Raw genomic sequence first — 72,089 nt, 5'->3', positions numbered from 1 at the left:
AAATTGTAATTTTGACGAGGAAATACTTCATTTCTGCCATTCTTCAGATACACATTTTTAACTTTACAATTATCAAACTGGCTGCTATCTTTTTCCTGATTGTCATCTCTCCCTGTCTGAAACAGCACAGCTACAAACTCTGGCATGTCATATTGCAACGATTGGAACTGATTAGTAAGATCAAATTCAAACAATGTACCCTCCACAGACCTCTGAATGCATTGATAAGTATAAAATTTAATTGGAATTTGAGGATTTTTCAAAATGTTTGCTTTGTATTTGAGACCGTAATTCGATTCATATTCAACTATAGGCATTCGCAACTCCATAGATTGGATCACACATTTCGCAGCTTCGGGTAAACTAGCCTCATTAGCTATTCCATCTGCATTCAAAGTTTTGTATCTCATGATAGCATTATGATCATTGGGTGCTCTGCGAAATATGACACTCAAACCACCTTTCCACATAATTTTTTATAATCAGAGAAAAATCCAAATAGCAATCTCATGGGGAACAGTACTGTGTGACTTGTTGCTTGAATTTTTGTTCCAGCTTCGAACCCACCAACTTTATAATATTCACTCTCTGATTTGGACAGTTTCAATGTCCCTACTGTAGTGGATGTAATTCCAGGGCAATCAATTCTGTCAAACACTGTACCATGCTTTCTGACTTCAATTTGAGAGAATAAGAATGGAACAAAATTATCTATAAGTTTTATATTAGCCCCAGGGAGGGGATATTCTTCACCATTACTTTGTTTTACAATATCAAATTTTATATACAGATCAGATCTATGTGGATGAATGAATCCGTCCCCCACCGTGATGTCATACTGTATCTCCTTGTTGGGCTGATTCAAATTTGCAAATGTCCTCCTGTTTGGAGGGAAGGACTGTAATTCATAACTCTCGATATTTTCCATCTTGGTATTTATTTATATATTTTAAATATTAATTTCTATTATCGCAGTGCTATTAGCACCGGAAAAATCGATGATCTCATTTTTCTCATTCGTAATTGTTATCTCTATGTAATTAACTTTATCAATAGAAACAGGGAAATAGACTGGTGGGATTGGGGAATAGAAGATAGGTTCCATAAATTCCGAATTCGGTTTAAATGTAGCAATGATACCTGTCTCCTTGTGACTGCCAATCGAATTTTCTTCTGCTTTGATAATCATACCTTTGGCAATGTTACAGTGAATATTCAATGTCTCAATAGCTAAGAATTTTGGTATAAATTTACCTACATGCCTCACACCTGGTTCTAACTTGCTATTGTTTTCAAATCCTAAAAGTTCCCCCATGGTAGATAAGTCCACTGTTTCATTTGTAGTTACAATCTCTACTCTGTGTGTTACAGAATTTTGAGAAAGGAAGACAGTGGTTGGAAGTTCAAATTGTAAAGTAGATAAGTTATACTGTCCAGGAGGAATAATTATTTTTTCATTACCTACTAATATAGTATTGTTGTAGATAGTTACATTCGGAATCAGATACATACTGTAGAATGCTCTCAGAGCTATGGCTTTTGGATAGATAATATCATTGTGAAGATATAGTTTCAAAACCGAAGTCTCGCTGGAGAGATGGAAAATTCCCATATTTAATATATAATACAGCTTTTTGAAAATCTTTTAATCTGATGTTTGGTATTTTATTTAAAATTCTGAGCATCGTAATGCAAACATGGCCACATATAATTTGATCGAAATCTTGAATACGATCGTCGTTGTAATAAATTTCAACATGTTTCAAGTAACGAATTAATTCTGTAGGGGGTACCCCTCCGAAAGAATCGAAAATAAGAGCATTGTCATTTTGTTTATAATAGCATATCCAGTGAGTACCAACGTTTTCGGACTTGTCCAAATTCACCACGCCACATTCTCGAGAGTGAGGACTACCTTTAGGGAGAGAATCAGACATGAAAACCCCCCTGAAGTGTTTAATTTTAAATATTTTAATTAAAGATTCAATGTCTTGGTTGGTAAGAACTTCTCTTTTTTTTAATTTTCTGAGTGCTCTAGACTTCACACCTTTGCCTATTTTTTTCTCCATGGCAAGATTATGACGCTTTTGCTCTTCTAGTTCTGCTTTATTTTTTTTGAATCAATCACAGTTTTGGCAATAGCAGCACTACCCCCAGCCAAGCTCCCAACTACCCCCAATGCAGCCAGGATAGCTGGAATGCTGAATATGAATCCACCACTGTGTGTTTTCTTTCTTGCATTTTGCAATCTTTTTAATTATGGCGTACTGAGTAATAATTTCATTCCGTTCCCTTTGGCTATACATTGCCTTTTCTTTTCTTGTTGTTTTTTAGTTAAAATCGAATTAAGTTTTAAATTTTTAAGATCATGATACGGTATTTGGTACACAACTCCTTTTGGTTTCATGTTGTTGTTGTTATTATTATTATTTTTCAGTGTATTTATATTACAAACCCCACCCTAATTTTTGTTTTGTATTCATAGCAATAGTTGTACCCAACGCTGTTATTTTTTCACCCAATGATGCATCTCTGCTTGTTAATCTTCCAAAAGCTGCCTCTTCTAGTTTTTGATCAGCTACATGACGTTCATTCAGATCTTTGTGTGTGTTGTAAGCAATATCATGTTCTTTGCAAGCTGCATCCAGAGGATTAATACCTCTGTCCCCTCTCTCTATTCATTTCTCAAGTTTTGTACCAGGACCACAATATTGGTAACCAGGTACGTGTAACTCGAACGGACGTTTATTAATAATATCATTCACTAAACCTCGACCCTCTGATATATTCCAGAATTTAGGAGGTAAAGTATTGATAATTTTAATTAAGTATCCTATACCTTTAGGATCGTTTACAATAAAATTAGCTAATTTGTCACTAATCATGTTTATAATACCCATTTTCCCATTATGGACATTATTGTTCCCAGCATTTTCCTCTCCTGCTATAACAGGCAACCTATCTATAAGTTTTCTCACATCGTTTATCCATACAAATTGCTTAGGTAGAGTATTGTATTGTTTTATACCACTACCGGTTTTGAGTTGATTCTAGATAGGTTTAATCAGATTTTTGTATTTATCCCCGCTGCTCGATTTTACACGCTTTTGACTGGCATCGTTATTTTGGTACAAAGCATCAGAGAGTGTCAAAATTTCAGAGTAACTTTGATAATCATCTTCTGTAAAATTTTTTGGTTGTTTGTTGGTAATAAGCTCCCATAGCCCTACGTTACCAGGATATCTAGACCAGCTGTTTCTCCCACCCAAATTAATTTTTATGTTATCCCCTTCAAATGTTACTTTAGACTTGCCAATTTTCCATACTACGCCTTCATTACCCTCCATAGTTGGATACAATCCAAACACCTAATCTTTTTCGAATTTTCCTGTACTCAAATAATTCCTTGCCAGGGGACCCAACTCGATTTTTTCTGATTCTTCTATAGCTGGTTTAACAGGTGGTTCCTTGAGTACCAGAGGTGTGCGGATACTAGATAATGGCGTAGGAGGGAAATCTGCATAATTTTTAGCAGTAAGAGGTACCAATTCATTGATGAGGTTTTTATTTTGTTCTGTCACACTCTTAATCTCTTTGCCGAGACCACTGATTGCATCGATAATAGGTTGGTCTTGACGCTTGTGTTGTTCGTAAAAACCTCGATTCTCTGATTTCCAACCTTTGAAACGTTTGGACAAGTACTCTCGTAATTTCGAATTATCTTCTATTTTATGTTTTGTCATATTTTTGTTTTTTTATTAATGGTTATTTTATATCGTTTCAACGTTTAAAAAGCCGTTGATTTTATTTCTAAATTTACCATTGTTAGGTTTCCGAGTCATGTCGATAGTGACAAATCCAAAATCGTCGCTGTTCCAACAAGATGAACAGAATTTTGAAAATTGGTTGTAATTTAAATCTCCTCCCACATAATCATCGTATACATGTTTCAAATTAGTATGATCTTGACGAAACAAACAGATTAAGTTTGTATTATCTCGTAGTAACTGTTTGGGAATTTTGGAATAAGTTTGAGCTAAATAAAAGCAGTCTATTTCTTTGTGACGACCCTGTGTAAAAAAAATTCTAATTTCATTCTGATTTTCCAGAATAACATCATCGAATACCACAACAGAATTTTTCAAACATTGGTCAAGAGGTTTTATTGTTGACGCAAATGTAACTATGCCCAGTCCCTCGTACAGCTTCATGAGTTGTTGGTATTTCGGTTGTTCTAAACTTTTAGAAAACACATACAAGTGTCTATTTTTCCAATCTAGCCAATTGGGGGCAAGCAAGAAATTATCAACCAGCAAAGTGGTTTTTCCACAACCTGATGGGCCTGCAATAAGGCATCTTATGTTTTCAGGTAACAACTCTCCATTTGTTTTATTAGTTTCCACTACATCTGGTAAACGCTGTACCACATTCCATGTTGGTGTCAAAGAATCACCTGGTTTGCTTCTATCCAACTTTTGTCTTGCAGACCTAACCATTTCACATACAATTTATTACTTTTCTGCTTCAATATTTTCTCGATTAGATATGTATCTCGATATTTTGTTTTACTAAGTTCCTCTTCATAGAATCTCCCTTTCAATATTTTGTTATGATTATCTTTTATGATATATGTATTTCTATTCCCTGGTAAAACTTGAAACACTGAGAATAACTCCGTACTCCAATTTTTAGTAAAACCCTTCTCGAATAACTGTTTATATTTACTGACCCTTACCTGATCCCTTATTTTAAACTTTGGCTTCTTAGTAGTGTATGTATATTTTTTACAATAAACAGTAGAAATCAATCGTTGCTCATCGGATTTGGTTAACTCAGCAGGTTTCATGTAAATAGTATTGTGTACTGTATTGTTGTAATCATGAACTAGCTCGGGTAAAATTTGCACCCACTTATAATTGCCCTGTAGAGTGAATTGTCTCCACATGCGATTTTTTAATGTTTTTTTGAATCGTTCCACTATACTAGCTTTCAGATCACTGTATGTAGAATAATGTTTAATATTATGTTGTTGCATTAACTTAGCAAACGTAGCATTGTAAAATTCTTTCCCTCTATCTGTCTGTAAATATTTTGGTATCCTTCCCTCACTGAATATCGACTTAAAAGCCTCTGTAACACAAGTACCAGTCTTGGATTTTAGGGGAACAGCCCATGCATATTTGCTAAAGGTATCAATAACTGTAAGCATATATTTGTAACCATGATTTATCTTATCCAAATTTTTTAAAGTGCCCCCCTTTAGGCGAGGGGTCATCTCGATCAGATCAGCCTGAAACAAACACATTTATACCTTTCGTTACTACACTTAATCGCTTGTAATTGCGACGGGCTGGTTTGTGTAATTCATGAACTATATCTTGTCTTGACATCGAGTTCGAAGTGAGAATATCGCATAAAATGGATTGTCCTCAGGGTATAACCGCTTTATGTCAAATACTAGCTTGTCACCAATTTCAATATCAAAAACTGATAATTGTTCGTCGTCATGTACTTTATATTTATTGATAGACTCATCCCAGTATGCAATAGGTATTTGAACTGCCTTGTGTATACCATCTTTTCGCACTATAGTAAACTGAGGAACTTCAATATGTTTTCCATGTTTTAGAAAACTAAACTTCAGAAATCGTAAACTACCATCAACAAAAAATTCATGTACCTGAGTGTACGGATATAATTTGTAAACATTGCCAGCATTGGCATACGTCCAGTGCCCTCGAGCATTTGGAACACTTTGTAACCTAGCTATTTCCATAGAATAAAATTGACGAGTATCTACGTCATCTAGTCTGCTTAATACCGGTTCCAAGTGTTCGTTGATAGTACGAACCAACTCATCGTAGCTAGGTTTGATTTTTACATCAACATACAGTTGTTTATATTCCTCTTTGAGATCCTGAAGTTGAGTAGCAAAACCTGATAAAGCAGATTCTTGACTTGCTTCAAGAGTAGTAATTTGTAACGCAATATTAGAAATAATCTCTTGAAAATTTTCCACAAGTTTCAATTTAGAACTCTGGGTAGCAAGATCGTGTACTTGACTTCTGATTTCTGTAAATAATGCATGTAGTTCGTTAATTATTTGATTGTTGGGGAGACTAGCAACAGTTTCTCTGATTTGCGCAATTTCTGCTTGAATGTTTTTGATATCCTCAGATTTTAAAATTCGATGTACTGCTCTCCTCATAGCTCTGATTTCCTGAGAAGTAGGCAAAGCAGCTACAGTATTCTGTAGTGTGGTGAGAGTTAATTTTATAGCATCGAGTTCTGTTGCATCAGCTGCATTTTTCAAAATTTCTTGCAGTTGCTTTATGTCATCCTGCGTAGGTGTAGACTGTTGCAGTGTCTCTAATTTACTCTGAATGTCGTCAATAAGATGATGGAAATGCGATAATTCTGATTCAGTATTCACGCTTTCAAGCTTAGTAACTTGCTGTTGAACTATAGCTAGAATATCAGTAATGCTAGGCAGTTTCGATTCCAGAGTTTCCTGTACACTTGTTAGCTCATTTCTCATAGTTGCCATAGTATCTTCTATGTGAGCTATGGTACCTTGTATCTTCCCAAAATCTTCATAAGTCTCCAACTGTAATTTGATGCCGGCAACGCTCCGAGCAATAGCATTTAATTCAGAAGATGAAGGTAAATTATTGATAAAATCTTCCAATGTCTGTAGTTTCGATTGAACTTCTGTTATAGCTGTATGCAGTTCATCTGTCTGTAATTCAGATTTGATACTTTGCAATGTAGGAACTTCGAAAGATTGAAACTGTTCTTGCAATTTAGCAATGCTAGCATTTACCTGCTCATATTCTTCTTGAGTTTTGATATTCTGGATGATGGTTTGCAGTTCGGTACGAATACTATTTGCCTGGTCATTTAATTGCTGTTTCAGCTGTTCGGTATTCGTTCTCTGGATTTGTCTAAATTTATCAAGTTCTTTTTTCAAGTTGGCAATATTCTCTTCTAAGTTCTGAAGATTATGTATTGAAGCTAAATTAGTATATTTCTCAAGCAAAGATTTGAGTTCTCCATCAATTTTTACTATAGGATCAATCAGTTCAGTTTGAAGATTTGTAATCTCTGTTTGAATATTTAGATTTAGCGAATTCTGTAATATGAGTAAATCTGATTTCAGTTTCTTTAGACGTACATCTAAACTAGCAATCTCGCTTGAATTATCTGGAATCTCCTGTCGCCTTCTATTACCAAATATATCCATGATTTTTTTTTGTTTTAGGTATTTTATATATTAATAAGAGGATAGATTATTCTTATTTCGATAAACAGAGGAATCAATTTATCATACTCTCCAATTATTTCAGCATACAAAAATTCACCAGCTTCCACATCATAAGACGTATCAGGAAGTAATGTACTATGTTTAATTCTATAGAAATTTCGACCTATGTGCAAAACTGCCGCATTGGGTGGTGAAACGTTTATTTGAATTTTCCCACTAACAGGTAACTTATATGATGATAAGTTATTATTAAATACAAATAAGTGCTTTCCAGTATCCTCGTCAACATGAGACCAAATACTATTCAAGTGAACAAGAAGTAACCCTTTCAATTGATGATAAATTTCTCTAAATACATCCATGTTCACTGGAATTCTCTCTACAGGCTGATTATGTTGTTGCTTTTTAAACCCAAAAATATTCATGACGTTTTATTTTATATTACCTATTTTTTTATTATATATAAAATATTTATTTGTACTAAGTATAAAAAATTAATAAGCACATATAGTAAAAAAATATCATCCTGTGCTTAGCACATGAACAAAATTATGAGCAGCACTGCAACAACACGTCCGCACTCTTCAAACACTCTCACGATACTGACTGACCTGTAATGCTTTCGCATTTATATAACCTCAGCGCGGACCGCGTTGAAAACATCAGAAACAGTGAGCCAATCAGAAAACACCCATTACGTCATAACCAACCAATCAGAAGACACCACATCATCGAATTACGTCATAACCCAACCAATCAGAAAACACCCATTACGTCATAATCCAACCAATCAGAAAACAACGTCAGATACAAGGTCATCATATGATTACGTAATAACTTGTTGCGTAACATGATGCAATAGTTTACCCTTACGAGCCATCGCAATGTAGCGTAATATCTTGTTGCGCAACATGTTGCAATAGAAGTAGACTCGAAGTAGACCGAATATAAATTTGCATGGGTGTGCATGGGTGTGCGTGGGTGTAGGTGTGCATGAGTGTGCGTGGGTGTAGGTGTAGGTGTGCGTGGGTGTAGGTGTTACGTACTTTAACTCGTAAGAAATTATGACATTCGTACGAAGTACGAGATGAAAAAACACAGATTTCCAATAGTATAAAATCGACAAAAACATCATCAAAATAGGTTTTCCATTGTGGTTAAATTAATAAAAATAATAGGCCTCGTACCAAGTATGGTGCAGAACGTATCCAATATACCTACTTCGGGTGTCTGCCTGTTCGGAAGCGTTCAGTTGTTCTCGGCACGGGCAAAGACCATTCTGCGATGAGCTGGACCATTGCCTTCAATAGGAAACTTGGCGGGAGGGTTCGGCGCGAAGGGTAGTACGAAGGTCACTATTTATATTTTGAGCCTAACAATGAAAAAACAGGAATTTGCATTGAAAACTGCTTTATTGTTTTTCGAAGTATTCTCCTTCATGGTCACTACACTTTTGCATTCGTTCGAACCATTTGTCGAAGCAGTTTTTCCAATCTTCTTGAGACACCTCCATAATATGGTTTTTGAACGCATCAACGGCGTCTTCCGCCGACGAAAATCGTTGTCCACGCAATTTATTCTTGACATTCGGGAACAAGAAGAAGTCATTGGGTGCCAAATCAGGACTGTACGGCGGATGACCCATCAATTCGATTTTTTGGCTGTTCATAAAGTCGGTTTTTAGACGAGATGTGTGACAGCTGGCATTGTCTTGATGAGGAATGATCCGACGGCGTTTGTTTGTTTTCCGTATTTGACCGAAGACCTCTGGCAAACAAATTGTTGTGTACCATTCAGAGTTGACCGTTCTACGTTCCTCTAAAGGCACAGTTGCCACATGACCAGTTTTCCCGAAAAAACAGGCGACCATTTGTTTCGATGTGCTTCGAGCGCGAACAACTTTTGTTGGATTGGGTTCATCTTGAAACACCCATACAGTCGACTGCTGTTTACGTTCCGGCTCATATGCATATATCCATGATTCGTCACCTGTTACAATGTTAGATACGTCTTTTGAAGCACCACGATTGTATTCATGAGCATTTGTTTGCACCAATTGACGCGAGCATCTTTTTGAGTTTTTGTCAAATTGTGTGGGATCCAACGAGAACATACCTTTCTCACAGCTAAATGATCATGTAATATTTTATATATGCTGGTGGAACTAATGCCTATGGTTGCCTCAATCTCACAGTATGTCACATGACGATCTTGCAGTATTAGGGTTTGCACAGCATCAATGTTTTCTTGAACAACAACTGATTTTGGACGACCTTCGCGAATCTCGTCGGTGAGCGAATGGCGGCCACGATTAAATTCGTTATACCAGCGTTTCACAGTGGCAAAGGATGGGGCTTCATCGCCAAATGTGGAAGTAAGTTGATCGATGCACTCTTGTCTTGATAATCCACGTCGAAAATCGTAAAAAATCATCGCACGAAAATGTTCACGAGTTAATTCCATTTTATTGTTGTCGCGCAATCTCCAAGGCAACATAAACAACACAAATGAAGCTATTGACAAAACATTTGAAGTACGTTATGGTCAATAATGCCAGACGATTCCGTGCAAACATCAAATCGCGCCTAACTTCAATCAGTGTTGCCAAGGCTCAAAATATAAATAGTGACCCTCGTACAGGGGCCTCATTTCGATGCTCTAAGATTAGCGAATCTCTTGCGTATTTTTTTTAAACGCCCGCGTTTTCGGGAGGAAAATTAGACATTGTCCATCAGTTCTTGTTGAAATTCGACATCCTGGCGGAATTTCACGGTTGGAACGACGAGCGAAAGAAAGCGGCTCTGGCGTTAGCGTTGAAGGGAATCGCCCTGGAATGGTTTTCTGGCATAAAGCTTTCCCCGAACTTTGCTACATTGTCCTATAACAATCTCAAGGACAAATTAAAGACACATTTGCGGAGAAAGGTGACCTCGGGTTAACCGAGGACAGGATCCGTGCTAGGATCCAAAGGACGGAGGAAACTGGATGTGAAGTACACCCGCAGGCAAACACTCTGCACTCTGCACTGTATGTACCTCCACCAGGTACCGAACTCGGGACCCCTTGAATTTTCTGTATTCATCACTCATCATCGTGGTAGCATTTAACGAGTAAAAAGTACGCTCTCGGTTATATCGATTCATTTCAACCCTGGTAACTTCACGCAGTCTTCTTTATCAAAAGTGAACCATTGTTTTCCCCAATGTGGGGACAATTACTAGCGTCCGATCGAATGCGGAAACATCGACTGGCGAGTGTATTTATAGAATGCACGCACACGCAAAGGTAAGGGAAGAGAGGAAGGCACTCTATGTGAGCAGCGCTCGAAGTTGGGGGGGAGGGGCGTGGGAAATTTAAGAAACTTTTCATCAAGCATCCCCCTCTCCGTGTTGTTCCATACAAGCATCCCCTCATCTATTCCCAAACTCGACAAAGCACCCCCCCAGCTGAGATTTTCCATTTCGAGCACTGCTTGTGAGGGAGTAGCCTAGATATAATTCTCATTACTCTGACAAGGGGTCCCGGGTTCGATTCCCGGTGGAGGAACATAGTGGTTCGGATCCCACTTTAAACTGTAGATCCAGTCCCGATTAACCTTACTGTGCATAAAGTTGTCTTAAAACAACAAATCAATCCAATCCAATCCAATCATTACTTTGACAATATACTACTTGCCTTCGATATATTTTCTTCTTCCCATTTAGCTCTTTGTTTTATATGTCCATTACCTTTTCTGTTCCCCTCTCTCAAGACTTGCCTCCTTCTTTCCTGACCAGAATTTTATTTCGGGGGGAGGGGGCTGATCCCTTGTCAGCAGCCGCCATCTGAAGGTGAAAAAGTATTGGGATAGAAGCTCTGATGATGCCGAGCCCTCCCCATGGTTAAGTGCTTGCTCCTGACCAATTTCTTTCTTTACTCAGATTACTCTTCTTTGTCGCTTCCAATACAATTTTCTCCCCTGATTTCTAAGCAGTTTTCCTTTTGTTGTTTTTTTGTGTTTGCTTTCCTACATTTCCTCTTTCTGTTTTGCTTACCTCTTTCCTCTTCCATTTCTAATTTATCTCTGTCTCTCTATGTCCCTGTCCAGTTCTCTGTACTTTTTTCATTCTCTTGTACTTGTTACAATGCAACACCGAGTCATCGACTTCATTGATTTGGTGCCATGATGCCAACACGTTTGCACAAAGTTCTGGAGCGGTTTAAAGTGAACCGGAACGCACCGGAATTCCGTTCCAGCAAATTAGTTTGGTACCGGAATTCGCTTCCTGCTCCGACTTTATTTATTTAATACGCTATACAAATGTTCATTTTTTACATTCATTTTTGCAAACAATAAATGAAGAGGAAAAGAGGAAGTTCTTGTACTAAATTTGTCTTTTGTCGGTGGGCGGTCCGGATTTTTTAAAAATAATATATTTTAGTAAATGGTATTGATTTAAGATGTAAATGCAGTAGACGGTCTAATTTCCTGAAATGACAGACGCAATCTTCTGTCTACTTACTTTGGATGGAATAATAATAGTAATAATAATAATACAATTGTTATTGAAATATGGATTTATTACTATTATTACTAATTATTATTATTATTATTACTATTATTACCAGTAGTAGTAGCAGTACTAGCAGCAGCAGTAGTCGTGGTTATTTGTGATTGGCGTTCCGGTTATCGACAGATACCAACCACTTGAAGCACTGACGTGTGGTATATGGACACGTGGTACGTGCTAACCAATCAATGAACATTGAAAAGAGACAGGCAGGTATTTGTTGAATCTTTTCAACTTGAACAACACAATTTCATTGTACCAGCCTGACATTGGGATGCACCTGCAATACACCTAGTGTCAAAAAGTATAGCGAAGGCTAGATAGTTAAATAATAGCCCGTGACGTAACAACCAGCCTAGCTCTTACCTACTGCAGCTTCAAATATTGGAAGTAGCCTACTTTCGCGAGCCAGGGAGACGTATCAGACACAGAGGATTCAAAGTTTGGTAAGTTCGAAATAGGGATAAGAATTAGTCTTGGTAACACTTCGATCTAGTGAAAACGGATTTCTTCATTTTTACAGAAGAAACTACTTATGGAAATCAGTTTCTATAGCATTATCGAAGTTCTTCAATGTATTTTCTTTCATCGTGTAATCTTTTTTAGCGCGAATTCATGTTTTTTTCCTAGAAAAATTAATTTTTAACTATGTTTGCCTAACCTAACGGAACCTAACCTAACCTTACCGTGAATGGTTTTTGGGGCTATGCGTGAATGGTGTTTGGGGCTATGCGTGAATGGTTTTTGGTGCTATCCGTGAATGGTTTGTGGGGCTATCCGTGAATGGTTTTTTGGGGCTATACGCTATTATTTTCGTGAGAAAAGCATAATTCCACCCTAAAGAATGTTCCGCAATGCAGAATACGGAAGTAGAAATGTTAAAAAGGACGAAATAAATGAGTTATAGGTGTTTTCACGAGATCGAAGTAGTACCTTAGTCTTAAATGTAAATAATAGTTGAAAGTTTCAATTCCACATTTACTCGTGTATACATGTAACCTCCTTTTTCTTTAAAATGCAGATTTTTGGAAAAATTATCAGGAAATGATTGATATGGTTTATTTTACTTCGCTTCTGTGCCACTTTTGGTTAATCGCGAAGATGAGGATGAGTAATGATACAATGAAATTGATGAAGGGACGGACACTGACAAACACCCATACCCAGGCCGGGATTCGAACCCGGGACCTCTGGCGTCGTAGCGCTCTGTGATAACCATTCCGCCACGAAGGCTGTCACATTCAACCAAGAGTTGATCCAGAAATTTCCACCTGGGACGGGGGTATAAGTTCATATTTCGGGTGTGCGGTGGCGTTTTTTTCATATGTAGTGGCGCAGGAACGGGGGGTACAGGGGTACATTGTACCCCTAAACTTTGGAAGGGGGTACTGTACCCCTTAAATCCGTAAATTCTATTGTACCCCCTGTACACCCCTTCGATAATTTGACAGATGCAAGATGCTACTGTCGAAAGAACATATTTGGGGTCCAATGAAAGGAAAAGTAGGTTTAAAACTTCTAAAGGATTTCTCTAATCATTTAAGACGAGGTTTATGGCATTGAACCCGCTTTCACATTCAGCTGTAGATACTGGTAAATTTTGGATTGGATTCAAAAGGTCTTTGAGTAAGATGGGAATGTTTGATTAATTGGTTTGGTTTATTTTACTTCTCATTTCTTCCACTTTGGCTAATCGCGAAGATAATGATGAGTGATGATGACATGAAATTGATGAATGGACACTCACAAATAACACCTATTCCCAGGCCGAGATTCGAACCCGGGACCTTTGACCTTTGCTAACTACTTCGCCACGGAGGCCGGCAAAATGGAAATATGTTTTGGATTTTTTTGTAGATGTGAAAATCTTTTAACTGTGACGCGCACATGCTTTTGCTTACTTTAACGTTCACTTTAAATTGACATGCCACCTTAAAACAGACGCATGTATCTGCATTTAATACCACTGCATACGAAAATAAACCTTGGCCGGCTATTCATATTGTCCACCAAGAATTGAAAAGAAAAAAAGAATTTTCGAGCGTATAGTTTTTCTTCCTTGCTCTGAGATCTGAAGGATTTCGGTTTTGTATTTGTAATGATAGTACTTTCAGTTCTTGAAGAGCGTCATTCTAATTATATTACAAATGCTTTGTCAAATGTTTTACAAATGCTCCAAAGTTTGACCTCTAACGAGTATTATATCGGGAACAATCTCAAACCAGAATATTTTCAATACAACGCCCTCTAGATATCTGAGAAAATACCGAATATATGTCTTCTAAAAGCTTGGATGTGGTACACTTCTCCCATAAATTGCTTAAATATATTTTTAAATGTAGCTATGGGACTTTAAAATTAAAATGAACTGAACTGAAGTGGAACTCTATAAGTATATATGTATGATATGTTCAATACTATGGTCTGTATATACAGTGGGTGAGAGATGATTATTCCTGGTTGGGATGGCTCAAGATAGAGGAGGGTGAATCCTCCTTACCCTTTTTAATTTCACACTGCATTAAAATTAATATTTGCATCTTTGTTCGCAATTTTCACATTTCGAACTCCTGATTTTCCGTTCCATTAAATTCAAGATTGGCGCAGAAGAAGGTTCAGAGCTTTATATGTTTCGGAATTGTTATCTGGTCTTAAAATCTGTTTTTTAAATAACCATAAATTCTAAGAAATAAAAATCATTTATGCAAATTTTGCATTAAAAAACGGAAATTCGTGTGAGCTGTTCTAAAATGGAATATTTCTCATGCCTTCACATTATACCTAGGTCCCTGTGGAGTATATTACTATATATATATATATATATATGAGAGGCTGAATTTTGTACCCCCCCCCCCAATGAAAAACGTTCCTGCACCACTGCTAAAGGGGTCCGAAAAAGGTACAAATTACTTTTGTATTTCTCATGTGCAACATTTACACAAATTTTCACAATAACTCGCTCGGGTGTGTTGTTTTTTTTACCAATTTAATCTTGTCTTGCAAAAAATAAACACTTTTTTCTTTCTATCTTATTGACTCTGTAACCTGCGATTTAAGCACACACACTTTTCCTCCCGACGAAGTGAGTGTGACCATGGCCATCTTTAAGAGTCAATATCAATTTTGGTAATCGCGCCCATGCCTTGCAGCTTGATTTTTAACTTTAAGCCGGCGAGACAGCGTTGCCAAATTTCAGGATTCCCGCCTTAATAGAGCTGGCCGTGGTGACACATTTAAATGCTTCTGTTATTTCAACTCTAGAGGCCCTAGACAATATTCAGTGTCGTAGCAGGTGTAAGGGGGCGAAGTGTAGGAGTGATTCTGGAATTTGGCGTATTGTCTCAGCCAGAGGGGCCTGGGTAATTATCATATGGACCCCCTCCGAAATGCAGAATTAACTTAGTTGCTCCACGTAGCATGTGGCCATCGATTATAAAATATCCCTCATCTCGTACCTTTATAGCTACACAGTTTGTCGTAAACGTGGTGTGTATATATAGTGTGTCAATTGTCTACAGCTATGAATCCAATAGAAACATTCAGTTGCTCAACAAGTCGATGCCATTTGCTGAATAATAAGCATCAAACTTGGTAATTCATGACCTTTTACCGCAAATTCTGTATTAGTTTTACACATTATAATTAAAATGTAACTCACACTAAATATTTTCAAGGGGACCCTCAAGCCTTTTCATATTCAAATAGAACTGAAATGAATTTACCACATTGTCTGCACCTTTTAAGTTTTACTTCAAATGGGGCCCAAAAACTCCCTTGAAGGTGGAGCCCAGGGGCAATTATTTCTTTCCCTTAAGCGTCATTATCCCCTCCTCTGCCACCCAGGGTATGCAGCATATGACTTAAATCTGACCATTATTTTGTCATTTTGTGAAGTTAATTTTTCTTACATATTACTCCCTCTGTCCCATAATTATAGTCCGGTATGCCAAAATGGTGACTTTTTATTTACGTTCTTTTGGTTACTTGATCGGCCAATTTGTACTGATCCTTGAGTAATAACGTTGTATGACTCATTCCCATGTTTAATTTTCTTCTTCTGTATACACCAATGTCACAGTTTGCCTATCGGACAATTATTATGGGACAACAAACAAAAGTGTACCGGACAATAATTATGGGACAGAGGGAGTAACATTTTGTGTACATTTCTGTCAAACCAGTTTTTCTTTTCCAGTCTACTTATGATTTTGTCATCTACAGTGCTCGAAGTGAAAATTCCTAGCTGCGAATTTGCTTGTCCGAGTTTGGGGATACAAGGAACTAGGAAGGATCCTTATGTGGATCAACCTGAGGACAATGTAGTAAATGAGGAAGATGCAAATTCGAGCACTGATGATCTGTTAAGGAAACAGTTCTGGTTTCATGAAAAAGTCTTCAAGAATATATGATTAATGGTTTATCGAAAAGAAATGGCAGCGTTAAGATTATGAATAATGATATTGAGGTCACTAATACCAAAATGAAACACAGTGTCTGTGGCAACCTTTTTTCTTTCTTTTTTTGTGGGCGAGAGGATGGGTGAGGCAGAGAACTGTGGTATGCCACTGATAATATTAGTACTTTTTTTGACAATTCATGTTCCGAACTTTCTACAGTTTCAGATGCAATGATAATTTATCCTCTGGATTTCCTGATCAAGTTCTAAGTTGCAGGAATGCGTTTAAATCTTAAATCACCCTGACATCTTCCGTAAGTGCTTTGGCAAAGTTTCTTCACATTGATAACTATACACTAGCTCGCAGTTATCCCAATATCTGCACCACCTTCTGTGTGTTTCCTCACGCTTCCATTAACCTTCGTCATTTCACTACATTTTTCCTTTTCTGTTTCAGTACCTTTTTGATCACTTAACATTTCACTGCATTTTTCACCATTTTCCACTTCACTTAAGTTCAATAGGATTGCACTTTCTTCTTTGGTTTGTGATACACTAATTTATCACCTTGCATATTGATTTTGACACCTTTTCTTTCCCAAATCGGTTTAGATGCATGCTGTGATTTTTGAAATGTAAACATTACTAAAGTTCTTTCACAAGTCTGATATTTTTGATTATCTCTTTTATGGCCACATTAACACATGATTTTGGTATGAGTTTTTTATTTCAGAATTTTTTCTTAATGTATTTATCACATAGTGGCCTTCATTATGCACTACATTGTTTGCACCTGCCATTAGTACTACACAGCTGTTGTTCTCGTGTTTTGAGGTTTTAGGCTACTTAGTATCTGTTCGATTTTTGTACCTGGCTTGACGATTACACACACTGAAACATCACCTTGCTAGCTCTTCACTTTGTCTGCCATCCCTCTGCCATGACTATCAGCATAGATGAGCACTTGTGGTTGACTAGCACTTGTATATTTGATTTTCGAGATGTTTGTGTTTGGTTCCTTTGACTTCACATTATTGGTTTTTGAATGAGTTTCTGGGGTGTATTCCTGCCATCTGGAAAATCTGTTTTTGCTCTCGAAATTTATATTATCCATGTTCTGTTGTTTTGAAATTTCTTTATTAATTTCCTGACCACTTGAGTTCACGAGGGTGAAGATTGTCTCCTCTCCATTTTTCAATAGTTTCTAGTCTGTTTTTTAGGGTTTCATTTTTTTTTACTCATTTATGTCAGTCTTAAGTAGGTTCATGCAGGAGGTTTGAAAGTTCCTCATCTTCGGCTATTTTTTCCTCCTTTTACACATTGCAGACAACCATTCATTGTTTTGATTATTTCTTCTTTGGTATCCAAGTTGCCACATTTAAAGTGTAACCATTCGTCGCATTAAGTAGCACAGAATTCCATTTTTTTACGGTTCTTTTACAGTTCACACATCTATCATGTTTTATTCATAATTTGTGAATCTTCACTTGTTGGTGCCATTTTGGTACAAATGTCTATGTGCTTTCTTTCTTTCCAGACCTGAATATGTATTCCTCATTACAAAGTCTTCGAGCAGAAGATAACACAAATTATGTAATCGAAGATGAAACCGATGACAGGCCTAGAAGTGCAACTGTTTATGAACTTATAACTCCCTTTATGAATCTTGATCTGCCGATTGATGCACTTCAGCATTGGTCTGCTCTGTTTCAGTTTCACGATTCTACATACATCTTAGTAGATGGTAAGTACGTCTGTGTGCAAAAGCACACCATTTTATTTAAACAAAAGTCATGTTGTTGAAATTACCATGAAATATAATTATACAGGTCATTAGCAAACACAGCACAACAGCTTATGAATAAGAATGAGTTATGAAGCAATTTTACATAGAATCTTTCCCACTTTGAATGAACCCAGTTGCAAAAATTATGAATGCAAAATCTTCTGTGTATCTTTCACTCAATACAATGCTCCCATTGCTTTTTACATTGGGAAAATTCAGTGTTTTACTAAATATGGACTGTCTGGTAGCCAATTTCGCAGTTCCATAGTTTGTATGTCCACATGGATGTAATAAGTGTCGCTGGTTCAGACACATTGAAAAGTATTTTGTGCAAGAGGCCTCCCCCCCACCTCCTCCCCGAACATTGGGCCAATGGTTTGGTACTTCTTCGTTAGACAAGCCACATTTTTGTACTGGTATTAAATGTTATTATGTGCAGTCACATAAAATATCTGTAATCACTAATGGGTCAATCCATATGAAGTCATACAACATGGTTGCTTGACCATTTTTAAAAAAGTTTATTTTTTGTGTGGTGTGAGCCTCATATGTTGACAGTTCAGAACCACTGTTATTTCATTTTTACTATCACCGATTTGAAGATGCCGGGCATTTTTTTTATCATGGCGAGCGTCATTTTCTCCATTCGTAAGCATCAGCGGCAACTTTTTTATCTCAGGTCTGGTAAGTCCTACGACAATGAGACAAAATCTGTGATGTTAAGCACATTATAAGCTACAATTGTATTTCTGTGTAATTTTCTAAATATTATTCCTTCATAATAAATTTTATTGTCAAAATTGTGTATTTTAATCGCTCAAAATGACATTTTCGGTTTTTTGGGGGTGAAGGCAGTTTGTTTGACACTTGAATTTTTTTGTGCAAGTACCTGTGTAACAATAGAGTATGTCAAAATTATTTGAAGCTTGAGACTTTAATATATATTTTTCTACATGGTCATAAACATGTACTTTTTGTTAAAAAATTACAAGTTTAGGGCCAAATATCTCTGGTGGGCAGTTGTTTAAAAATCTGAAATTTGTACATAACGCAGTACTCCATGATAAGTAACTTCAGTAAAAAAATTGAGTTTGAGATTCAACTGGTTTAAGAAATACAAAACTCGTGAAAAATTCAATATTTTGCATTAAATATGGTATGCCTAATTTCATCTCTTATTAATATTTTGTGTTCAAATTCTGCAAACTGTAATTTGGAATGTCAATCAACAACATTACAATCCTGAAATGGATCTACAATAAAGTATATATACGAGGGCGTGCTGAAATGTAAAGCTTCCTATGTTTTTATTTTCTTTGTTACCTTGTAAACGCTTTTGGAATTTGAGGAACCATACATTGCACTTATAAGACTTTCCCGCTTCTCCATTGAAGGTTTCAAACTTCTATCGCCAGGAGGTGCTGAACTATAGCGAGGAAAATGGCAGCATGTAACCATGCATTGTTGGTAAAGCACCTGAAGTAGCATGCAGTGATAGAGTTTCTAACAGCAGAAAATGTGCTACAAATTGACATTCATCTGAGACTGAGGGCATTTTATGGGGATGAATGTGTAGACATCAGTACTGTGTGATCTTGAGTTTAAAATGCTCTTAAAGTAAACCCCAGCTGAAGATATCTCAGCTATGTGAGAGAATGGACTGAAAGGCCACAAACTGCAACTGATGGATGTCATCGGAATCGTGTTCAGCTTGGGTTTTCTTTACAAGCATGCACAGCCCAAGATCCCACAGTACTGATGTGTACAGTGGTGGAAAAAAGTTCTTCCCCATAAGACTTTAATGGCAGTAAATAATGCCGGAAAGGTAGGCAACACACATTGCACCTTTAGGTGATCGGGTGATTCAGTCTGTCTCAAGGAGCAACTCGTCTTTCATGCCTATAGCCTATGTCCAACAGACACAGGAAATGTAGAAAATCACGTGACTTGTCAGGTGGAATGTTGTTCGTCATAAAATCGCCTTTTCTCAAGCCAGGTCGCAGAACCGACAAGAGTTATAGCCTATGTCCGAAAATCATTCCCCTAAAACCGTCGAACGAAACGCTAAAATAATTCTTGCCTTAATTTTATAAGGCTACTATACTATATGTGCCGCAGTAGCTCGGTCGTTAGGGAGTTTGATTACCATGCGAGAGATCTGAGTTCGATCCCCGACTGGGGAGAATTGGAATTTTGTCCACCTATTCAAGTGGCTCCGGCGCCCACCCAGCGTCGTATAAAATGGGTACCTGTAGGAAGCTTGGGGGGGGGGAGGAGGTAAAGGCGGCCAGGGGCGTGGTGCTGATCACATTATTACCACCTTCGGCCGTAACAAGAAAGTGTGGGACCCTAACTCCGCACCCCATACACGCCTTCATGGCTTGGTTCAAAGCACAAGGTAGCACTTTGCTTTTTCATTTACTATACGTCCCGATTTTATCGGAACAGAACTTTCTAATTTCTACGTGGACATTCTTCCAAGTTCCGTAGGGATGTGAATAGGCTCCAGTTTTTCTTGACACAATTCATCCATGTTATATTTCATTATAAAAACCACGGCCGATATCCTGTGTGTGTGTGTGTGTGTGTGTGTGTGTGTGGAGGGGGGGCGCTAAAATTCAAACATGTGAGGTGATACTTTTCTCAATACTCCATTCTCAGATTCTACGTATCAGAAATAAATCTTAATTCCACACACTGAAAATGTATCACTTCCTACATCTTAGCACGCAAATATCTAGCAGCAGGTAGGCAAACTGTAGGTGCATTCGCGATTAGTCTTACTGTGCATAAAGTGGACTTAGACACCATATCAACCAACCAACACAATCCCGTTATTGTCCAGATTATTGAAATAAGAAGCTTCGTCGCGAATAACATAAGCAGGAAGACAATGTGAAATTACCGAACAGAAACAGAACCTAAAACCTAGAACGGCTAGATTGGATTAAATCGACGATTCAGCACGCGTTCTGAAATGAAGAAGAATACGAAAGTTGAAAGACCTCGATACACACACACACTTTTCCTCCCCTCAATGGTAAGATATCTTTCTTTCAGAGAAGGCTTAACGTAGGCCTTCAAGGCCACGACGAGAAAGCGTTTTACATGCAATGGCGGAACCGAAACACAGGTCTAGTTTGATATGAAAGCTGTGTTCCTCCTTATTTCGTACGTCATTGATAACATGAACACGGGCCTCGCCTGCTCACCCTAGTTTCGTAGAGCAGACGCCTGTTCGCCACCCTTTGGTTCAGTGACCTTCGCTCGTAGTTAGCAAGAGTGAATGACTCACCAGATACCTGTTGCCTGTGAGCTTATACAAGAATAGATATTTCGTAGCGTCTGTAAGAATTGTTTCATCTTCAGTTATTATCAGTTAACGTTCGAATTGTTTCCTAATTGTTACGTTATTTATAAATTAGTTCTCGAGAGTGAGCTTTCTATCTATTTGCACGGGGGGGGGGGTATACAGCCTGCATGTATTATTTTTTCCTGAAACAAGAAGAAATTCAAAGACAAAAAAAAAGAGTCGTAGAAGAGTAGTTAACAAAAAAAAAAGAAGAAAACGAAAATGTAAATGTTTAAATAAATTATTGTATAGATCGAGTGAATAATATTTTCTCACGGGGCCTCCTCGATGGCGTAATGATAACGTCGTCACCTTATAATCAAGGGATCCTGGGTTCGATACACGGTGGATGCACGTAGTAGTTCGTATGCCATTTTAAACTGAAGGTCCAGTCCAGATTAGCTTATCTGTGCAGAAAAAATAAAAAAGAAATTGTCACAGTGTAAGAAAATTTAATGTTCAACCACATACAAAAGGGAATAATTTATTCCATGTTGGAGTTCACATTTATAGCCAACACAATTATGGATCGCAACGTATTTTCTAAGATCCATTTTAATTATACGTGCATGATAAAATAACAGAAGTTGAGGAAAGAGAAAGTCAAGTGAAACACAGATGTCTTCTCCAGAATTTCAAATCTCGTTACGTAAGGTTCTGGGTTGAAGTCCCGGGCAGGCATGACTTTCTTGTTCTTGCCGTTTTATCTGCTTTATTTCATCATAAATCGTCGTTATGGTTTACCTACAGGGGAAGAATAATGACAATTGCCAATACAAAGCCAATAACGAACAGAACAACACAGTAGCGTACGCAGGATTTCATCAAGGGGGTGTTATATATAAAACTTGTTCGAAATTCACATTACCATTGTTTTATGATACTTTAATTAAATAATAATTCTCATAATTAAATAATAATACTTATAATTAATTAATTGAATTACTACTAATAATACTACTAATACCACTACTACTATTAAGTAGTAGAGATCTACATAAATATAGTATTTATGAAAGCAATAAAACGAAATTAATTTCTAGTAATTCGATTTTTAACAAATTCTAGAGCATTTTTTCTTTCTTACGAAATAATTGTCTACTCAACGAGATGAGACATTTTAAGTGTGAAGAAAATCCATAAAAACAAGAAAATATATTAAAATAAATTGAAATAATCAAAGTACGGAACTCATCCAAGAAGCTGCGGGGGTCTGGTCAGTAGGGCATCTGACAACCATGCGGGAGATCCGGATTCGATTCCCGGAATTGGTTGGAATTTTTCCGGCTTTGTCGCCGCATAAATATCCCCGATAATTCAAATTTGGATTGTCTCACTGCTGTTACCAACATAACATTTTACAATAGTTAAGCTTATTGTCGTTCGAATTCAGAAATTCAAACGTGCCGCGGGAAGGCGGACTGGTGACTGAGTTATTCTTGTCGGCCTAGCCATTGTCTATACATTAGCCAAGTTCAACGAACCAAGAACTTTCTTTAGTTAATGCTCATTGTTCACACACAAAAATACATGATCATTGAACATTGTTGCAGCCGAGATACAAAACAACTTTTTTGCTCTTTAAAATCATAGTTGCCCTTATATATTATTTTCAAGAATTCGTGTTTATTTTCAAGGCATTCACTCTTAAAGACGCGTGTTTGGAATGCTGTGCTTTTCTCCGTGCCGCATGGGAATAATAATTCAAATTATTATTATATTATTAGTAGTAGTAGTAGTAGTACTGCCGCAGGTCCTTGACAGTGATAAATTGGTCATTTTTATTTTTTCCACAGCATTTTTCATAATATTTCAAAAGCTCAAGGGGGGTTTAAACCCCGTAACCCACCGTTGCGTACGCCACTGGCACTCAATTAGGCAGATGTCAAGAAAGAAACAAGACTTTACAGTGTCTCCGTCTCTCGGTTTCTCGAATTGAAAATTGGTCTCCCGTTCTCGGTCTCGGCTAGTTAAATATAGAAATCGAAAAAAGTATGTGAAGATACATATATTTCATATATCCCGGTTTTATAGGAGATTTCGTGAGAGATGAAATAAGTACTCTTCGATCATGTTTATTTTTATTAGTTTTGTTACGTAACATCACTTTTCTTCCTAGTCGCGGACGAGTGACCATTACATGAAATTAATGACGAAATACTCAAACACCTGGGACAAGGACGGTACTCAAATCCGGGAACTTTGGTGACGAGATCGAAGGTTGACCACTTAATGAGCTTGCTCACCGAGTCTGCTTAATGTTGCTTGTGTCAGGTAATTCGAAATAACTGTCAATATCCCACATTCATTATCATTTGTTTCATAATTTATCTTATTGATGTTATTAACCTGAAGTCGAAGAAATAGTTGAAAGGCAATAATGGAAGATGGAATGTCTCTGATGTTACTTCGTGTCGAATAATATGACGTGATATTATGATATGAATATATTAATAATATAATATGTCCAGTCATTCCATTGATTGATCCCAATTACGCACACAAAATATGGTATAATGTCCACTCCTAACCAACCTCCGTGGCGGAGTGGTTAGCACAGCGCGCTACGACAGCATGGGTCCCTGGTTCGAATCTCGGCTTTGCCATGGGTGTTCTTGGTGAGTGTCCGTTAGTCAATGTCATCATATCATCACTCATTACTCATCTTCATGGTTGCTATTTGCAAAAAGTGAAAGAATAGCAACACTAAATAACAAAAATCCAATCAGATTGAACATCTTCACCGATTTAATTCTATACCGTACCAAATTCCCAGTTTATTACTGCATCTTGCTTCATTTTACAGCATCTCAATTGTTTTCCGATTCGAAAAAAACTGGAATGTTGATCAGTTGATTGTGCATTGTTTCGTTGTTTCGATTGTTTAATTAACGTCGCATTGATTAGTTTTAGACCAATCGTGACAGAGGGAATCGAGAGCACAAAGGAAGGGGAAAAGACAAGTTAGAGACCACGCCTCTCTTTAAAGGTAGCATTCCGTGAATACGACTGAAGTGACTGCAGAATATTGTGGATAAAATTTGTTTCGCTTTTTTCTTTTATTTCTGTTTCAGTTATTTTACTTCGCTTTTCTTCTACCACTCGTGTTAAATGTGTCTGTGAGTAAACTAGTGAAATGGACGATGGGACAAAAAAATCTATGCCTCTCCCACGGTTCGAAACTGTGACCACAAAATATTGTCTTATTTTTAAAATTTACGTTAAATATGGTTTCACTCGTGTCTTTCTCAAGGCGTTCCATTACCTCTCCGATGGCGTAGTGGTAACGTCTTCGACATGCAATCAAAGGCTTCCGAATTCAATACCAGATAGAGAAACAATTAGCGTGTGGCAGATCTTGTTAAGAAAACAGTTGCTAAAATGTTCTTCTTGAGGCCACGTAGCACCCAGCTGTTGTTTGTTGTTGCTGGGGCATGAGTCATGTGACTCATGCTATCAATGCTCAATCCTTCCCGAGAACTCAGATCCACCAGACAAACTTAAGCGAATAATTTGTTATTTGGGTTGCATAAACAACAGGCTTTAAGACGTTACGAAATTCTAGGTCCCGTGGCCCAGGTAATTCTTTCTCCGACTGTACACATTCATCCCCATAAATGTCTTCAGTCTCAAGATGAATGTCACTTTGTAGCACATTTTCTGCTGTTATAAACTCGATCACTGCATGCTACTTCAGGCGCTTCACCAACATTGCATGGTTACATGCTGCCATTTTCCTCGCAATAGTTCAGCACCCCCTGGCGATAGAAGTTTGAAACCTTCAATGGAGAAACGGAAAGGTCTTATAAGTGCAATGTATGGTTGCTCAAAATCCAAAATGCGTTTACAAGGTAACAAAGAAAATAAAAACATAGGAAGCTTTACATTTCAGCACGCCCTCGTATATATACTTTATTGTAGATCCATTTCAGGATTGTAATGTTGTTGATTGACATTCCAAATTACAGTTTGCAGAATTTGAACACAAAATATTATTAAGAAATTAAATTAGGCATACCATATTTAATGCAAAATATTAAAGTTTTCACGAGTTTTGTATTTCTTAAACCAATTGAATCTCAACCTGAAAATTTTTACTGAAGTTACTTATCATGGAGTACTGTATTGTGTACAAATTTCAGATTTTTAAACAACTGCCCACCAGAGATATTTAGCCCTAAACTTGGATTTTTTTAACAAAAAGTACATGTTTATGATCATGTAGAAAAAAATATATTAAAGTCTCAAGCTTCAAATAATTTTGACATACTCTATTGGTACACAGGTACGTGCACAAAAAATTCAAGTGTCAAACAAACTGCCTTCACCCCCAAAAAAATGTCCGAAAATGTCATTTTGAGCGATTAAAATACACAATTTTGACATTAAAATTTATTATGAAGGAATAATATTTAGAAAATTACACAGAAATATAATTGTAGCCTATAATGTGCTTAGCATCACAGATTTTGTCTCATTGTCGTAGGACTTACCAGACCTGAGATAAAAAAGTTGCCGCTGATGCTTACGAATGGAGAAAATGACGCTCGCCATGATAAAAAAAATGCCCGGCATCTTCAAATCGGTGATAGTAAAAATAAAATAACAGTGGTTCTGAACTGTCAACATATGAGACTCACACCACACAAAAAATAAACTTTTTTAAAAATGGTCAAGCAACCATGTTGTATGACTTCATATGGATTGACCCTAATCAGTCTTTCACTAACAGTGCTCAATCCTTTATATTTCCAGGAAATGAAAGTAATGGGAAACTAACTCCACGCCTTAAGCATCTCTCTGGGCCAGAAGGAGAAGAAATGCTTTCACGATACAGAAATAAAAAAATTGGCAAGTTAGAAATTTCAAAATTGCAATTGCAACGATCTGTTACAGAAAATAAGCTCAATAATACAAGTTATAACTTAATTTGGAATAACTGTCAGGATTTTCTAAAACATCTTGAGGTGCAGTGTCAATGTAACCCAGATAGGTACCGATCACCTTCAACAGACTTTGTGCGGTGTCAATGTAATCCAGATGGGTTCCTACCATTGAAAACACCATGCAGCTGCAACATCTCAGAGAAAATGTCAACACGTTGGACAGCAGGTGATATAGTGAGAGTAGTCTTACTTGGTGGTTGCTTTTTTCTCCTTATTCTGTATATTTCATACCACCATTAGGATATATGAGGCCCTGTGCAAACTATGCTTGCAAGGCCCTTCTATTTTGAAAAAGTGAAAATATACACACTTTCGTAAAATTCTACATTAAAACAAACATGATAATTAGTATTGCATTATAATTAACCCCCACTCTTCAATCATCAACATGCAGCATGTAAGACATCAAGAACAACCTTTCTTAATAACTTCTTGTCACTTCACCACCTTGTTTCAGTGGTACTGGTTGTCATAAAACATAATATTTTCTCCTCTGTGTGTGCACTACAGAATCATAATGGTTACTGACTTTCTGTCTGTCACATGGTGTACATAGATGTTAGTACTCAATGGAAATGTGATAATGCTAGTAGAGAAACAAACAGGATGAAATTCTTGAGATTTACCCTTTCTCTCAAATCATGCATTTAATACCTTTGCATTAAAGACTCGTTAAGAGAGATTCATATTGTGATGGTGATCCTTTCCTGTCTGTCCATAGGGTACTAAAGATTTTGTCAAATGCTAGTGACAACCATGGGCATAACATGGTTTCTAACTTTGCAGGGCAAAATCAATCTTAAGACTTAACTTTGGAGGGGCAGAATTAAACTTGGGACTTAACTTTCCAGGACAGAATTAAACTTGGTGGCAGAATCAAACTTGAGACTTCGGGAGGCAGGATGACAGGTCAGTGTCAATTACCTGTCAGGAGATTCCACACTCAGGAATTCCTGAAATGAAATGTTCTAAGAAAAGGACTGGTGCCTTCATGTTGTTTTGTGTATGGACCCTGTCTGGGAGTGTATATATAAGATGATGTTTTGTAACTTTCATTTATTTGTTGTGAAGTTTCATCTGAAGAAGACCCTGTAAGAGGGTGGAAACATTACGTTTTTATGTATATTTTTATACTATAAAAGTTTGCCTTGGTGGGCCTTTTAATGTTTTATTAACATGGAAACAAGGCTTAACAGTGGTACCATAAGAAATTCAACTGTGTTCCGGTGGAAATTTTCTTGATACAGCCGACTTCCAGTCCGCATTTGAAACTTTGTTTCCTATTTTCTACAGTACGGAAGATGATTATAAATAGAGCTCTATCGCAAATATAAGGTTCCGTTCTTTTCCTTTTTATTGATTGATTGATTGATTTGTTGTTTTAAGTCCACTTTATGCACAGAAAGGCTAATCGAGACTGGACCTACAGTTTAAAGTGAGATCGGAACCACTATGTGCCTCCACTGGGTATCGAACCTGGGACCCCTTGATTACAATGCGATGACGCTACCGCTGTGCCATCGAGGAGGCCCTTTTTCTTTTTATTATGTGATCATGTTTGCACAAGAAATGAAAGTGAATTAAAGATTCAATGATATTATATAAATATTTTGGAAGTACGAGGCTTTGTGTGGCGATACCTCTAATCATGGATGACTGAAAGGGTGGGGGGGGGGGGGCAATGGGGGACCATGCCTCCCTTCCTGAAAAATAACACCTGGTGGGCCTATACTTTTTCACTGAAAGTTCGTAGAAGCAAAGACTTGGTGTGCCAATACAATTGGTAGAATAAGTTCAGTAAAGATCCATTGTAATGTTTCACATTTTAATATTCTTGTGCTTTAAGTTTTACTTTGAACTTACAGGTGTACGTGTGCGAGTATGTGGAAAACAGCAGCGACATACTGCTTTGACTAGATATAAGCTCAATTCCCACAACCAAACACATTTACTCATACAATACTTGCCTCACATAAAAAGTGGTTATTTAGTTTTTAATTTTTTTGTATGTTAGAAAGTATACTTCTGTTTGCCAGAATATATAGTATAAATTATAGAAATGTATTTGGCTTACATTGCTTATTTTGAAGATTCTCATGGAAAGATTGGAAACTATGATTTACTTTGTAAACAGAAGACTTTTGCATAAGAATAAAAAATAGCAAGCCACTTCTTGTAATTAGAATGTATTTCATTTTCTGATATTTGCACAATGTACAGTAACGGACACTTCTTACTTGTAACAAACCCATTGACTTTCAATGAAATCATTACTCCCCAGAAGGGTCCATGACTGTACAACGGGGCCTCCCTCATAGCATAGTGGTAACACACTCGCCTTGTAATCAAGGGATCCCAGGTTCTATCCCTGGGTTCGGATCACACTTTAAAACTAGGCCCAGTCTTGATTAGCTTATCTCAGCACAAAGAGGAATTAAAACAGGCTTTTTTGGCACAATATATAGCACTGATTTTAAAATTATTATATTAATTTATTATTTGAAATAAGGCTAGTCTATAGTATACACAAACTATATTATCATAGTAGCACAATTAGTACTTTTCTTCAGAAAGTAAGTAATCCTAACAAATCTTACAGCATACATACACATATAACTTAAAATATACAAAGGAAATAAAAGGAAAATGTAGACAGGTAATTTTCAAAGTAGTTAATCAGGCAGGAAACAATAAGGTAAGAAAGGTATGGTAACAATAATATTTAGACTTTTCCTTTTAAAATAATATGCAGAATATTTTATATTATCCCACACTACATATTGTAATCACAAACATAAAGCCATAGATTAGAAGGGTTCAACAATTCGGTTTTAAGTAAGGCACCTGTACCCAATATGGCCTATGTGATTACATCAAGATAACACTAGTTATTCAAATGCGGGAACATTTCTGGACGTTTACTGAAAATTGGAGCCAATTCCAAATAATAACATGGGTGCAAGGGAGATTTTATTAAAAAGTTACGTTTAGGCCATATTTTGTTCTTTCACATGAAACTATGCAACACAAATTGTAAAGAAAGCACAACTATGTTATTTTTATAGGTAGATAAATATATTCACACACTTACATTTTATTTACATAATGACATATGAGTTTTGCACAAAGAAATAACATTGTTTACAAACCAATACACAAGGGAGTGACATGTCACAATGTGTTACTAGAAGTCCATCGATTACACGTCTGTCTGGGCAAATGAAAGGTCCTCTATCATCCTTAGCGAGTTTCACTACACACACTACGTGAACATAAGAGTAACAAATCTCACATTTGCTCATGTTATTCATGATATATTCCTATGTAGGCCATATTGAGTACACCTTACATAGTGTTATTTCTTCCTTCGTTGTAAACAGTACTTTAAAGTAAAAACTAAGTACATGGTTGTAAAGTACAAATTATGAGCTATCATATGTACTAGAGATATCAGATATCAGATATCAACACCTATTACTTGGAAGATGTAGTAACTAGCAAGTAATAACTTACCTATGCAATATTAGATCATGTAGAACACAATCACGAGAACCAGCTATTTGGCTTCCTTGTCCTCAAGTTACTGCATTATAGGTACAGCCAACAGGTTCAATCATGTCATTCAGTCTAAATGGCATCCTAATGTCATTTGTTGAATTAACCATGTAACTACTCGGGAACAGCAAACAGGCCATATTGTGTACTAGGCCATATTGGGTTCAGGTACCTTAACTTTCAGAAAGTTTCATGGGAATTGTACACAAAACATTTGTATCAAAATCATGAATACAGTGCTTCTAACCATGTTATACTACTCTTTCTTATGTTGGACTTCACACTGGTGTAGTACTACTTACCAGAATTTTGTAATTCAGAAAGTGCTTATTACCATATTTATATGTGGCATGATTTAAATAATGCATGTCTGACCAAAGGATATGTTTAGTGACTCAAAATGTAAGTTGCATTTCATATTGGTCCATGCAACTGTAAAAGTCACATTGTCTGCATATCACTATTAAGTGTGTATGCCAATATTAATATTTTTATACTTTCTTTAGAAAGACTGGTTTTTGTAAAGCAATTTTTATGGCAAGAAGAGACTACAGTAACTACTGTTTTGACAGTGAAATTAACTTTGCTACAATAAAAAGTGTAATTTTCAAGTCATGGCATTTTATATAATAGCACAAAGATTTATGTGGTTACATTCCTTATGTTGTATAAAATTTAGTCAATTTATATAAAATTACCAAACTTGTAAAGGTAATTAAATTTTGATTGACATACCAAGGATGATTGTGACAATACTTTGTACTAGAATTATTATATGTTAATACAGACTTAAGTGTCTAATTTGAAAATAAATGTCTTTGTCTGCAACTGCCCTTTAATTTATATTTTGTACTCTATACTTCATAGAAAACAATACATCATTACATGCAGAATAATAAAAAAGAATCAGATGTGCATTCGCTCTGTACATTACCATCCCCTCCTCTACCAAATACCTAGATATGTTTTGAATAAATCTTTAATGGTATGTGTTCTGTTATGTTTTACTTGTATCAAGGATGTTCTGTTATTTTTTACTTGTATCAAGGATGTGCTTGCTCACAGGAAGTTAATCTGAAATGGTAAGTCATGCATATGCAATGAAAGGGATGATTTGCTTCAGAGTTGGGAAATTGTTCATTCTCAACAGATGGGTCTAGCTTTCTTGCCAGGCCCTGACAATAGTTGATAGCAGTAAAATAAGTTTCTCCATTTTTCTCATGTGTGGCTTCTAATGTGGCTTGTGTTTTGGAGAGGTGTATAGCATGTGAGAGCCTCAGCTACTGGACAGGTCACAGGTGGCAGATAGGGAAACCTCCCTCAGATATGAGAGGAAGCTGCAAATAAGGAGAAACCTAAATAAGCAGTACCAGACAGAGGCAGAAAGGCTATCAGGGTGTGGACGGTGTCCAGTGGCATGGACATACTCAGCAAATACCACAGATACCAAACGACAGTCTTGTGTCATGGCGAATAAACACTGCTATAAAAGTGTTTGCCCCCACTGCCTTGTGGGCTGGAAGGGATCCAGAAAGGCTATGAGAGTTGTAATCCCGACTGAAAAACAAGGGTGTACCTGAGAACCCACAGGTGGCAGCCCCAGCACACAGGTGTAGGCTGTGATAGGCCCCATTAGCTGACAGCCGAAAACATAAGAAATTCGAGAAAAGAAAGAAGCAAGCAGGACTGGAACTTGGAGACGATGCGGGCTATGAATAGGAACATTGAATATTGAAACACTGACACGAATGACTGAAGATTGTGGATCTAATGGAGAGAAGAGGAATCGACAGAATGGAAATGGAAAGGAAGAGGAGAAATGAAATTGAGGGAAGACTATAAACTGTACTGGGCAGGTATTAAAGAGGGAAGGAGAAGTGGGGTTGGATTTGTAGTCAGAAGTGGAATAAGTGAGGAAGTAGAAAGGGTAAATGACAGAATAATAGAACTAAAAATGAATGTAAGAGGGAAAGTAATAGAAATAATTCAAGTGTATGCCCCACAAACAGGATGTACAAAGGAGGAGAAAGAAGAAGACTTAGAAGAACATGTAGGAAAGGAATGGAAAATTGCGATGAGTGATTTAATGTACAAGTGGGAAGAGATAGGAGAGGGTATACAGAAATACTTGGAGCAGATGGATGGGGACAGAGGAATGAGGAGTGAAGGAGGCTACTGGTCTTTTGTAAGAGAAACGGACTGTTAGTAGGTAATAGATGGTTAAAGAAGAAATATGACAGCCATAAAATTACAAGATGCAGTTGGAATAATGAACAGAAGTCTGTAATAGATTATACCTAGGTATATTGGTAAACAAGGAAGTAAATAAGATAATAAACAACATTAAAGTAATACCCATTAAGAACTTAAGACAGTGACCACATAGGAGATATTAGGAGATGGAAAATAAAATATAGAAGGGAGGAACAAGAGAGAAGGATAAGATGGAAAATAAAATATAGAAGGGGAGGAACAAGAGAGAAGGATAAGAGTGTGGAAATTGAAGGATAAGATGATAAATAGAAATATCAAGACATATTGTGAACTAAAGTGCCAAGAAGTAGAAACAGAATGGATAAGATTTAGATTATATTAAGGAGAAGAGAAAGAGTGGACAGCTGTAAGCTAAGGGATGAAAGGGGAAATATTGTAGAAGAGGATGAAGAAATAAGGAGAATGTGGAGAAATCATTTCCAGAAAATGCTGAATGTGAAAAGAGATAATGAACATGAAGAAGTGAAGGAAAAAAATGAATCTCACATGGAAAGAAGTGGAGGAAGCACTGAAGAGAATGAAGAGAGGTAGAGTAGATAAAGGAAGTAACAGAGCTTAACATGAGAGAGGAACAGTATGGCGTTAGAAGAGGCAGATCAACAGTAGACCTGATATTCACCATACGGCAATTAGAGGAAAGGCACTACGAGTATGGAAGTGATTTGATTATGGCATTCCTAGATATAGAAAATGCATTTGATAACATGGAATGAACAAAGATTTGGAAGGCTCTAAGAGAGAAAGGAGTTGAGGAAGAGATAGGGTGTTGAGTGCAGAGCACATACAAGGTCAACCAGAGCTGTGTGAAGACACCAGTTGGAAGAACACAGTGGTTCAGTATCAGTAATGGACTAAAACAGGGAACTGCTCTTTCCCTACTGCTCTTCATAATTACAATGGATGCAATTAACGAAGAAGTGGGGAAGAAGATAGGAGAGGAAGAGATGAAGGCCATGTTGTTTGCTGATGATTTACTAATATGGGGAAACGGGGAAGTAGTAGTACAGAGACAGCTAGATAGTTGGAATGAGACAATTAGAAGAGCAGGAATGAAATTCAGTGCAGTAAAGAGCGAGGCACTAATAACAACAAGAAACAGAGCCAGAAATGAACCAAGAATAAAGATGGACATGGAAGAGTTGAGGGTAGTGGAGAGCTTAAAATATCTAGGAAGCATAATTGAGAGAAGTGGAAGAATAGATGAGACGTAAACAGAAGAGGACAAATGGGTAGTAGACTATATCAAAGCGTTCAAAGATTAATATGGAACAGGGATGTACCTATGAAATCCAAGAAGGTCATATAATTACATACGGAGCAGAGACTTGAACAATGATAGAGAGAGACAAAAGAAAGATAAAAGAAGTGGAGATGAAATTTTTAAGGAGTATATTGGGGAAGACTAGAAGGAATAGAATAAGGGATGAGGAGATCTGACAGACAGTGGGAGTGTTGAAGCTTCAGGACAGGATAGATCAAGCACAGATGAGATGGTTCAGACACATGAAGAGGATGGATGCAGAAAGACTACCAGTAAGATCTTAAAATGCACAAGGAGTGAGAATAAGGCCAAGGGGGAGACCAAGATGTTGGTGGAAAGAGCGGATAGCAGAGAGTGTTAGGAGAAGAGGACAAGATTGGAATGCCTTGGAAAGAGAGGAGTGATGGAAAGCCAGGAAAAAATAGAGAGGCTTGACTTCTATGCCGACCCAGCCAGAGGCAGGAAATGGTGAAGGATGATGATGATGATATAGATGTGTACTTTGATATTTTCTCTAGTGCCTGCTTCAAGTAGAATAGAACAGAATTTATTTAAAATAGGAGCTTTTGCAGCTGTAGATACCGCATGAAGAAGAAATGATAGTGACAATTTCCATATTCTCTCTTCCACTCATTGTCTCCTTATCCTCTTCACTTAATTCCATGTCTACAACTACTGTCATTCACTTTCAATGCAATTTCACTGTTTTCTTTTCCTAGCTAGTCGAGTTTTTTAAAGATTATAATAGACGATATTTCACTCACTTTCATTATCCCCTTTCAGCTTCTTTGCTCTTTGTCCAGACATAATGTATAAAATTTCCAAAAATCCTTATGTTTATATCTCCCTGCATTGGTCACTCCAGTTTTCATTATCTTCCCAATGATAGATTAATTTTTGTTTTACCCCTCTGGTTTGCTTGCATTGGAGAATGTGTTTTTTCATCTCTTCCTTACTGCATAGCAGACATTTGGCACTGCCATACTATCATTTGAGTTTAACTTGTGCCCACCCACCAGTCTGAACCAGGCCAACCTTCTTTCTCATTCTCAGACCGCATCCACTACTAATGCTGATGTTAAAGATATTTTTACCATGTTTTGCCAGAATTTTCTGTTTCTTAATGTATCCCAGTCTGCTACCTATGAACCCTGTGAGCCCCAATTGTCTCCTCTATTCTTTCTTCCCAAATCCGTCCAAGCCCTACTCTATACAATTCCTTCGTTATGCATGGTTATGACTAGGGAACGGAACTTTATGTGCTAAAAAACACAGAAATATTTATTTTTTATGTGTCATAAATGTTGAAAATATGTGATAAAAACAGGAAAATATGTGACAAAAATAAAAACATTTGGTAACAAAAACAAACTATAACATGCATTTTAAACACCTGAAATTAGTTTCTAAATGATTACCTCTTAGCGAGCAATTTTTTGGAAGAGTTGCAGTGGATCACCATAGTTTTTTCCAAATTCTCCATTGTAAATCTGTGACGATTATCTCTAAAAAGCATCTTATATTGTGAGAAAGATCGCTCCACGTCACAAGAAACAATTCTTGCATATTTGAATCACGAAATGTCACTAACGCTTAAGTTTTCCAAAGCTTCCTCTTCCTCTACTTCACTTTCCAAAACACATGCAATTTGGCACAAAGTTTGAAAACCTTGTTTTTTCCCAAAATATTCTGTACATTTAGACACTTAGATCCAGTGAGTTCTTGCAGTTTCGATTCTACTATACGGACTTTAACAATGGAAGCTGCCAAAGTGTTCGCGGACGATTCAAGCTTTCATATGGAATTAGAGAGAATGGACAGGTTTGTTGAGATGTATGCCAATTCGACTTTTACGGAGGGCTCCATCAACAGTTCTTGCAGAATTCTTCTTTGTCGAGATCATTTACAACAGATACAATTTTTTCAAACTTCTGGGCATAACATCTGCATCCAACCAAGTGCCCCATCGTGTAACTACAGGTGTAGGGGGAAGGGGAACGTCAGGACATTTTTGTTTAAAATTGTCTATTCTTCTAGCCAACTTGATAAAAACGTTCTTGCCATTTGAAATCAGTTTATCGACATTGGGATAAAGAGCTCTTATCTTTTCACATATTCTATGCAACGCATGGGCCACACATTTAACGTGCACCATTTTGGGGTAGCTAACGGCAAGGCCTACTGCAGCTATTTTCATGTAAGCTGCAGCATCTGTCACGAGGAGAAGAACATTGTCAAATGTTATGCCTTCCGGCCACAATAGCTGCATTGCTTCATTAAAAAGCCTTGCTATCATTACTTGTAGCCAGCCCCAGCTACTACTTACAGCTATTTTCTCCCAATAGGATCGTAGGCGAGGTGCCAGAAGTCTGCCAGCGAGGGTGTTCAAAGACAAAACAAACCTAGCACTCTCGATATGAAAGAGGTGCAGAGTAGCCTATAAACATTTTTCCTTCGAGGATTTCGAGGTGGATGAAGTCAATGAGCGATTTTATGTATTTAAAATGAAAATTCGCAAAATATGTATTTACATACGGAAAACTGGAAAATATGTGTTTATATGCAAAATAAAATTTGCTGTGTTGACATATAAGGCTATAATCAGAATTTTGGCAAAAATGAGGGTCTGTATCTTATCGCAGAAAAAACATTTAATTACCTAAAGTTCCTTTCCCTAGTTATGACAGTGATGAGCAAGGCATACACAAAGAAATAAATGTAAAGCAACATATGCATTGGAAAAAATAGAGAAAAACAAAATACAAGGTACCAAATATATCAATTGAAAGTATGGGGGGAGTGTACGAGGCTACCCATTTTGCTATACATGGTCTCTCATTATGCCCACTTCTCTGTGATGGTACATTAAGTTTCTTTAAGCTCACCCCCCCCCCCAACTCCATAGTCATCAGCTTTGCATAGTATTTAAAGCTTCTCATTTTAACTTCCACCCCCTGTCTGAATTTGGCCATTTCTGTAAGTGCCCTTTTTCAGTATCATAATGAATTAGTTGCTATCAGGGATGGCGACAGGGATGGGCACAGGTGGGCAAGCAACCACCCAAAAATTCCTGTGCCCACCCGATTGCCCACCCAATCAAATTCAATAAGTACATATACTTGGAGATACCTATATGAATGATTCGATAAATAAGTGTATTCTGGTGTTCATAACATGTATATTTTACTTGTGAATATTATCTATGCTAGAAATGTTCACATATTATCAACCCATAAAAAGACAATTTTGTCATTAGGAAGTGAAAGTAATTACTAGAGCTATTGAAGCAAAAACTGTGATCAAATGAATACTTCAATGATTAAAAGCAGCTAAGCTGCTCGTCAAGTCAACCTTGCAGCAGGTTTTATGTATCAATCCACGCGAGAACTGAGCTCAGAATCTTCCGTGCCAGTCTTTCCTCAACCGCCGAGCTGCTTACATCGCAGACACTGAGAAAATCCACAGTATTGCCAACCGCACAACACATCAAAACCCGCATGCATGTCAAGTGGAATGTATTTTTGCTTCTCTTTGTCTCCTGAAACATAAAATTTTAAAAGTACTTTCTGCGCATAGATTATTTAATAAATGTGTCATTACTTAATATAAATGCGAAATATCTTCGAAACATGAGAGCGTGTGTGTATATTTCGAGCACGCAAAAATAAAAATGAACAAAGATAAAAGTAAACAACGATAGGCCCTCTTGAATTTAATGACAATTTTTTTTTTTTTGGTTTAGAAAGAAATACATTTATGAAAAACGTGGTTGCTTCGTCCGCAATACATCCGTTCCTGTAAGACACACGCAATTCAAGTTATACCACCAAAAAAACATGATTTGTTATTGGTGATATATACAATCAGGTGCATTGTCTGTCGCTATTACTCTGGTTTCAATTTATGAATCACTTCACTAAACCAGGATTCAAATCTTGGTCTGTCCATTTCTTGCGGATAATCACCCTTCCCTTTCTTTGCGCGGAACAGTAAATATGCACCTTCAACAAAGCTTTCATTGCCGCCAGTGGGTGAAACAATAAGCCTCCCCCTTCCCCTCATCGTTGGTTTCTTCAGCCCTGGCGTGGTTTTGCATGCTGGTATCCTTCCATGTTTTATTCCCCCTTCCCCCACCCACCGAGTTGAAGGACGTCTCGTCCAAATAATAAACATGTTTCTTCTCACTGCGATATCTTTTAATACCGCGGAGATTCTTTTGTCGTCAAAAAACAAACAATCGTTTCCTCTTGCTAAACTCAAACAGCAAATCATTCAACACCCGTGATACAATTCGTGCGCACATTGACGGCAAATCACCTCACGCCCTGTTTTACTTTGATCTTGTTGCCGCAAGGAGGATTATGCATTCAAAACAACTTGCTTGTCTTTGAAGAAAATTTCCCTTCGGACGAAGTCCAAAATAACATTAGGGTAAAACCGCGCGCTGAACAGTAGATTCAGCCATTCTCGCCGCTCTACAATAAACATAGGGTTAAAAGAGTGGGATGTGCAACACTGGTATCGCCGATTGCACGCGTTCTGCAACGCATTCAGTCTCGCTCGACTCGCTCTAAAGTTTCAGTGTCTCTTCAACGCACTACACATTGCAGTTGGCGAATCTACGGTTCTAAGTTCGTCTGCACAGTGATTGCAACCAATTAAGTCCATACCTGCTAATGGATGTACTATTTTGTCTGTATATTACAAATTAAATAACTGTTTTCTTGCAAGTATGCAGTTGTGTCGGAATAGAACCCGTCTCAGTGGAACTATGTTCTTGCGCGCACGTTTGGAACTACATATGCGAAAACCTGCTGCAAGGTTGACTTGACGAGCAGCTTAGTAGGCTTAGGAGGCTCAAAATTATGCAGGGTATGATCAAGATTAGATCAGAATTTAGGGTGAACTTGAGGACTGCAGCTCCGGGCCTCCACATACGTATATAAATCCCGGCCTGAGTATGGTTAAAATAATCTCCAAATAAACAAATAAAAACATCATCTTAGCGTTACTTCATCCGGCAACACTATTGTTTATTTCGACTTTTTAATTATTATTAGAATAATTTAATCAAGAAGACTTAGATGGGCAGGCCATGTGACACGAATGGCAGAGGGAAGAATAGTTTATAGGATTCTTGTTGGGAAACCTGATGGTAAGAGACCAGTAGGAAGGCCAAGACGAGGATGGAGGGATAACGTTGAGATGGACCTAAAATAAATCGGCAAGGATGGAAAGATTGGATTGATCTTGCCCCGAATAGAGACAGATTGAAGGCTTGTGTTGCTGCAGCCATAAACCTTTGGGTTTAAGTATGCTAGAGAGTATAATATAGTTTTAATTAGCTCTGCATTGAAATTCCAGAAGTGTCCCTTTCTTATGTCATTATAATTTTTATATACCTGTTATCTTCAAATATCAATATGGTATGCGAAATATCAACTTTATATTCATTCTACTAATAAGAAGGAATCACAATAATCACTACAATACTGAAGTGAATAAATTTTAATAAACCAGTTATGTATGGAAAAAGCTACAAAATTATTCAATTACTAATGAGTGGCTTATCCTATTTAGAAATCCTCGTCCCACACATAAATTTTGCCACATTAATCAACCGAAAATGTCAACAGAATCTGTAGATGCAGCTGAAGTAAACAAAAAAAAGTTATGTCACGAAGTATCCAGAAGACGATTTTGTTAGTTTGTTTTTAAGCCCACTTTTATGCTCAGATAGGCTAATAGGGACTAAACCTACAGTTTAACGTGTAGTCCGAACCAGCGTGCATTGTGCTTCGACCAGAGGAGGGGGAGTCGAACACAGGACCTCTTCGTTATAATGCGACATCGTTATGCCATTGGGGGAAAATATACAGAAATAACTCGCATCAAACGTGGCATTTTATCACCACAGAAGATGCGTCCATTTTAAGAGGGTGATTGCCTGAGACAAGTATTTGAGACTTTCGGAAAACAAACGTCTTGTCATTGTTCACGGAATTAGCTGCCTTGATCAACTAATGAAATGCTGTGCAATTGAAACTACCACCTCAACTTTCTAAGAGCTATGGACTAATGAAACTCGCTTTTTGGAAGAGTAAGTTGTGGTTGATTTGTTTATTTAAAGTCATTTTTCTGCTAATTTTGATAATGACGATGATAAGGTTTAATGGTGATTAGATGAAAGTAACGAAGGGGCGAAAACAAACACATGCTGACACTCAAAATACAAACCCTCATAAATTATTACTTTGACAGTGATTCCAAGCGCCAGGGATTCGTTGCCCTGAAAGAATAAAGTTTCCAGGGTACGTTGCACAGGGTAGAGGTTGACATTCTAGTGTGTTCGAAATGGTCACACCATACAACCCAAGTAATCTATGAAAAATAGATGAATTATTACCGGCACGGTGATCAACTTCGATGAATTCCTTGTGTCCTAAATAATTTTGTTACCTCAAAAAATATGTTCATGTAACCATACGTGTATTGCTTCTCCCACATTAGTAATATGACAGTTCAGAAAACGAATAGCAACTTAGCTAATAATCTCTTCAATTCTGAACAGATTTTTCAATCTTACTTGTTTATTACTTATGAGTGATATTTTGTCAAAATAGCCTTTCATTAGCCTAGGAATACTTCATGGACAATAAACAAAGAATTTGTTTTCCGTGTGTGTTTTAAATCATTCCTAATAAGAAGTTCATTTTAATCACAACATTCAGAGGCGACGATTAGGAGGAGCAGGAAGTGGGGGATGCAGTTCCATCGCCAAATTTTGCCACTTTTTGCCCCCGCACTATGGCCTCTTTATGCTAAGCCTTTTCTACCAAGAAAAAGTATATTGTCCTTGCCCCTCAAATGTTGGCACCCAATCGCCGCTACTCCAAACATTCAGATAGATTTGTCAGTTGTACAAACCTTGTAAGCTAAGAAAAGTGACCCCCAAGGAGTAAGAAAACTCTTTCAGTCAAAAACTCATACGATGAAAATACTATGCTCAGGAACATGCATTTAAATTACGAAAAACTTCACGATTGTCTACTATCGCACTTTCTGTTATTGTCGCCAAATACATAAAATCAAGTACGAGTATGTGCCTTGTATTTGCAACACAAGCTTAAACCTAAGGCTGGGGTATGGCTGCGCATGGGTAAACACTTCCTTGAAATAATTGTGTCCATCAGAGACAATGCGAAAGGAAATGGAACAAGATGCGACAATAGATTAGAAAAGATAAAGAGGAAAACAAGAAAAGGAGATGGAAAAGAAGCAAGAGGAAAATCGGGAGCGTAAGAGAGAGGGGGATACACACGTCTTACATACACATATATACTATATATGGTCTTACATTTATACTGCCCACCCTAATCTATCAATAAGGAGCTTCTGCCCACCCGGTCGAAAATTTCTGGCGCCGCCCCTGGCTGCCATCACAATGTTGAAACATTATTTGCAAACTACGGACTAGAGAGAGATTCGCCTTAGCACTGATTGCTTACTGTAAACAGCTCACTATACAATGGAAGAGAATCTTAACTGGAATTCAGCACTGCAAACAGAAGGAGCAGCACCATTACGAAGTCAAAGATTTTGGCAACACATTCTTGTAACTCCATGACTTGTAATATTGAGAGGGAGTGGTTCAATGTAGAACGAGCATTTTAAAAGTATGTCTATTCATTTAAATAGAAATAATGTCCATGAAAATACAGTCTTAACTTTTAATCATTTCTGCTTTCTCGCCTGATTCTGAGACATTATTGCATCCCGAAGTAACTTTTCAAGACAGATGATACCATTCCGGGATTGTCCTGGAAAATCCGGGACAAATAGCAAGCCTATTCCAGACCCACAGTTTGGTGCCATAGAATAGTGTTGCCCTAACTGTAGCCTCGTATACTCCCTCCATAATTTCAATTTGTATATTTTGTACCATGTAATTTCATTTTCCTCGTTTTTTCCAATGCGAATGTTGCTTAACATTTATTTCTTTGTGCATGCCTTGCCCACCTGTCTATCATTGTCATAACCATGCATCAATAGCAGAGAGGATTCTTTGCATAAAGTCTCCTAGCTCCAGGAACACCATCTTCCAACTTAGAGCATCAATAAGTAAAATGCACATATTTATATACGTATGTGACTATACACATATCCAGGGTGTTGTTGCAAGCCACCAGAGAACTTTTACAGCATGTAGAAGACGTCAATAAGAATGATTTTCTTCCATAACAATTTGTTTCTTGAGGTCTCATTTCGACTCTATGCAGCCATGCATCACATTCATGGTTGCCACTAGTATTTTCATTCTACCAGAAAGATTTTGCTTCCATAAAGTGCTAACATATTTAGTGTGTTTGTGTTAACCGACAGAAAAAAAAAAAAAAAGTCAGTGGCAAGAATAAATCTGTATAGTGGAACCACAAGCAAAGAAACCTGTGCAGACCCGCGACTCCTGTGCACCGTACTTCCACGAGGAGGGGAGGGGAAGAGTGGACCATGCTTCCTTATGGGCTGAGCTGAACGGAAGAAGGGGAAGCTGCGCGGGGACTTTTCATCCAAAGTTTTTTCCTTGTGGTCACTCTATAGTGTATGGCTATATACCCACAGGATAGAATATTGTTTCTCGAGGGGCGGTAGCACTGAAAGAAAACCTGAACTAGCAAAAAATTAAGAAAATCTGTTTGTCTTCATGTCCTCTACATGCTGCCAAATTTCGCAGGTGGTTCAAAGGAAATCCTTGCACTAAAGTTTAAGATTTAAGTTTATTTTATGCACAGTCTAATTGGTACTGAACCTACAGTTTAAGTGGGATTTGTTCAAACCTCCCACATTTTAATTCATCATTGCTAAACGCTTATGAAATATAATGGAATGCGAGTGGTACTAGATGAAACAAACTCAAAGAATTTTATTGCATGACCTCCAAGTTCACCATTCTCTCACTATGCAGCCCCACAATCGCATACAGCACAATGGCGACTCCTGCTCGAATTTCCTCTGAAACACATCGACGAGAACCTCTGGATTGTTTAACACTTCCAGTCGCCAAAAACTTCGCACACCATGCCTTAATGGTTTTCCCATTAGGTGCTTCACCTCCATATTCTCTCCGGTAATTTCTTTGCACTGTAGTGATTGATTTGGTCTCTGCATACCAGAATACAGATTGTGCACACTGCTGAGGAGTCACCATTGTGCTTTATGTGATTGTGGCCCTGCATAGTGAGAGAACGATGAACTTCGAGGGTATGCAATAAAATTCTTTGAGTTTCTCTTTCGTCTAGTACCACTTGCATTCCATTATGTTTCATAACCTTTAAGCAATGATGAATTGAAATGTGGGAGGTTTGAACAAAACACCCTGTACAATTTGCATGATCAGGTATTGAACCCGAGACCCCTTGATTACAAGGCAGCATTACCACTGTATGGTCAGGAAGGTACGAAAGGTGGTGATAATTATGTTGGATGAGGTGTACAATTTCACAAGGAATTGAAAGTGTACAAATTTACTTTGTAAAATATAAGGGTCTCATGGGTATAGTTCACACAGGGGCTGGTGTTTCCTAATGATGATCCTGCTTGAAAATTCAAGAACAGTGTCTGCACCAAGTGCACCTTTTCTCATGGCTAACAACCTTCTTGTCTGTGAGAGTCCTTAGAGAGAGATTAGTTCACAAAGGCTGAAGAGAGTGAGAAGAATTTGCCAAAGAATCTTTGAACCAAAAACTGATCTCTTCCTGAATAGACACAGGCAGGGTTGTGCAATTAACATGTAAAATATGTAAAAAAAAAAAAACATGAAGTATGTAAAAAAAACTAGAAACAAACACAAAAATTAAAATAAAAACCTGTTTTTGCGATTGTTATTGTTATGTATGAAAGTTGGCAGTGGTAGCAAACAAAAAAAAGCATTAAAAAACTTTCCTTCTGAATTTGTATGGGCTCTTATATTGGAATTGTACAAACTGTGATATTCACATTCACATCATAATTAGTCTTGCAAGTATTATAATACATATGAAGAAGGAATTTGAAGATGTTACTAAATTTTTAGAATCCAATCCACATAAATTATTGTTAATTGTTATGTTATAAAGACAAGTATTAGTGCAAGATGAATATACCAACAGGTTTCTCACTGTTCAAAAATAAGTGAAAGAACATTTCTCTTTTTAAAACTCTGTTAGTGTGGGTAAGGGGGTGGTGAGGTGGTTGTGTAAACAATCTTCAGAAAATAATGATATTGTGCTGAAATATGTAAGAAAATTAACGTTTAAAATGTAATATAATTAAAGTAATTTTTCATATTACTAATTTACAAAAGGAAATTAGTTTTTACATATGCGTAAAAAAAATTGTTTTCTACGCGAAGCAAGTTACTAGCAAATTACACGTAAATTAGTAAAACACGTAACGAGTAAATTACCTTGCCAACCCAGGACACAGGTGACCGTTAGCATATTGTTACCTACATGAAAGAATGCTGAATACGGTTTCACATGTTATTTTGGTCTATAGATAATGCACTTGGTTCTGCACCTAGAGAATTACTTTGAGACGAAATGGTTCTTCTAAATATAGACAAAGTTGTAAGTAAGAAGTCATTCCACAGATTTCTAATTCATTGCATTTGCCTTTCGAAGTAACAGCGAGTTTAACTCTCAATTGCTGAGGCACTTCTGAATGGACAGAAGACTCTGACCTCCTTGAGGGGCTCCAATGGCAGGTCAGGGGGGGGGGGGTCCAGATCCATCTGACCTCCAACTAATTATGCCTATCTTTCCAAGCAATGCATTTGGTTAATATGTTAGGTAAAACGTAGCCAATTAGAATACCTTCAATGAATTATTTCTTCTTAGATATTTGGTATCTTAGTGAAGAGAAAATCAGAAATAGAATTTTCATAATATATTTATTGTCCCAAAATGGAGAAATTCATTTACTCTTATATGAAAATGTTGTCAATGGGAAATCACAAACTAGACGCAGCAATACAAAACAATGAAAAAATGTACCTCTAATTTTTGCAACAGAATACTGTATACTGTTAATTGTGTTAATACATTTGTTACACATAACACATTACTGAATTAATATAATGATATTATATATGTATAACATACAGGGGATGGACAAGAATATGGAAACACCACGACATCGGAACGGGTGATATCGACGCAATTTTTTCACTTGAAATCGGACGAGATGTGACATTCTTTTGTTTTGCGCCATGAGATATGACCCTGTCGAACTGGTAGGAATCAACAGTTTCTCTGTAGATAGCATGCAGTGCAGTTGATACTGAATCATGTCCGAGCTGACAGTGTTTCAAAAAGGGCAAATTGTTGGTGCCCACCTTGCAGGCGCCTCTGTTACCACAGTAGCCATGTTATTTGGCGTATCGAGAGGGACTCTATCCAAGATCATGATGTTCGGAAAGACATCCTCAGATAAACACTTGCGTGGATGAAAATGTACACTGAGTGACAGAGACAGACGGACACTGAGGAATTGTGACCATATTTTGCTTGAAGAATGGTGCAAAATCCCATTATCCACCATCCAGGACTTGTATTTGTCCATTCCTCGGAGACTGCAGGCAGTTTTGGAAGTTAAGGCGGTCCTGCACCTTACTAGCTACAGCATTCCGGCTTTTCTTTGGAGGTGTTTCCATATTTTTGTCCATGCCCTGTATGTATGTATGTACATACACATACAATACATTTGTTTATAAAAAAACTGTCTGTAACATGTACTATATAATGCTATTGCTAAAATTGTCCGAGTTACTTACTTATAATAATATTTATGAAAACTGTACTTGCAATGAATGTGAACTGCATTTAAAACAAGTACACTTTATATTAATATTAGTATCAGTATTACTAGATATAAATGTTATTCCCAATATTTGGAAATATTCTGCAAAGAGATTGCTACATCAACAAGCAGATTCAAAGAACCAAAGACATATATATGTAATTTCACTACAATTGTCAATTTTGCTTTGTCCACATTTCATCATACAAAAAGTAGTTTTACAGGTTATAGCGTGTATCAACATAGAACTCTTTAAGATGTCAGAGTATGTAAAAACTACATGTAACATTCATTGCACTAACATGATCTGGGAGATGATTTCAGAAATTGTTTCTAAAGTTCATTCATTAAAAGTGACAAAATTCTTACAAGTAAGTATAAAAATATAGATTTGGACACTACATTCATGATTAATTACATGCAATGTAAAATAGTATGAAAGTCATCTAAAAATGGAAGAACTATAATACCAGTAATGTTTTCATTGAAGACTTTTGCACGTTACGTTTTTACTATCAAACATATCTCTGCGATAATGCAGATAACAATATTGTTATTGAGCTATTCGTGGATATATAAACACATTACTTTTGTTGCACAGATGAACACTACTGATTGTCACTGACAAATCTGTTGCACAGATGCACAATCTACTGATTGTCACTGACAAATCTGTAGCACAGATCAGTAGATTGTGCATCTGTGCTACAGATTTGTCAGTGACAATCAATAGTGTGCATCTGTGCAACAAATTTGACAGTGACAATCAGTGGTGTGTGCAACAGATTTGTCTCATGCAGTGGGGTATCTTGTTAAGTAATCCTAAACAAAAACACAGAAATGTGGACTTGTATGGCACAAGTTTCAGTGAGCACCTTCTTGTAACTGATCACATTTAACTATTGGGAGCCGTAGCAGGGGGGGAGAAAGAACCCAAAATTCGATTTGCTGTATTTATTGAAGCACTTGAGGAACCAGCAACATATGCTAGGAAAGGCCGGCATTTTTCCAGTGCATTAAAATTCTCCATTTTCTTCTGAATATCATGACCTAGGAATGTTGCGAACTCTCGGACCCAACTCTGGCAGTTTTTCAATGCAGCCAAATAAGATTCACCATTCAACTTGTTGCTGAGAACATATTCTCTCACCAATGCAGGAGAAGTGTTGACTTCCCCAACTTTATAATATTCTCCTTTTTTCCTTGGTGGTTCTTTGGTATAGCATGCCTGGACCAAATCATTGGGCCCACAAAATGCTAGAAGACAAAAAGAAGAATGTGATAAACGAAAGAAATTACTTTATATGAGTGATACTCTATGACAATTTATATGCTTAAATCATTTGTAATTTTTAAAACAGTTGAAAAGTTATTTTGAAAATCTCAAAAACACCATTTTTAATTTTTTTGAAAGAAAAAAATATTTATGTTTTGAAGACATGAATTGGCTACTTGTGTGCAAAATTTCATAATGGGATGGCAATGGGTTCCAATTGAAATTAATTTTTTGTATTGCAATGTGTGCGAAATTTGCTAAATTTGTTGACTTCCATGTTAAGCATAACTATAAGCTGAGTGGTTGATGTTGAAGTCTTCATATTAGTCTATTTTATATTTGGACTACAAATAACATGAAAATACCTAAATTTATAACTTTGATATCAAGTAAGCAAATTGAAAAATGTATGAGGGCAAGTCATTAAATTACAGGAATTTAGTTCTAAACTTCGTGGAGATTTAAGTACAATGAAAATTTGTGTTTTGACACTCAAAAAAGTTCCTTAGGAACATGCCATAAAGCTGTTGTGATGATCGAGTAGTATGCACCTGCGCATTAGTGTGTACAACATGGCCGCTACACAGTTGACTTGCACCGTAGAGGTGTTATTCGTTTTGTGAGGTCAGAGGGAGTGAAGCCTTCTGAAATTACAGCAGAATGAAGGTTCAGTACGGAGACAATTGTATAATCAGGGGAGACTGTATGAGTGGGTGGAAAGATTTAAAGATGGAAGATGAAATGTTAGTGATGAACATCGTGCCGGAGTGGGAGGCCAGTTTGCGTGGCAACTGAGGCAGTGAAACAGCAGAATGTTAATTAGTACGCATTCCCCTGACTTAAACAATTGTCTCCATACTGAACCTTCATTCTGCTGCAGATTTCAGAAAGTTTCACTCCTTCTGACTCACAAAAGGAATAACACTTCTACGGTGCAAGTCAACAGTGTAGCGACCATGTTGTACGCGTTACTGCGCAGTCACATACTGCTCGATCGTTACGACACCTTTATGGCATGTTCCTAATGAACTTTTTTGAGTGTCGAAACACAAATTTTAGTTGTACTTAAATCTCCACGAAGTACATTTTTCAATTTGCTTACTAGATATTAAAAGTGACAAAATTAGGTACTTCCATGTTATTTGTAGTCCAAAAATTATAAAATAGACTAATATGAAGACTTCAACATCAACCACTCAGCTTGTAGTTATGGTTTTAACATGGAAGTCAATAAATTTAGCAAATTTTGCACACATAACAATACAAAAAATTAATTTCAATTGGAACCTATTGCCATTCCATTATGAAATTTTGCACACAAATAGCCAATTGATGTCTTCAAAACATATATTACTTTTTTCAAAAAAATTAAAAATGTGTTTTTCAGATTTTAAAAAAAAACTTTTTTTTCAACTGTTTTAAAAATTACAAAATTCAAATACCACAGTCATATTGCATTTCAAATTAAAACTCATTAAAAGCAGAAGAGAATGACGCCAATTTGAGCTCTGTATGTAAAATAGTTTTTGATCTACAGCTGTTTCAAGATTTCAAAATGTTGTCAAATTTTGGGATTTTTGCTTTTTTGAAAGTCAACTCAAAAACAAAAAAAATCTGAAATTTGGCAGTTTTTTGTCCTGTTGATAGCTACAATGTATAAACAAAAAATCTGAAAAATTTGAATGCTAAAGGTTGAAAAATAATTGTTATCGGTTCATTTGACATGGAATGACCCTTATGTTAACGACCAGTGGCGTCTCCTGACCCTGAACTTCAGGCGTTGGCAAAGAAGGAATGTTAACCCCTTCCCCTCTCATTTCTGTGAACCAATATTACAAATTTTTTCCGTACCTTTTTGGTGTAAATTTATAAATATTTAGAAAACATTAAATTACATAAATTATTTTAAATGAAGGAAATAATTTTGAAGGGTAAGGAGACATTTAATATGTTCAATACTTTGCCATACAATTAATTTTTAAAGCACGAGTTTGCAACCAGAGGGGTTGGTGGAACTCCTACATATCACCCATAAAAAAAAACACCGTGGACATAAGAATGACCCGTTCATTGAAAAATCGCTAAAATGCACATTCCCGGTTTTTCCCCTTACCCTTCATTTATCCTTCCAAAAAGTAAAATTTGAAAAATCAACTGCTCAATACTTGGTTACTTGAATTCCAGTCTATTCTTCTTTCTTTAGAGAGAAATGCGCTGATCACCGCCTCATAAAATTTGGATTTATCCCCTTCTCGCAGCTTAGAAAGTAATTCTTTCTGGATGGAGATAAGACTTGAATTCGTCATCCGGTTCTGAGTTTGAGTAGATCGGCAGAATGTGTGGATCCTCTTCAGTGATGAGAACGATCTCTCGAGAGATGACGTAGTGGAAGGAATTGTTGCGATCAACACTGCTAATTTATATATTTATGTAAACTCACCCACTAGATTCGTGATAATTTACAATCTCAATTGGTGTTTTCTCTGATCCTTCAGTGGAAGCATACCAAACATAAAGTTCATTTTTCTGCAGTTTGGTTAAATTAAACACACTGCCATAAATTTCCTACAATTTATGTACGAGATGGTGAGGAAAGTTTTCTCTTTTATTCAAGTTTTATTCAAGTTTTGTGGGATTTAGTAAATCAAAATTTTGCAATTTTTCAAATGATGCGAATCTAATTGTTATCTGGTTGCTGATATTATCAATGATTTCAAAGTAAAGCTTCCGGCAGTGGTCTTTCTGTGATTCATTGTTCAGTCGCCTCCTTTTCATTTCAACAATCTCTTCCTCTTCTACTGCACCCGTTATAGAATTCCATAGTGTTTCGAAATTCTCACTTTCCTTTTTCAGCTGTTGTTGAAATTCAGTTATTTTATTACTGCAATACAAAATATCAACATTTTTAGACTGCAATATACTGAATAATACGTCTGAAAAGGCAAGCAAGTTGGATAAAGCCTTTTTTTAAAATATATTTTCGAAGTCCTTCAAGAAGCTAGAAAATCCTATGGAGTCATTGCAGTCAAATGATCGAAGTCTCCAGTTTTACTAACATGTTCAAAAAACATAAGCAGTGCTTCTCTGTTGTCATTGACTGACCACACTAGCCTAGAGGTAAAATTTCATCTGGTAGGAGCTAATGACGGGAGCTTTCTGGACATGAAAGCAGAAAGTTCGTGTAACCTCTTTGGAGAATGAGATTTAAGTGATTTAAGACCACAAAAGAACACCTTAAGCTCTTTGTTACATTCTATCGATTGTTGCAGCACCAAGTTCATTACATGAACATAACAATGCGTATAAAAAGCTTTCGGATAATTTTCCAAAACTTTACTTTAAAGGCCATTCAAATGACCACTCATTACAGAATACCCATCGTATGTCTGGGCAATTAATTTATCCCCACACTTATATTTATCCATTATTTCAGTCACGTGACTAAAAAGAGCTCCTGCAGTTTTATCGGCGCTCATGTCATGAAATTCAAGAAATCTTTCAATTACTTTTTTTTCTGTGAGGTCGAGAAAAAATTTAACACTGTTGACACCTGAGATTTTTTTTCTAATGTCTGATGTTTCATCGACCATGATATCCACAAAGTCTGTGTTTTGAATTTCATTGTAGATTTCATCTCTCAGAACATCCGAAACTAAATTTATTAAATAATTTTGAATGCCTGCCGAAGTACCGTGAAAAACTAGAATTTAATAAATGTTATTTTAATGATGGATCAAACTCGGCACTTGCAATAAGGAATTCCATGTAATTGCCCTTATTTAGAGATGCTGCATTTTCCTCATGGCCTCGGAATGGCAGTTCTTGCTTTGCTAAATAGCAGACGGCGTTAATCAACCTCTTTAATATTTCCCTGTTCTCTTTTACTTTTTCATTGTGTAGCTCTATTTCAGCTTTTCGTTGAGTATCCAAAAGAACGTCAATTCTAGTAGGGGTGGCAACAAAACTACTAAATTTCAAGAAACTTTATTATAAAGATGCAATTCAGACTCGCTGTCTTTTCTCACTGCAGTATTGAGATGATTCAAATCCGCATACCCTTGATAATTCCCAACACCTTTTTTAGTCTAGAATAATAAACATGTCCAACAGTAAAATTTATTCACCACATCACACCCGCAAAGCCAGTCTCAAATTTCATAGAGTTCTTTTCGAAAATGTCTCAAAACCTTTTCCAGCACAACTTTTTCCTTTAACACATGTTGGCATCGTGAGATTCGGACATGGTCGACCATTGTCAATCACTTGTTTCTTCTCTGAATACGAAAGCGAAGAAAATAAATTATTTAAATACTTTTGCACAACACTTTCACTATTCTCCATCTTAAAATAATCACATCACTTGACACCACACGTTTAAAAAATAATGCACAACAATCAGGAGCAAAACAACGCGGAACGCGGGGCAAATGAAAGCCAAATCATTGGGAACAAATACAACGCCTTGAGAAGGTAACCATGCTGGTGGGTGGCAGGGTGCGCATGCGCGGTCATGCTATGTTTTGGCAGTGGTAAGACGTTGGATTTCCTCGCAACGCCCTGCCCGTCACCATGGGCGTCCGGAAGGGGGGCAAGGGGGGGCCACGGCTCCCCCCTGGAAAATGAAAGTCAACCAAAAAATATGTATTTCACACATATAATTTCATTTTAGCCACAATAATATGTGTTATTTATTGCATGTACACCATAAATTCAAATTTAAGCAATGTTTTTTAGGGAACTACACTATTTTTGGGGAAAATTTGCCTTCGTTTGCCCCCCCCTGGAAAAAAATACCTCCCTTGCCCCTCCCTGGAAAAAATCCTGCGGACGTCCATGCCCGTCACGGACCTATCTGCCTGCCTGACAACCACTGCGCGCTGCGCCGCGTTCGAAAACTACCGGGCGGTCGTGACTGACAATTGAAGAAAAACGCTCAAAATCGTAATTTATAAAAGTACAGATACTTTCATCTTTATTTCATTTTCCTTTGGCTGTTGACACACGACTTACACACCCAGAGAAATCGCCACTGTTAACGACCCACAAATAATGTCCAAGAGGAATTCTGAAACTCCAGTGTAAACAAAAAAGAATTAATATTTCTATATTGTGTAGAATGACTGTTCATCTGCAGGGTAGCCACTCTAGGACCATGATAAAACTCCAAAGTATAAATCCAGGTTTTCAAGGTGAACTTTCTAAAAATTCAAGGCTACAAGCAGATGTTTTCTCTATTTCAACCTTACGTATTATCGCCTCTCACCAGCCACACACATACAAACACAAACATATTAACAATATAAAGGGTCTGTGTGATTCCACTGTATCCAAAAATTCTAATTCAATTAAGTGATATATATATTTAAAATATTTACTTAAAGGTGCAGATTTTACATTTGTCATTTTACATACTCTCAGACTAAAAATACATCTACAAACACAAGTCACAAATGTTACGGGATATACTAATCTGCGACAAATTGTTAATTGTATGAGAAATTCAAATTCAAATTTTAACTAATCAACTTCAAGATATGTTATCTTGCAATAATCTTCAGTCTGTCAGATAGAGTCATTTGCAGAACAGTATAACAAAATAAATGAATCGAGAGAATTCTGTTTCATTTTCTATGCAGATTTATTTTCTTCCTAGATAAAAATATAAGCTAAAACTGTGAAAAACTTGCCTCCGGGTATTTATAAATATGTATAAATTCTATGTGATTTGGATAATAAAAGTTGCAATTTTTCACATCTACGAAGAAAAATTTCCGCATAATTCCCGGAGCCAATAATTCATGCATGATTCCCATAATTCAAGGAATTCCGGGTGAGTATCCACCCTGATCTGGTAATGAACGCTCATTGCTTGAATTTTTTAAATGATAAAATATGATAAAACTACAGTACAGTGGGGTGACACGGGACATTGGAGTCTTTTGGGAGAAAATAGGTAACTGTATTGAAGGAGGTTGACATAACTGGTGATGTAAAATTGAAGTACTGCATCTTGGTGTGTCATAATCAGCAGTGGCCATTTATTGCACCTAGTTGAAAGAAAAATGGAAAGGTGAGGTTATTTAATTGTTTTTCAAAATAACTTAAAAGTTACATAAAATGAGAGTAAGAACATTTTTACTGCACACATTGAACTTTCATTCCTAACATTCCTGTCTGTATTAAATTAAGGTGAAAATATGTCTCGAAGAGTTATATCCTGGGCTCTAGGATATAATGCTGATAGAGACCAATTGTGCACTGGTGACAAGGTACTGCAAAATTTTCTCGAACATTTTCAGAAAAAAAAGCTTTCCATGAAAGGTCTGTAATACTGAAAAAAGACAATGGAGAATATAATTTCTTGAGGAATGTGAATAAGCTTCACACTTGCTCCAATGCCAAGGATTCTACAATTATTCTACAATTCTACAATAACATATACATACAAGAAAAATAATACAATCCTTTATAATTATTCATAAGAGCATACAAAAAACAATTTCATTATCTAATTGCCAAATGAACAATTTTACCCCTCACCTCCACATATTTGTGTTATGCAGGGGAGGCGCCAGAAAATTTTCACCGAGTGGGCAGGATCTCTTTATTGATAAATATAGGTGGGAAGATATAAAGTACACATGCATTCTCTTCCCCCGCCCCATCCTCTCTCCTGATTTTGCTTGTATTTTTCGCCACTTTTTTTTTTTCTGGTGTACATTTTCTTATTTACACTTTACATAATTTTTCCCCTGCTTGTATCTCTCTCTCTCTCACACACACACACACACATATTTGCATAATCCTATGAGAGGGTCAAGGTTTCATGCTTCATGGAGGAAAGTCGCCTAGAAGCAAAAATATTTTAAATTTGATTTTAGTATACCCGGTGGAGGCACATAGATATTCAGGGTGGCCACTCTAGAACCATGATAAAATTCAAGTATAATTCCCGCTTTTCAAGGTAAATTTTCCAAAAATTAAAGGGTACAAGCAGATTTTTTCCCTATTCAATCTTACGTATTATCGCCTCTCACCACCTGTGAACACACATACATACAAAAATATTAACAATATAAAGTCTGTGTGATTCCAATGTATTCAAAAATTCTAATTCAATTCAATTAAATGGTATATACAGGGTGTCCCATGTAACTTGACAAATCAAAATATCGCGAGAAATATGCATCGAACGAAAAACTTTTCCATGTGAAAGTATAATAGTATTGTGGGGGCAAGTCACCTATGCTACAATGAACCCACCCTGCCACCCCTGGGGGGAGGTGGGGCAGGGGCAAGCTTGAAATGTTAGAAGGGAATCCCCATTTTTTTATTGCAGATTCGAATTCAACGTCCGAAAATACATAGGTTTTGTTCAACACATTTTGTTCCATTCGTGATACATAGATGGCACCATCCGTTCGTCTCTCACAATCGCGGTGCTTGTTTTGGGTGAGTCCCCTCGCCTCTCACCATTGGGGTGCTAGATGCAATTATGCCATGCAATGCTCAAAATGATGTCCTAGAACTTCAATGCATTTGTTGAGCCGTTGTTCAAATGATTGAACACACCGCAGAAGTGTGTCTGCATCAATGTGTGAGCAAGCATTTCTTATTCGTTCGATCATGTTTGCGCAGGTCGTTGGCACATCTTGATAATCATGTTCTTTCAGATATCCTCACAAAAAGAAATCCGACGATGTAATGTCTGCTGATCTAGCAGGCCAATGAACCGGTCCACCTCTAACAATCCAACGACCATTGTACATGCAGTTTAATTCCTCCCATGCTACCATTGCATTATGTGCTGGACAACCATCATGTTGGAACCACATGTTCTGTCGCAGTGCAAGGTTTATGTCGTCAAGCAATGTCGGTAATTCCTCATGCAAAAACGTTCGATATTAGTGGCCATCCAAAGTACTGTCGATAAAATAGGGACCAATCAGTGTGTCGCCTATGATTCCACACACACGTTAACCGACCAAGGATGTTGACGTTCAACTTCACGGAACAAATGTGGATTTTCCACACTCCAATAATGCATATTGTGACGGTTACCTGACTGTGGTTTGTGAAGGTTGACTCGTCGGAGAAAAGTACTCTACAAAAGAACTACTTGTCAATCTTGCACCTCCCTCAAATGTTTATGTGAAGTTGGCATCAGGGTTGTTAAATATCAAACCCATACATCTTAATGGGTTCCATTGGGTTCCGCTGCAGAACCAAAATCTTTTTTCTTGCACAATTTAATTTCTGTCCATGCTGCGATTTTTTTCAGTGAAAGAAGGTTCCTGGACTGTGTTTAAATTGATCCAGGAAAAAGGTTTTCTGGACCGTATTTTAAATTCATCTGGAAAAACGTTCCTGGACCGAATTTTAATACTTTAAATATAAAATGGTTATTTACCTTCCAGAACCCATTTACACTTGCTGTTTTCTCCCACGGATGAGAATTGAATTTATTTACAATTCCTGGACATTTAACAACCCTGGGTATGTTAAAGATCCAGGAACCAATACATTATAATTGGTTCTATTGGGATCTGTAACAGGAGCGGAATCTTTTTTCTCGCACAGTTTAAATTCGGTACAACTTGCGTATTGTTTCATTCCAATATGGAATTTGGACCCTATTTAAACCGATCCGGAAAAAAAGGTTCTTGGGATGCATTTAAATACAATCTGAAAAAAAGGTTCCTGGATTGCATTTAAATTGATCCAGAAAATAGGACCGTGTACTGTATATACATTGATCTGCAAAAAAAGTTCCTGGACCGAACTGAAATACTTTACAGCTAAAAAGGTTCTTTACGTTCCAGAACAAATTTACGTTTGCTGATTTTTCTCTCCGATCCTGAACAGGAATTGAATTTATTTAAAGTTTCTAGACCTTTAGAAACCCTGGTTGGCACCCGCTGATTATAATCATACTATCAAAATTAAACATCGATTACCAAATACACTAGGATAAGGAAGCCTTGAAGTTCTTTTTCATACCATATGGAACTAACGTGTTCTTATTTACATGTTTGGTTGTTTTAAGATATGTTTTCCATTCTGTATGATTTTGTACTCCACACATCGGAAAGCGCCACTCTGGCTACCACCACATATTGCACTACTTCTAGCTACAGAAGAATTAAGTGGACCATGTTTCAAGTTCTAATAAGACAAATTTGAGAGGTCCTTTTCTTACTCAGGAAAATAATGTCAATCCAAAAACAGTGAATGAGTGAGTGACGCTTTATAAGTGTGGATAATATTCATAAGGAAAAAATGTGGACAGAGTCAAGACAATAATAAATCTTTTCTTATTGAAGCATTTATATTTTTCTAAACACTTACGTCTTGAATTTGTTTGGGTGGGTAGAGGGATTTTTGGGTGGGCACTTGTGTTATGTATGTATGTGTTTAGAATAGAAATGGGAGAAGGAAAAGGTAGAAAACTGTTGCTTTTGTGTATGATAGCTGCATTCGGCGAGCCAGACAACTGCAAGATGTATCCGACTATCAACTTCCGGCTTAAGATCATCGTAGCTGAATCGCCGAACGACAAAAAAAGGCATATGCAGTCTGTGGATGAAACTAGTCAATGCAACAACTAGAATACAAGCTGCAAAGGAGAAAATTACGGAGAATAAAAGTAGCTACTCTTCTCGGAAAGGGGGTAAATATGGTATATCATCTTTGGTCATGCGATTAATTTTATTTAAGTAATTAAAATCAATGTTGGTCATGCGATTAATTTTATTTAAGTAATTAAAATCAATGTTGAGTTCATTTTCATATTCAGCTTCATAATATTCCAAGTTCAACCAAAATATTTGTTCTAAAAAGAAAAAAATGTTACCACGTTAGGTCTCATTATGGATATATACTTAGCATTAATTAAAGTAGATAGTATTGTTCAAATCTTGTGTGGAAGTCACGCTCTTCATTCTTTGAAGCACACAAGATATTCAGTGAACGTGGTCTTCATATAAAACAATGAACATCTCTCACTTCAAACCAATATTTCAACATTTTCAAAGATCATTAATTTATCTTTAGTACAAATAATGTTGTCAGACATCACCATGTATAACTATAGCTATCCCCACACAAACCACAATAACATTATCCCAAATTGCATATATCTCCATGGACGCCGCCATCTTGCAAGATCTTGTGCAGACGAAACAAATCAACTTTTCCTTAACTTGCTCCGGCTCTCTAAGAACTTCCGCCCACCGAACGCTAAATGTGCAAGATCTTCAAGCCAACTTGAAGTTGTCTGGCCTGCCGAACGGAGCTAATGTCTCGCTTTTCCTTTCTGAAAATCAAGTCCCTCTATTTCTAAATCCAAAAGTTCATTGTTACAGTGGCACAAATTTGGCAATATTAATTCATTTTATTTATATTTTATTAATTTAATTTATTTTTCTTTAAAAAATTGGTACAGAAAAAAGATAATAATAAATGTGAGAAAATGTATATTAAATGTAACATATTATATATCTGTGGAAAGAGAACGCCTTGCAGATTTCAGGAAAATTTGGTGAAACACATAATAACACATTTAGCAACATATTTTCTAAGATTTTCTCAAAATTGAAATAAAAACTGTCTCCCGGGAAAAACATGTTACTTCCAAACCAGTTCAAAAAGTGTTCAATTATTAATACTTAAAAAAAATGGTGAAGTGACAAATTAATTCAAAATTGGTTGAAATGGCAAGAAATGGCCCAGTAACAAATGCCACAGACACACTTTAAATCTAAATAATTTGACTTCACTCACCTTCTGCAACTCTAGTGCTATCATCTTCAAATTTTATCACCACTGCCCAGTGTTTCCATTCAATTGAGTTAAACCATTGCAGAATTTTGTTGTCTTCGACATTACTAGTGAAAAGAAATACCTCTGCTTTCCTACATGTTGAATCGTACTCATCTTTTACCAGATGGCCACATGAGCTGCACGATGCCGATGAATCTATTCTTGAAACAAGACCCTTCAACATGGTTGGTCACTGTAAAACCAAAAAGAAAGGAACGAGTCAATCAATGTAAAAATGGTACATGTAATTCTAAAAAAAAAATAGATACCAAATAATGAAAATTAGTTGCTGGATAAGTGGCTGAAGAGGGAAGAAGTACATAAAATTATGTACTTTATGTCCAGAACAGTGCTTGAAGTTAATCGAAGGGGTAGTAAGAAAGAAAATCCCATCTTGGTATTTCCAATGAGAAAATGGGGTTTCCAACAAAACACACACCAAATTACAAAACAGATTCATATTTATCTTAAAACTGCATGAAAGGAAATGACATTGGTAACAATACACAGTCAGCTCAACTCCTCGAAGGCCAAGTGCAGTATACTCTTTGTCTCCCCTAATCTGCCTTTACGTACTGGTAACCCATGGAGCCCAAGCAGTGATGTCACAGCTGTAATGGCAAACAACTTACAACAGTTATTTTGTGTGCATAGATATTGCTTCTCCAGCTAGAGTTCTGCACTTCCGGATAGATCGATGTGGTAGAAGCTCTCGATGAGATGTGTCACGAACAGACTACATGCACAAATACCTTTCTTTTAGTACAGTAGAGCGTTGATTATCCGAAGTAATTGGGGGACATGGGTGTTCGGAAAACTGGTTTGTTCGGATAATCGAACTGTACATGTTTATTTGCCAAAAAGAAGTACTGTACAGTAAATTTATTCATAAAAACAGGCATCTCTTTAAGTATGTATTACAAAGTAACATACAAAGGCAACTTTAGTAGGAATATATAGTATGTGGTACAGTTAATTAAACAAAAATATGTACATATTACATACGCATTTTGCATGAACAATACACACAGTACACAAAATTAACGTTTAAAAAAATCCTTTATTTTGGTCTGTCTAAGCAAGCCTACACGCTTACGAGCAGCTAAGTCACGTACTTTTTTCATTACAGATATCTGAAAGTGAGCGAGTACACAGTTCGGTTAAGCGGTCGTTCGGTTGACCGACGTTCGGATAATCGACGCTCTACTGTACTAATATATGTGACAAGGATAATTTAATAAAAACAACTTGTGCATTAATATGTGGTGATGTGCCACTGCATCAACTTCATCTGAATAGTCGCCACTGTTGAAAATAAGGGGGGGGATGCAATTAGCAAAATTTTTGCCAAGCACCCCCCCCCCCCTTTCCCAGCTGCCTCATTGTCACCATGTTAAACCATCGGAGCATTTTCTCAGCTAACCCTCACCGAACACTCACCCCAGCTAACATTTTCCAGTCCAAGCACTGGCACAAACAGAATGTGTAGTGACTATGGTAAATTCTGGAATTAATCCTAAGAAATAAGAAATAGTTTGAAAATGCAACACAGAATTTTTCGCATTTATAATTTTTTGATATGTGTCATATTTCTACAGACATCTAGTCTGGAATTACATACCTGAAAATCTATCCTACCTCGTCAATTTAACTAGTGAGAAACAACTGGTAGTTAAGTGTATAAATGAGACAACATTTTGACATAACTTATTTATTCACCTGTGAAAATGGTGGAGCGTCTACTACCCCAGTTGTATATAGACCTCCTGCTTAAATCTCATGTAGGACTGGCTTTCTTTTTCTGCATTTTCTTTCTTTGGATATAGTAGAAATTAAAGTAGAAGTAGGGAACTGAAAAAAATCATGTGAGTAAATTTAACAAAATATTAAATGATACTATTTTATAGTTTGCTTGGCTGCTACATGTCTAGATGCATGATATGATCATTGAGAATAACTTGAATTGTTCAGATATATGAAAAAGTGAAAAAATGTTCACAAATTTTCTGTTCCTTCTTTGCATTTTCTTTGCCTATTTTTATATACTATACTATTGTGGACAGAGAAGGAGATCTTGTACGAGGAATGGAGGTGCGACTTCTGATTGGGCAAGCCAGGAGGAAGTCATGGCTGGTCCATCTGCAGGGGAACACAGAAGGGAAATTGCTCCCCTCGATATCAAATTTTATACAAATAAAAATACTTTGCGTAAAATGTTCTTGTTTACTTCGCTCGCAATGTCTCCTTTTCTTGCAGTCTTGTCAAGTTCAGAGCCGTAGCTAGGGGATGGCGGGAGTTGGCCCTGGGTGCCAAACGCTCTTGCTGCTAAACAGTTTTGTCTTAAATGTATAAACTGTGAGCGCGGCACATCTCAGAGACACTTTATTTATTCATTATGCTGCTTCTATGTTGCTGTATTATATATATACACACATACACAGACACACACACACACACACTCCAATCAATGCAATGACACTAAAACAGTGATAAAATATAAAATGAAAATGAGGCTTTTCTTTCCAGACTGAAATTTCATCAAGGTTTTTGGCCACCTCCCTTAATCAGAGGGTCTGTGCACGTCTATGGCACAGGACAATTTTGCTGGTAACACTTTACTATACCGGAGACGGATTTCTTCAAATTTACAGGAGAAAGTACTTACGCAAATCATTTTCTGTAGCGTTGTTGATGTTCGGGAATGTAATTTTAATCCATTTTAATGCGAATGCATGTGGTTTTCTACGAAAATCTATTTCCGCCGCGCTATTGCTGCTGCCGCCATTTGCTTTCTGCATGAGAGCACAATACGCGCTATTGCTGCTGCTACAAGATGACATGTCGAGGATACGTCGCGAAGTTGTTGCCGGGTGTGGAAGATGCCGTGGAATTTGTAATTCCGATGTTGTCCGTATATGCTAAATTGAACGAAAGGAGTGCTAATGGACCCTAACCTAACAGGCCTAACCTAACCTAGTAGGCATACCTCGTCCTTGTGATGGTTCATGGGGCTATCATGAATTTTTGGGCTAACGTCAATGGTTTTTGGGGACAATTATGAATGAAACCCCCCCCCCGAAAAATTTTCCTGCCTACAGCCATGGATATGAGCTCATCTTCTCTTGTTGCAGCACAATTAAGTGGAAGATAAAACCTCCTATCCACTGTACTCGTTTCGTCCACCTCACCAAAAGACACAAAGGAGCTCGAGAACAACGAAAGTTCTTCTCCTTTCCACACTTATAACACAGTTGCACTTCTCCTCTCGTCAGATTCTCAACAACACTCTCCTGGAAAACGCACGTTTCCCTCTTCGAACAAAATTTCTTAAAAAAAAGAAAGAAGAAGCCAATCAGTCCATCAGTTCTATCGGCCTTTGGCTCCTCTGTCCTCCCTTGGACCAATGGTCAACCGTCTTTCATGGTTCCTCTCCATTTACCGGGTTTTGCACAAAAAAGGAAAGAAAGGAAAAAAGTCACTTCTTGGAGACCCCCCTTTTCACATAACATACACAACTGCCAACTCGTGTCCTTTTTCACCTCTAGCTTGGTTCCTGTATACATTCTTTGTTGTAGCTTTAGTACTCTTTTATTACATGTATAACCACCCTTCATTCCTATGCAATGGATAGAGGATTCTATTATTAATTAATTGTACAAATGATGAAAATGTAATGTTTAGTTACTTATGTAGGGGTTTGGTTATACTGGATCCTGGGGTGTCGCTCAGCGATGCCAACCCTAGCATAATGGTGCTAAACCTAGCATAATTTAACCATCTTTGGTACTTAGCACCCTATGTTTGGCATAACAGCCAATTCTAGCATAATCTGCAACCATCGATAGATATTGAACTCAAAGGATAGTTCTCTGAGGAAGTAAAAATAAAAGTAACTGCACATTTCTATTTCAGGAGTGGACATGTTTCCAACAAAAGAGAGTAAACCGGCCCAGGGATCCTGTCCCCCACCAACGCCTTTCATCTCTTCCGCATCTTCCTGCCATTAAATGGAAGAGGAGGGTTGGGGCGGCCCACTCTCAAAAGTTTGTCCTTTCCTAGCACCGACACAAGGGGTCAGCCATTTGCGGTGCCTGTATTATCGCGAGGAATGCTTAGTAGAAACTAGAAAGTTGGATTGACAAATGAAGCTCATTTGGTGCCATCCTATGTCGACAAATTTGACCATCTTTGTCTTCAGCTTTTGTTCGGTTCGTTTCGGTTCAGTCGACTCCACATCTTACCATTTCGGAAGCCGTCTCCCGCGGCGAAAGAAGCGTTGTTCCTGTGCATTATTTTAATTCTTTGTGCGTGCGTCTTTCAGTGTATTTTTGAGCGTGTGTCTCAGTGTATGTGTGTGTTTTTTCCTGCTTCTTAATTTTTTATATTATAAAAATATATTTGGAACAATTTCGAAAAATGAGGGTTCATTATCGTATGAGGGAAACGGATTCCTTCAAATTTACAGGAGAAAGTACTTACGGAAATCATTTTCTTTAGCGTTGTGGAAGTTCCTGAATGTAGATTTGATCCATTTTAATGTGAATGCGTGTTGTTTTCTGCAAAACTCTCTGTCCGACACGCTGTTTATGCTTCCGCCATTTGCTTTCTGCATGAGAGTGCAATGTTCCGTGTGTTAAGATGATGCAACCCCATAGCCAGTGTTTCAGCCTCGCCGTGTTGTCACTAGAATATGACGTGTCGAGTATTTTTAATTATTTTTTTTAACTATGCTTGCCTAACCTAACTTAACCTAACCTAACCTTACGGAAAATGGTTTTTGGGGCTAACGTCAATGGTTTTTGGGGCTCACGTCAATGGTTTGTGAGGCTAACGTCAATGGTTTGCGACGTATTAGCATAACTTCAAATCCGGGCACGAAAGTAGATATATTCCGGTGAACGAGGTTGCAGCACTGCATAAATCGACAAAACACTCTCAGAACGCCCCCTAAACCAGTACGCTATCACGGCCATAATGTTTTACAGATTCGAAACAACAAGTAACAGTAAGTACTCGTAAATCTAAGAAATAGACATTGATATGCATTATTTCACTTTAGGAAATGTTCCACATTCGAAAATAACACGTTAGCAATGTAAAGAAGTCCGAAATATATATTTCCCCTCATACGATAATAGTACCAAAATGAGTACTAATAGCAAAAGAAGTAACTGAAAATCCCGAAAAGAAAAGAAAAAGACTTCGTGGGGATTTAAACCAGGAATGGGAGTCGTATGCTCAGAAATATAGAAAGGAGTGGAAAAGAGGCAGTTTTTATTTTTTCGTTTGGTGAGTACCTTCTTTCCTTTCCTTTCCTTTTTTTATTTGGATAAATTGTTAGTTTACATACTGTAGAAATGCATTGTATGAGCATTTGAAAGTTGTAAAGAACTAGCACAAAAGTGTGCGTCTCTAGCAAGGTGTTGTTGGAGGTGGAAATGGATTAATAAATCCTTCCATATAAAGCAAAAATATGCAGTAGTATATGAGAGATATTTGTGGATTATACACCGACCTCCCCCCCTCGCCCCGGCAGTAATTGACGCTTAACTGTGTCATGTCATCTTCCCTCTCCCCACCTGCTAAAAAAAAAAAAATGTGAAGTATTTTTACAAATTTACCGAACCACATGCCCTAGTTCGACCCTTGGTAAGGTATGAACATGTAATTATATTTTTTTCCATCCCATAGTCCATAGACCATTTCATCAGTTCTTCATTCGCCCTCATTGTCGTACTTACACGCAGAGACCCTAAGGCAAAAAAAAGCGACTTAAAATAAATAGATCTTAGGGTGGGATAAAATATAACATCTCAAAATGGTAATAAAATATATTGTTAATAATAATAATAATAATAATAATAATAATAATAATAATAATAATAATGCTGCCCTAGCACAATTGGGTGGCATTCTAGCATAATTTCACAGTTCGAACAGCACTTTTCGTAGCTGAGGGGTTGGCAACGCTGGTGTCGCTGGAATACAGGAGTTGAGTAGCCGTACGGCCTCTCCGTCTTCTGGGTGACAAAGAAAAATTCAAGAAACGGTCGACTAAGAAAAACGAAGAAACAAAATGATGTGGAGGAGAGAAAATATGGAAAAAAAAATAAAAGCATAATACTAATAATAATAACAAAATAAAGGTGCGCAGTACAATACTGATGAAAACATTAATCCAGCCAGTTGAATGACGCGATAAATTGCCCCGCCCCTCGGGAATCTGCATCTGTACTGCGGCCAGATAAAAAGGTGAGGAAAATAAAAGACTGTCCGAATCAAATCGGAACATCTCACAGCCTTGTAGTTACAGCACACGAACAGAAATAACGAAATATTCCTATTCTAAGCAAGGACAAGGCCAATTCTCTGAACACATGTTAATAAAACGCATCTTGATTCGAATTACTTACCGTTACGGCTGCACTATTCTTCGCGATTGTTGTTCTTGGTTTCGACCTTCAGAATTCACACGAACGGGAAAGTCCCTTAGTACGGATCCAACGGACAAAGCGCGCAGTTTTATCTGTATTTTATAAATGCCATTGGGAAGATTTTGCAGAAAGATGCTTTCATTATCATAGTTAACGCTTAACGGAATTTTGTGTGAACCATCACTGGAGAGAGTTACTTTACAATACCGCACCCAGAACCATGCATATAGCAAGTTAGCAACACTGACGAGCTCCCATAAGAGACGAAATTCACGAACGTTTTCCATACTACCCCATTCATTTGTGCAAACACTCATGTAACTGATAGGCTGTTTAGACAGTGGCGATCATTACATTGGGTCAGGGATAGCGGCTTTACTCAATTTTTGAGCAAAACTAATGTTACTATCAATATGCATTAACACCGGAGGCGTACCGAGAGGGTTGGGTACGGAAGGGATTCACCCCCCCCCCCGAAATATATTGGAATTACAGTACTAATAATAAAGCATGAGACAATTAGCTTCCGTTGTCCACTACTTTTACAATTACAATGCAAAGCTCATTTTAATAGCCACGTATGAGTGGAATTGCTATGTAATTGGACGTTGTAATGAACATTTTTAACTAGACCATAGTTGGAAAAGTACACCAGCTCTCATGGAAAGTATACCCTGCCCTGGTTATCTCTGGAGCAAGGCTGCGCACAGCGGCAGTGAAGAAAGGGGAGGGGTGTTGAGTGGGCAGAGCGAAGCAGTACACGCTGCTGCGAAGACTGGTAACCGCAACCATTTCCCCATCCACGCAATCCCATTCCCAGGCTCGTCGCCTGATAATGTTCGCATGAGCACGTGAACATTCATGTATCTCAAATTACGTACATATTAAATACACACACATATATTTTTATTCGAAAAAATACTATGTTTAATGTACGACTATGTACACAAAATTTACTCTGACCCGACTTATTTCACGTCTGATAACTTTTTAGATAGTTGGTAACACTGACTCCTACGGTGTTCCACGGAGGGCGTTGAACACAATTGCTGTGCATGTTGCATAGAGCTGACAGCTAAGGGACTGTTGGCCACTATACCCCAAAGATGTTCACTTCGCTGTGCGAACACTGATGCAAGCGACAATACTTCTTATATTCGGCACCAGAGTGCAGCATATACAAGGCATGTCTTGGGGGACTCGAAAAGGTCTGTGCTACATAGTTGCAAACTTTAGCGACAATTCACTAAACCTGGCGGATTTTAAGGGGGAGAGGGACAATTTCCCCCAGGTCCTTGTATTACTTCAAATATAGCATTATTTTGGGGGGAAATTATTGAAAATAAATTGAACTTTTATTCTCACTTTTTCAATTGAATATGATGTTTCAAGGGAGAGGAGTAAATCTGCATTCAGTAAAAGAACATTATTGTGAACACTCGTATGCGAACCGTACGCGAAGTCACTGTCCATTCCCTCTCATGTGGTCTTCGGTAAAGCCGTCTCGCGTCACTACTTCCGCAGAGACTTCTTTTCGCTCCCTTACTTCAGCGATAGACGGGACAGAGTAAAAATGAAAGCCAATTCAATTTTGCACTGAGAGAGGCGCAAATAAATCTTATTTACACATTTCAAGTGTTAACCAATCAGTATAGGAGCGCGGGATACCGAAATTTTGGTACTGGAATCGGTAAATTTCGAGAAACCATTTTCTGCTTTTCTGGATCCTGAACATATGGGAAATAAATTCTGAAGAGCTTATGTGTAGAATATCGATTGAAAATTTCAGTTAGTCCAGAAATGCGCAAACAAATAATTCAGGTGGAAATAGTTGTGTAGAATTCGAGATTTCCAGGCTGGTCCCCCCAGCGAAAGTGGCGCGAAAGTGAGCAAGACCACACAGATCAGAAGTTTGCACTTTGGACTGTAGAGGTAACAGTGGCACCAGACATTTTGCTTTGTTTAGAGCTTTGAAAAATCACCATGGACTTGGAGGAAGGTATATCGACAGAGTGTACATTTCAAACATGTTCGTCATTGAATTTTTTCGTGATCAAACAAAGCAAATGACTCTGTGTGACATAAAAATTCTGTAAAACCTTTAAAAAATATACAGAATCCTAAAGGCTTAATTTAGGCCCATAAATCTAAAATAGGTTCTAACAAGCAAAATATGTTTTTAGGCACTTTAAAACTTCATCAGTTGGGTTTTTTAACGAAACGCTGACATAGCTTATTATTTCTTACATGCCTGTAAAAGAAAAAAATAGTTCAAAAAACTAAAATCCGAGGAGTAGGGAAAGGTGTAAAATTATGGTTACGAAAGATAAAGGTTCGCAAAATGTTTTCAAAAACTTTAAAAAAAAGGTGTTGATAACATACCTTTATTCAATGCTCTCATTTTCTGCGGCTTCTATATATAAATGTGCGCGGACCGCATAGAGAACTATCGTTCTCCCGAATAGGTTTTGTTGAAGTTTGTGTTTTCTCTCGCGGGTTTTGCTACATTCTCTTGGGAACTATTGGGGCTGCAATGACTAAATTATACCATTTTATAGCTCTCGTTCTGCTCTACAAAATGAGACTACAGGATTTTATGTAGCTGCTCAAGTACAATGAAAATCATTTCTCTTTCTGTCCATTTTTTTTTAAAGGAAGCGAAAAGGTGCTGAAGTAACAAAGAGGGAGTAGAAAGTGCAGGGTGCGAAATCATTGAAAACTGGTGGGGGGAGAAAGTTCTTAATCTTCAAACCACCCTCCCCCACAAACATGTGTAAATTATACGATACACGTACATATTTGTAATATTATTAAAAGTAAAAATAAATTACTCAATTAAAAATATATTATTATTATTAATTACATAAAGGAAATTAATTTGTTACTTTTATACATATCAGATATTGTAAAGCAGCTAACAAATTCCTTTACTAATTAGTTAAAGATGTTAATAAATTATGAAATAGTTGAAGTGGTTTTATTTCGTGTAAGTTCTTGTTTAGTTTGTGTTTATGTTAATATAAATCACTTTGATTTCATAGTTATTATTTTCTTTTGCATGCTTGTTTTACTTCTGTTGTGCGTATTGATGTAGATTTGTTAATGATCTCTTGAGAGAGAAAGCATTCAATACTCACAACTACACAAATTTGTGTGTGTTTTTGATATTATTCTTAGTAAAGTACGAGGGTCACTATTTACATTTTGAACCTTGGCAACACTGATTGAAGTTAGGCGCGATTTGACGTTTGCACGGAATCGTATGGCATTATTGACCATAACGGACTTCAAATGTTTTGTCAATAGCTTCATTTGTGTTGTTTATGTTGCCTTGGAGATTGCGCGACAACAATAAAATGGAATTAACTCGTGAACATTTTAGTGCGATGATTTTGTACGATTTTCGACGTGGATTATCAAGACAAGAGTGCATCGATCAACTTACTTCCACATTTGGCGATGAAGCCCCATCCTTTGCCACTGTGAAACGCTGGTATAACGAATTTAATCGTGGCCGCCATTCGCTCACCGACGAGATTCGCGAAGGTCGTCCAAAATCAGTTGTTGTTCAAGAAAACATTGATGCTGTGCAAAACCTAATACTGCAAGATCGTCATGTGACATACTGTGAGATTGAGGCAACCATAGGCATTAGTTCCACCAGCATATATAAAATATTACATGATCATTTAGCTGTGAGAAAGGTATGTTCTCGTTGGATCCCACACAATTTGACAAAAACTCAAAAAGATGCTCGCGTCAATTGGTGCAAACAAATGCTCATGAATACAATCGTGGTGTGGTGCTTCAAAAGACGTATCTAACATTGTAACAGGTGACGAATCATGGATATATGCATATGAGCCGGAACGTAAACAGCAGTCGACTGTATGGGTGTTTCAAGATGAACCCAATCCAACAAAAGTTGTTCGCGCTCGAAGCACATCGAAACAAATGGTCGCCTGTTTTTTCGGGAAAACTGGTCATGTGGCAACTGTGCCTTTAGAGGAACGTAGAACGGTCAACTCTGAATGGTACACAACAATTTGTTTGCCAGAGGTCTTCGGTCAAATACGGAAAACAAACAAACGCCGTCGGATCATTCTTCATCAAGACAATGCCAGCTGTCACACATCTCGTCTAACAACCGACTTTATGAACAGTCAAAAAATCGAATTGATGGGTCATCCGCCGTACAGTCCTGATTTGGCACCCAATGACTTCTTCTTGTTCCCGAATGTCAAGAATAAATTGCGTGGACAACGATTTTCGTCGGCGGAAGACGCCGTTGATGCGTTCAAAATCCATATTATGGAGGTGTCTCAAGAAGATTGGAAAAACTGCTTTGACAAATGGTTCGAACGAATGCAAAAGTGTATTGACCATAAAGGAGAATACTTCGAAAAACAATAAAGCAGTTTTCAATGCCAAATTCCTGTTTTTTCATTGTTAGGCTCAAAATATAAATAGTAACCCTCGTATATTTGAAATTAAAAGTAATTGCTTATGTTTTATTTGTCATAACAAAAAATCTCACCACCTGGAAATGTTTGGTGGGGGTCTTTTGTGGCCAAGATTGTTGGTGTGGGGGGGAATCCCCCCGTCCCCCCAGGATTTCGCACCCTGGATATGTGTACAGATCTCACGAAAAGGTGCAATGATGATTTCATGTCCTAAAATACATATCTCAAACGATCGTTATGAAAACAGCTATAATTTTGGAAAGGTGCTTCACCTTAAAATCCGTTCCTTACTTATGAGCAATATTTTGAAGTGTTCGGCACAACAGAGCCCTTTATCTGGTGATTGCGCAAGCTCTTGTGGGATGATGGAAGGGTGGTCTCGACTCTCGATACAGTACAAGGTGGAAAGTTGTGGGGAGCGCCAAAAATCCATATCGCTCGGATGAAAATCTTATCTTGAGCCGGCCCTGACGGAGAGTCATTAAAGTTCACAGAATATGTCAATTAACAATGTTTGAACAAGCGTAGACAAAAATAATTTTTAAGTTTACTTGTAAACTATGTAGCCAAAAGTCATCGGACACCCAAGTGAACGTGGCGGTAGTGTCATGGTCTGGGGCTGTTTTTCCTGGTTTGAGCTCGGGCTATTAGTTTTGGTCAATGGCAACATGAACAGTGGTGTTTGTGAGAACATTTTAGACAATAGCATGCTGCCCACAATATGGCAACAGTTTGGAATGGGCCCTTTTCTTTATCAGCACGATAATGCCCTTGTCCATAAAGCAGCGCCCATTGCATCGTGGTTTCAGGACAATCAGGTAAATGTGCTTGTCTGGCCTGCTCAAATCCCCAACTGGAACCCCATAGAACATCTTTGGGTTGAACTGGACCAAAAACCAGGACGAACAGGAAAAAAAAAATCGACCAGTAATATGACAGAACTTAGTGGAAAGCCTGCCCCGAAGAGTAAATGTTGTAACAAGAGCGAAGGGAGGTCCGAAGTAGAAGGGAAAATACTTTAGACCAAACAATAGACCTTTTAATTGACATTAATGGTTTTTTAATTCATTTTCGAGGGGTGACGCTATTGTTATTTAATCTAGCGCCACGTGTCGTGGGTGGAGGAGGAGATGAGTCATCGATGACTCATGCACACGTGTGAGTTTGAAATTAATGGTTTTCCATTAGTGCACAAAAGACACTATTATGTATTCCGTTTTTGACCTAAGCTAACCTTTTGTTGTATATTATATATGCGTTTCTGCCGGATATGAGTCACAGATGATTTATACTGACGTTGGAGTTTGGAATTAATGGTTTCTCCATTAAGGTACAAAAGACACTATTATGGAGTTCGTTTTCGGACTATTCTAACACTATTGTTGTATTTTATTAATGCGTTTCTGCCGGATATGAGTCATGGGTGCTTTAGGCACACATGGGAACTTGGAATTAATGGTTTTTCCATTAAGGTACAAAAGACACTTCCGGCCATTTTGGCGTCGGTGGTGAGTTATATTTGGTATAATTAAGGATCCGGATTTACCCGTATTCAACCGGTGCCGACGCGTTCGATCGGAGGTAGAAGATATTATAACACATGTTCGCTTTAAAGGCGAAGAAATTGAACGATGTATCCTATATGAAAACGAAGTATGCGAGCAGAATCCATGTTATTAATATTAACCTGTTACGGAAGAACCTGTTTTGTGGTTGCATTCATCGGCACCCCCAAACCGCGCGCGTTCATGGACACGTGAGGGAAAAAAAGGTTCTCTATTGTTACGGCCCCCATCGCTTGGTCTTCTTCCGAAGTTGAATGGAAGTCAAGTGTCGCCAAATTTTTACACACGAGTATTGATTTTCTTTGAGGTTCCAATTTTATTTGGTGGAAGTAATCTACGCGGTATTTCTGCCGCCTTTTGTAACATTGCAAAGACTATTTAACCTAAGGCGTAACGAATTTGGCTGAACTAGGAACATTCAGTTCCAGTATCTACAGGTTAAAGTGGATGCGATCCACTATTTGCTCTTATTTCTGGGTTGCGAACCACGGCCCATTTGATTATTGGGTTATAAACATCAGGATTCATGTAAAATTGACCAGATGTTTTTTTACTGTTAGAGACAATATTTCGCATTTTTTGTGTATTTTTACTCAGAAAACGCTATTTGAACGAATCAAGCAAGAGTTCGCATGGGAATTTAGACTCACAAAGACATTTTTCAACTTTTAACTTGTTATTTTAAAAGTTTATTTCCATTTTTTACTCTAATATCACAATTTCTTCTATTCAGGCAACATTTTTTATTAAATTTTGGACTCACAAAGACATTTTTCAACTTTTAACTTGCTATTTTAAAAGTTTATTTCCATTTTTTACTCTAATATCACAATTTGATCTATTCTTGCAGAAGTGTTTATTGCAATTTTGACTTGCAAAGATAATTTTTTCAACTTCTTTTATTATTTTTTCTATTTATTGCCTTTTGTATCTTATATTTTTTATTCTTAACTTTGAGTTTTGTTCTTTATTTAAAAAATTTCTCTAATCACTAAGGAAGAAGTACTTTTAAGTAAAACTGTACCCACAAAGTTTATTATTACTATTATTATTATTAGTATTATTATTATTATTGTTGTTGTTTTTGTTTTGATGTAGTTGTTGAATCTTGTTGTTGTTGTTAGGGTTTATTGACTTCCACTACGCTATTTTTGGTTTGCTTCCTAGGAAAGTTTGTTTATTTTAGAGTTTCCTCGGTATTTTCTTACTGTTAGGGTAGGTAAAGTTTCCTAAATATATGAGTAGGGTTCCATATATTCTTGTTCTTGCATGTTTTTCATATGATGTGATCACCACAACTCTCCAAGTGCTTTTACTGCATGTTTCCATTTTTATTGAGGCTTAGTGATTCCTAGAGCCACTTTATGCATGAGAGAAAGCTTGAAAATTTCGATCTCAGATAGCCGTCAACCTTATGTCAGAGTATTTTCGAGTATATTTTAGTCTTATTATGGGGCAGTAGAATATCATGGCTTGCTTATTTTTTAAGTATGTTGCGCAGTTATTGTATTTTTGCTTTTGCTTTCTAGATAAACTGTATGAAATGTTTAATATTTGTACTTTTTGCACTTATAAGACGCCAAACTTTTACTGTAACTAAAATTATTATCTCTCTAAGCACTGAAACCCCTTTACCAAGAGTACTATAACTGAATGTTTATTAATATTGTTTCTTTCATCCCTTAAATATAACTACTTAACAATATAATGACAAATCACAGGACAAGACGATGTTAGCAGATGACTACGTGGCTCTTAAGTCCACCTGCCAAACTTTTCTTACCATGTTATTTACCCTTATAGTCTTTTATTCGGGGTACGTTTCAAGTACTACTTGACTTTTTGAGTGTTTGATTAACACCAGGGGTTATTTGTATCTGTTATGCTGTATTATTTGAGGCTTCTTTTTTTATTCTACAATCACTATATGTCCCTGAGAACTAAATTTCCACTGACTGAAGCTTAAAGCTTAGGCTCTACAGCATGTTGAATGGTTAAGCACTGGTCAATATGAATTTTACAGAGGCTAGTAGGAGGCATAGGAACACACGCCAGAGCCTTATTAGCGTGCAAGAAGCATTTTCAGGGAGTACTACGAGGAAACGAAGTTGATTTTTTTGAGGGCTTTACCAGTTACACAGCCAATATTTGCTATTTCAAGTAACTACATGTACCAAAACATTTTACAGCCCAACACTAACTAGACTTCAATTTATATTTTATTAGGTGCTAAATGTAGCAAGAACACTGATTGTACATACTTTTGAGAATCCAACTATTTCAGGATTTTTTCTATGTACGCATATTTTTA

General features: G+C 37.2%; 1 protein-coding gene and 1 long non-coding RNA gene across 3 annotated transcripts; one reads left to right on the top strand and one right to left on the bottom strand.

The window, feature by feature from the left end:
• The first annotated feature begins 12,088 nt into the window (after positions 1-12,088).
• On the top strand, positions 12,089-26,547 carry LOC146004226 (uncharacterized). The gene is made up of 3 exons (XR_014443902.1): positions 12,089-12,260; positions 17,748-17,954; positions 26,104-26,547. It is a non-coding gene; the product is annotated as an uncharacterized LOC146004226 (long non-coding RNA).
• Positions 26,548-44,292: 17,745 nt separating this feature from the next.
• Positions 44,293-63,867, bottom strand: LOC146004225 (uncharacterized). 2 transcript variants are annotated; one of them, XM_083142899.1, is made up of 3 exons: positions 63,730-63,867; positions 57,278-57,509; positions 44,293-46,476 (listed from the first exon to the last, which is right to left on the bottom strand). In XM_083142899.1, the coding sequence occupies exons 2-3, from the start codon at positions 57,498-57,500 to the stop codon at positions 46,115-46,117; spliced, it is 585 nt and encodes a 194-aa protein (XP_082999025.1). In that variant the 5' UTR covers positions 57,501-57,509; positions 63,730-63,867; the 3' UTR covers positions 44,293-46,114. The 2 variants fall into 2 exon arrangements, with proteins under 2 accessions (XP_082999025.1, XP_082999026.1); XM_083142900.1 differs by lacking the exon at positions 63,730-63,867 and adding an exon at positions 59,036-59,167.
• Positions 63,868-72,089: the final 8,222 nt, after the last annotated feature.

The sequence above is a fragment of the Lepisma saccharinum genome, chromosome 21, assembly GCF_977018435.1.
Source record: "Lepisma saccharinum chromosome 21, izLepSacc3.1, whole genome shotgun sequence".
NCBI lineage: Eukaryota > Metazoa > Arthropoda > Insecta > Zygentoma > Lepismatidae > Lepisma > Lepisma saccharinum.
This window is presented reverse-complemented; position numbering and strand designations above follow the sequence as displayed.

What these genes read in the sequence shown, in the direction of transcription:
- LOC146004225 (XM_083142899.1), bottom strand. Translation starts at nt 57,500, where the DNA reads ATGTTGAAGGGTCTTGTTTCAAGAATAGATTCATCGGCATCGTGCAGC. An exon ending in TAGCACTAGAGTTGCAGAAG is followed by an intron (nt 46,477 to 57,277) that starts GTGAGTGAAGTC and finishes TTTGTCTTCTAG; the next exon opens with CATTTTGTGGGCCCAATGAT.